A 70,446-nucleotide genomic window follows, 5' to 3' on the forward strand; every position below is an offset into this window, starting at 1 on the left:
ACATGTGCTGAGCACGGCATGTGAGGCCATTTTGCTCAGCACACTACTGCCGGCCTGGGCTCTAGGCAGCCACTGCCAGCCATGAAGCCTGGGCTGCTCCCAGCAGGTGGCTGGAAGGCTGCAAGCCCTGCTGTGCTTGGCAGCAGCTACCCAGAGCCTGGGCTGGCTGCAGCTGGGAGGCTGCAAACATCTGCTCCGGCATTAGCTCTATACCAGTGGGTGCATGAGTGCCTTGGAGCGGACTTTGTCCAGTGGCCCAAGAGCCCAGCTCCGTGTGCTCGCACATCTGCTTCTGTGTGTTTGTCTGCCTCTGTGCACACACATGTGTCTGGTTCTAGATGTGTGTGTGTGCATGTGTCTGTTATGGGTGTGTTCTGGTTCTCTGTGTTTGTGCACATGGTTCTCTGTGTGCATATGCGTGTGTCTGGTTCTCCCTCTGCTCGCCTTTCTCTCTCTCTCTCCTCTTTCTCTTGTTTCTTTTTTCTCTCTCATTGCAGCATGTTCAACAAAAAAGGAATACACAACAACAAAGGCAACATTTATGCTTATTAAATATACTAATATGCAGTACGTCCTGCCATGTACACCCCCTGCCCTTTTGTTTTTCTGGCATGCCGGCACTCTGGCACCTTCTAAGGTAGACATTGTGGGTTTTTTGACACTCCGGCCAAAAAACGTTGCATACCCCTGCTCTAGGGAATAGGCACTCTGTGACAGGCTGACAGGCCATCTTGCCTGTCAGCTTCAGAGTGATCTTGCCTGCCACCTCTGGTGACAGGCCTGCATTGATTCTTTCTTGTATTCATTATTGTATATAATGTTATCTTAACTCTCTGTTGACTGGTTCATTGTTGTATTCTGGGTTTATTATTGTTGTATTTTTTATGATTACCTTGATAATATATTCTTGTTAACCTTTGCCTTAGAGTTAAGTTTTCATTGATAGTGGTATGCCTCTGGATGGGGTCAAGCTGTAGGCCAGTGTCCAGGGAAATTAACCTTTTGTTGTCCTGAATCATATAGACGCCTGGTGAGGTTGAAGGACTAACAAACCTTTGTGCATGTAATAGGTGTCCTTATCAGGAGCTTTGTCTTCACCCCTATTTTTATGAAGGCTCAGAATGTACCTTTTGCACTGTGGCTGAAAACTGATGCAGAATTAGATCGGCTTATTGCACAAGGGGTCATTAAGCCAATCGTACATACAAGCTGGGCCATAACAATTGTTCCTGTTTTAAAACCTAATAGCAATGTTCACATCTGTGGGGATTACAAGCGCACTGTTAATAAAGCACTTAAGCAGGACTGTCGCAGAGCACGGAGGTGCTCTGCTCCTAAAGAGGGGAGACTGCTGGGGAAAGAGCCCTAGCAGTGAGTAAGGAGTCCAGCTGTGGGTTGCCAGGGCAACTGGAGCCAGCAAGAGATCGCACCTGCTGGTGGTCAGCTGATTGAAAGGGGTAGCGCCTGACTCCCTTATAAACCTTGGGGGCTGAGGCCAGGAGGAGATTACTGCCAGCAGCCCAGGAGGAAGGAGATCTCTATTGTGGAAGCCAAGCAAAGCCAAGCCAAGCAAAGCAAAGCAAAGCCTGATGAGGGAGCAACGTCTGGCACTGCTGCGGGATGAAGAATCTCTGGTAGGCTTGTGCATGATTATAGCCGGGCAGCTTCTGTTTATGTTATAGCCTATGGGCTTGTGTTTGTGTTACTGTTTGTTACTGATGGTTTGGGTGAGGCTATTAGTGGTTGGAGGAGGCCTCATAGGGGACTTGCACTAATGTGGGGACCTGAGTGCCAGTGAGGGTGCAGCATTCGGGGTACATAGACCCCAGCCCCAAGGAGGGGCAGTTGAGAAGGCCCCTGAGAGAGGGTGGCTTTACTGAGAAGGCCCCTGTGTGGTGGGAGAAACCTCCCTAAGGTCCGTTGTCTAGCTGTAATTTGATTGACAGACAACGCGGGTAAAGAAAGACAGCTGTTTATTTGCTCGAGCAAAGACCATAAAGCCAGCAAAAGGCAAAATGGCCCCCCCTCAAGGGTGAGGCGATCTTTTATACGTCTTACAACAAAGCAAGACTATATGGTTAACAAAAAGCAATACTTGGGGCGGTGCTCTACAAATCTTTGTAACAGCATATTTCTATTAAGCTGAACTAGCACTTTTAAAAGCTAAAAGTTAAGTAACAGTAACATTATAATATGTTAGCAAAACCTTACACAGTAGAAGATACTTCTCAAGGACGCAACCAGTAAGCTTAAAACAATGGTTTCTCTGTCTTCTTGCTGTAGCTGATTTTTTTTAGCACACAGATTCACTTTTTAACTCAGAAAATGCTTGGTGCAGTTAAAATGATTACTTGACACAAGCAAAGGCCTAGCTATCATTCTGCCTTGTGGTCAGCTGCATTGCTAGGCCACAGGTCATGCCTTGTATTCATCTGTAAAGCTAATACTTCTTAATAATCCAAATTATTGTAAACCTAACAGTATGCTTTCAGAAAACTATTCTATTTCAGGGTAATAACAAACCTGCGCACTATACCTGAGAGGGCACGGAGAGAGACAGGGACGCGGAGAGCCCAAGCGCCAGAGAGGGTGTAGACCCAGACCGGACAATATCTATTCCATCGGTGAGGTGTGGACTGCCGTGTAGGGGAGGAAGCGGAGCCACAGAGAGCACCCCCTGGCACCAGGGCAGTACAAGAGGCAGCCTCTCGCTCGCAAGAACATCATCATAATTTCCATCAAGACATGACGGGATGGTACAGGGCGGGACACAAGAACCCTAAAGCAGGACCTGAAGGGTACCCCATGCAAGGCACGGAGTACTAGGAAGATGGCGCTGGGAAGGGCGACCTGTTACAAGGACCCACGCCTGCCAGTAACCTGTTACTGTCTGTTCTTGCAGGAGGGAAGGCTTTGCCAAACTTGACCTCCATTTAAGCCTATCAGCAATTGATAGTGGATGACAAAGCTGCTGAGGCCGAAACAACAGTAATTGCACACTGGGGAGCATACTGTGTCAAGCACCTCCAGTTTGGGATTTGTGTGGCACCAGGAATGTTTCCAGTGGTTAATAGAGAAAATGCTGGCAGGAATTCCTGGGGTGGTTCTATACTTTGATGACATGTTGATTATGGAGCTGTCTAGAGAGAAACTCACTGAGAAACTCAGAAGTTTTACAGAGATTCGATATAGCAGGTACGAGAGTAAAAAGAGAGAAATGTCAACTGGGAGTTTCCAGTATATCAAATTGACAAGGTAAAAGCAATACATGATGCCCCTATACCAAAATGCAGACTGGATCTTCAAGCATTTTTAGGACTTCTCAATTTTTATCACATCATCTTGAAATATAAAGTCACCATAGCAGAGCCCCTTCATAGCTTATTAGATAAAGAAGCTCAGTGGAAGTGGACTTGGCAGCACAACAAAGCCTTCCAGGGCATCAAGAAATTGCTGGCTTCAGACTTCTGTCTTTGTTCACTATGATGAGCAGAAGCTACAATCTACTACTTGTGATGCCTCGCCACTTGGTGTTGGCACTGTCCTCAGTCACGCACACTGCCTGATGGCACGGATGCACCTGTTGCTTTTTACTTAAGAACAATGACTTCAACCGGGAGAAACTATGCACAGATTGATAAAGAAGCATTGGCAACCATTGCAGGAGTTTGTGATTTTAAAAAAAAAAAAAAAAAAAAAAAAAAAAAAAAAAGTGTTGTGTTGTTTTTTTTTTATGGCTGCAGATCTGAAATCCAAACAGACCACAAACTCCTCTGTAGAATTTTTACTATGGACAAACCAACTCCTCCTATTGACCGTGTTTAACCCAGACCTTGTGAGACATGCAGTTTAGGAAAGAAAAGGAGTTGGACTCCTCATTAGCATCTGATACCTTACATTTTTTTTTGTTCCACAAGAGACTGTTTGCTCGGAACTATAGGACAGGCCCATAGGGGGTTCAATCTAAAATTGTAAGCACCATAGGACCCATATCATATACAGACCAGACTGATGATGGACAAGTTTGGAGGCATCATGTGGACCAGCTGTGTGGGCGTTCTCCTGCTGATAACCTTACACCTGAGCAATTGCCAAGCACCGATCCACCACCGACAGACATGGATTTATTGGGAAAGTGACTACCTGTTTCCACCAATGCAAACCCTTTTCCATCACTGTCAGAAGGAAGTGTCGCTGTTGGGTTTCCAGATAGCAGATGATGGCCCTATCAGTCTGAACCCCTCACTGAGTCAGGTTCTATGGGAAGACAACAGCGGAAGTGAAGTCCTTCCAAATGGTTGGCTGACTATTCTGTCTAGGGGGAAGGGATATTGTGTTTTCCTTGTACTGTTCCTTTAAAGCCAAAACCTCATGTTTAGCACTGCAGGGTTCAGTTTGCTTTGAGGCAGTTTTGCAGCACTGGGGACTCCATTTTCTCTGCAGGAGGAGCCAGAGGCATTCTTAGTTTCTCTCATTCCACAGGACTGGACTGGGTCAAGTCGGAGACAGAGCAAGTATAAGTTCTGCATACATATACTGAGGGCAATTGTTAAGATCCACCCTGGATATGATTCCAGAGAATTATAATAATAAATAACTGTAGTTCAACACAGGAGTGTCCAGAGTGTTGTTGCTGAACTTGCATCTTATCAGATGGAGCACTGCCATGATGTCGGGGATGTAGGGGACAGAGCGGGAAGGGGAGGGGTGCCAGCACTGCTGGCCTCACCGTGGCCCTGCTCCTTGGAGGCGGCAACAGCACAGGGTGGTTGTGGAGAGGGATGGCAGGGATGGAGTGGGACAGTGGAGCGCTGCCATGACCAGGGACGGAGCAGTGGGGCGAAGCTAGGAACCAATTAGGGAGCAGTCTCTGGGTCTTGCTGCCAGGCTCAGACTGTCCTCTTTCCCTGGGGAGGGAAAAGCATCCAGATGTCCTATTTATGAAACTATTTGCAGCAACTGTTTCCAGGAAACCATGTTCCCACAGACCCCACCAAAGTATTTCATGCCAGAACTCCAAACTCAGCCCATTTTAGCCTTTTCAGGTCACATCTATCTTTCCTTTAAAATGAACTGAGCTGGATCACTACAACCAGTGATTCAAGAAAGTTCACCCCCCCCCCCCCCCCCCCAGTTTTTCATGACAAAGCATTGGCAATCACATTTTCGTTGCTGCTTGGGGCTGCTGGGAGCAGGGGTGTCATGCATGTGCACGCCCACACACATGAATGTGGCCAGTAATATAGCCAGGCAGCACAGACAGCAGCTCCCTACAGGTAAGTCTGTGGGGGGGAAGGGGCATAAGGGGGCAGATCAAGGCTCCCACAGTGAGGGAGTGGGGTAGGGGCTGAGGCTGAGGGCGGTACCCAGCTAGAGTAGTGTATGGGGTCTGGGGCCAGGGTGGGGTGCAGGAGGGAGCAATGAGTGGCTTGTCTAGAGAGTGCAGGGAGGGAGTAGCTCCCTGCTGCTGCATGTACCCCCCCAGGGTAGACATGAGGGGGGCATGTGCCCCTCAAATTTGTGTGTGGGATAGTGGTGGATGTGGGCTGCCTGCTGCAGGCTCAGAGCTCCCCACCCTGCTGCCTTTCCCTCAGGAGCCCCAAGCCAGCCACAAGCCCCCTGCCTGCCTGGTGGCGGCAGTGTGGAGTTGTGCCCCAAGGAAAGGCAGCAGGGTGGGGAGCCTCGAGCCTGCAGCAGGCAGCCCACATCCACCCTCACTCCACTCCAGCAATACCACTAGTGGGTGACGGGTAGGAAGGTTGGCATGTGTCCCATCTTTCCATTTTGAAAAAGTGGTCACCCTAAATATAGGCCTGGCAGCAGGCCGCAAAGACTGCTCCCTGATTGGTTCCCCATAACAATGTTTCATTTGATTGGGTAAGTGTTGGTCCCTAAGTTAATACTATAGTTTAATAACAGTTTTGTTGCAGGGGTAGCTGACTATGCCTGAGAAGGAGAGAGGCTCAGAAAAAGCTCAGTGGAGAAAGGAATAATCTCAGGGAGGGTGGAGGAAATTGCAGTGGTACATGAGAGGCTGGTTTTTGGAGCTGAGCAGTCTTATTATAGTGTTTGGCATTTTGGCACTCTGACCTTTCTCCCCCCCCCCCCTTAGAAACTTCCCAGGAGCTTAGCAAGAAAGAGCTCCCTGAAGTGAGGGGTGAGGATCCTCCCTGAGGATCCCTATGGAAGCCAGGGACAAAGAGCCAAGGTCTTGAACCCAGAGGCTAACCCCTTGACTGGACCCCATCAAGGGGTCCTTCAGGAGAGGGAGAGCAGACCAGGGTTTTTTTTTTTTTTTTGGAGTCCCAAGGCAGTACTTCCTTGAAAATGATGTGCCCAAGCAGGTCCTTCCAGGCTGGAACTCTGCCAGCTTGCAATAGAAAATTAATGGTTTCCCATGGTTTTTCTCCTTTAAAGGAGAGTCCATGTTTAAGATTTGTTGATCCATTTTTAAAGCTTGTTTGCGACCCTTTCATATATTCTTGTGACCCACTTTTGGGAAGCGACTCGGGTTGAGAAACACTGCTCTGGCAGTGATATTGTAATGTAGTGATGCAGTGGATTGCTGGGAGTACTTGTAGTGTCCCCAAGAGACTTGGCTAGAGTTTGGCTGCTGGATTGCTAGGCCCTTAACTGGAGATTACTTTCTTGATACTTGAAAACATGATCATACAACCGCCGACAGATGTATCAGGAACTTCAGGACTTTGTAAACATGGAAATACAGTCTTAGGACTTTAAGACTGTGCTTAAAGTTAAGGACGCAGTATTTTATTTTTATTTATTTATTTATTTATTTATTTATTTTATGGAAGTACTTTGGGAGCCCTCTGCTAAGAACTCTTTGTGATAAGAGCGTACAAAACTCACATATTTAAGTGATTTACTGGATCAGAGCTGCATTAAGGTGCCATAATTAGGTCCTCCATAAACTTGTTTAAAAACACTAATAGTAGGCTTACATGTAACATATGTTTAAAAAACAAAAAAAAACCACCCAAAAATCTGCCAACTATAATTTTTGCTAAATATTTTTCACTTACATTACAGATTTCCTTTTCCCCTGCCTTTCCATACTATCCCCAAATTCTTTTAATATACATGTTGCAATGTCACGTAGAGTTTAACAGGAATCTTGTCTTGCCAAATTACTGAGTATGCTTATGATGTTGCAAAAACAGAAGAACAAATGTATTTAAATCAGTTGATATAGGAAGCATGATGCTAGGGAAGCAGAACGAGTGTCTTAGACCACTTCAACAAACTGTGTACATTTCAGCTCTGAGCTAAATGCTCCATGGTTTACAAAGAGAAATTGAGTTTTGGAGGGAGGAAAAGAGGAAAATAACTGAGGCAGTAATTTTTGCTATACTGTGCACAGAGCAAAAATGGAGCCACATCCTGTTTGCTTCATTGTTGCAAGTAGCTGTGTTTATCATTTTACATGAGAGAGAGAATGATGGATTTTTTTTTTTTTTTAATTTCAATTATTCCTGCCAAAACTGCTCACAGATTAAGGCTTTTGACTTCGACAAGCATTTATATTCGTCCTACAAAATAACATGTTTCTACCAGATGGTCTTCTAAAGTATTACTTAGGAAGGTCTAGTTTATATTTTATATACACAGCCCAAGAAGGTTCTGGTTTGGAGTTGAGGCCTCCAAATACTACTTTTCTGCAAAATAATAATTCTAAAAAATCCTTAGCATGTAAGATTGTTAAAACATAAGGCTGGGAGGAACCTCACAAGGCAGAATAAACACAACCAAACCATCCAAGTCTGTCTAACCAGCTCTTTTAATATTTCTAAGGAAGGAGATGCAACAACATTTCTAGGTAGCCTGCTCCAATGCTTGACAACCTGCATAACCAAAAAGTTCCTTCTAGGACAAAACCTGAAAAAACACTGTAATTAACTTGGACAGTTTCTGGAGAAAAGGATGGGGAACAAACGCAGCCCCTGTGCTTAGCTGCTATGTCCAGAAAACATTTTTTTTTTTTTTCTTCCTTTCCTTTTTAAAAAGGAAGGGCTGTTGAAATGTATATAACATTGGATTAGCACAGGCACGAGTACCAAGAAACAAGTGAGGATGTGTAGTTCAGTGACAATACTTCCAGTCAGCTTCTGGAAATGGATCACTGCAGCAAAAAAAAAAAAAAAAAATACCCGCTTTTCTGGACAACAGCGACTAACTTACAAAGCAAATAATGGCAGGGCTGTTTCTCAAACTCTCTCTGTTCCTGATTAATCCCTGAAGTAGTGAAATTCAGCATGATGCCACTCCACAGCGGGCCTCGCCCTTTGGACTTGTCCTCTCCAGGGGAGCGGGTGAGAGGACTCTGTGCCAGCATTGCTAGGTTTTAAATGTGAATTTATTGTATTGGAAGTTCAAAATTATCATATCTGCTGAAAAAACATCGTACACTAGAAAAAAAATGCAAGCAAACATGCAAATGAGTCTTTTTATTTACTTTATATTGCTCACTACAACACACCAGTGAGTGAGAACTGGGTCATCAAAGTTGAAGCATTACTTCTTTTATTTTGAGGTAAGCAGTCATAAGAAAGTGCTGATAGCAAACCCCAAATCAGTTAAGCTTCCCTCAGAGTGACTTGCATCAATCATATGCTGCATCAATTAGATGCCTCAAAAGTTATCATACATTTTGAAAGGGTACAGTCAGAAACCCTGGTAGAGGTGATATCTTTTATTAGACCCAGGGTTTGAATTATGGGGGAGCTTGGGAGCTCTGAGCCTCCCCATAAGAGATGAGAGCCCCTCTGTAAGACTTGAAAATCATAACCTGGGGGGGGTCTCCAATTTTATTAGTGCATTGTGATGGGTGCTCCTTTTTTTTTTTTTGCAGACCCCCACCAAGATTTCAAGTGTAGTTCAAACCCTGATTAGACCAACTAGATATTTGCCAAAAAAAAAAAAAAAAAAAATCTATATGCAAGCTTTCCAGCTCTTGCACCCTTCCTCAGGCGAAGGAGAATGCAAAGACTGTAAAAGTTCTCCCAGGTAGAAATGAAACTTCATATTGCACAGGAGAATTAAAGCATGTTATACATTCCCCAGGGTAGAAAAGTTCATTTTCTGTAAATTAGAGTAAAATAAAAGTAGGAGCTTTCCCTATGATGGTGCACTGTGCAGGGGTTGAAATGATTCAGGGATCTATTTTGTAGCTGTGTTGGTGAGAGTTCAGTATTACTCTTTGTCTCACAAACTCTTAGTTCAGAGGTGATGCCTTTTGTTACACCAACTAGAAAACAGTAAAAAAAAATAAAAAAAATAAAATTCTTTCTTTGCAAGCTTTTAGGCACTTGTCTTTCTTCAGGCTGAGGAGAACTGAAAGATGGTAAAAGGCCCCTTAGCCTTTCTGCCACCTGACCCTACCAGGGAAGAGAAACTGCCTTATTTGCATATCAAAGAGCAACTCACACAAAGGGACTCTCATGGATCCAGAGGAACAGACATCCACCTTCAATTTACTCTGTGCAAACTGAAATTTATTTGCTACCTAAGGGGACTTCTACCATCTTTTATTTCCCCCTCAGCCTGAAGAAGAGCTCACTGACATCCTGTCACACTTTCAGCTTCTCTCATTCCTTGGAGTCTCAGAACAGCAGAAACTCCCTATACCTGAAGAAGGGTGACTGTGCCCAAAACCTTGCCTAAAACTTTTTCTAACTACTCGGTCTAATAAAAGATACCACATCTACTCAAACCTGCAAAGAAAGATATATATAGGTGGAACCTTTTTTTAGGCCAACTAGAAAATAGCAATAGTTCACCCCTTGCTCTCTCTCTCTCAGTCTTGCTATTTTCTAGTTGGTCTAACAAAAGGTAGCATCTCTCCACCAAGAATTTTAGAGGTCTGTATGGAGATGATGACATGAATAGAAATGCACCTGCCAGCTCTCGGCTCCAGCCCAGCTGCTGGAAGCCTCGTAAGGCTGCTGGAGCGACTGGGAGGAGGGGAGGCAGAGCGGAGCGGCAGGACTCTCGCGAGAGGAGGCAGGCTGGGAGCCTGCTGTGCATAAAGGGCCGGGCCGAGCGGGACGACAGTGGCCGGGCGCAGCAGTGTAGAGTGGGACCGTAGCGGGCTTCTCTGGGTGAGTGCGGCCGGGGGCGGTGCTCTGCCCCGTGCCCTTTTCGGGACAGCGGCTGCCTTTCTTGGCAGGGGAAGCTCCTTTTTCTCCGTCCCTAGTGTCTGTGTCCCTCAGGCCCTCGGATCCTCTTCCCTGCCCTGCCCTTCGTGTCCTCCGGAGCTCCCTCTGTCCGGGCAGGGAGCAATCGGGTGTCCCTGCCGCCCTTGATAAGTGTCCTCTGTCAGCCCTAAGGGCCTGCGATAGCTTCTGGCAAGGTGTGACCTCTTTCCAGTTCGCTGGGGATCACTGGGGGAGTGAGGGGATGACCCACTAAGGGTATGTGCTAGGGACAGCTAGAAACAAGGGATGAAATCCACAAACTGGAAAACCCCTGGGGCTGGCAAGGGGGCTTTGGCCCTCCTGCTTGTAGGAGGAAAGGCGCTGGCTTGTGTTCCTTTTGGAGGAACCTGCAAAACAAACTTTGCTTACTCACTTCCCTGTTTGGGGGCTGTTGCTTTCCCCACACCTGTAGGCCAGACTCCAGCACATCTTAAATCGTGCTTCCTTTGCACAGCCTTGCCATCCAAGTGTTTCAGTTGTGTTCTAGGCAGATGATTTGGAAAGGAGTCTGGGATAAAATTGCTGTGTAAAATCAACTGGTGCTTTGGCCTTACCTGTTGTGAAATCTTATTTTAAACTCTTGTTTTAAACATGCCTTTGTTTAAACTCTGCAGCTGGGGAAAAATAGGTGAATTTCTTCCAGTTTCTTTGTGTAACTGGCTTATATAATAAAAATCAGCGTAGAGGCTTGAAGCAGCAATAGAGCAAACAATGCCATAGAAAAACTAAGTTCTCTAAATGATGTTGAATGTCTCAGTCCCCATGTTCAGCTTCCAACACTCCACAGGTAAACTTGTGCCTGAACCCATAAACAGAAGAGATACCCAAAAGGAGAAGTTTGCCTGTGGTCTATACTACTATTATTGTAGTGCATAGTATATAGAAAATTGCCTGTCAGACACTGTCAAAGCAGCAATAACAAACTGCTTCAGAGTCTTCTCCCTACCCTGACCCTGCAGAGTCCCTCTGTAGAAGAGATGGGTGGGTCCCAGGGTGTTGAGCACTGGGAGGAAATGGCACTTGTCTTCACGACAGATATCTGTCTCTCTTCAAACTTGTTTAAGCCTTTACATCTTAATGATTGGGGGAGTGGCAGGCAGGAATACTTCATACTACTGTATAGTTGATATACTTATCCTACTGAAACATGTCTAGGAAGTCACTTCTGCAAGCTAAGTGTACTTGCATGTACCTCACTTCAAACTCTCACAAATATACAGGATTGGGCCCATAATGTATGGACTCGTAACTGTGTTAAGACCATCTTCAGTTGCATTAATCAGCTGAAAAACCTTGTCCATTTCAAAATGTTGGTCAAAAGTGGTTGTAGGTACTACATTTACCTTTGTTTCCCTATTGTTGGCTGGCTTGGCAGAGATAACTATTTAGCCAGTCTATGGAAGACTGTCCCATACAGTGAAATGGACAACACAAAATAACTGATTGTCAGATGCCTCTTGCTGAGCTTGTAGGGTAAATAAAGATTACTATTCTTGAAGATTAACTGTTTCTCTGATTTTTGCTTTTTAGTGCCTGCATTATTGTTCCCTGAATGGGTAATTGCTGAGTACTGTAGGAAAAACTAGACTGCAGGTATATAAATTGTTACAGTATAACCCATTTCATAAACAGAATGCAGATGTCAATCCTGCTTGTGAAGAATGAAAGCTTTTTAAGGTGGCTTGCTTAACAGCTCTCCAGAAGGGAGATCCTTGGCTTAAAACATTAGTATCTGTGTATAGATTAAGTTGAAGGACAGTGTGGCTAGTGAGGACCTATTACATTTTTTTTTTCTTTTGACTTTTTTTTTTTTAATCTTGTAGGCTGTGCAAGACTCGGGACCAAAAATGGTATTGGTTGCAAGTGATCCACAACAGGTATGCAAGAATGAACAGTCTAGTCTTTCATGTATAACCAAGAAGGCTGTTAATTAACTGAGAAAGCTGTAAACTGTGTCCCTCTTTTTATGCAGAATGTTGTATCTAGGGTTGTTAGCCTTCCCTTGGTGAGTACCACCTATGATATGGTATCTTCTGCCTATGCCAACACAAAAGATAAGCACCCCTACCTGAAGACTGTATGCGAGATGGCAGAGAAAGGAGTAAAAACAATAACTGCAGTGGCCCTGACAAGTGCTATGCCAATCATCCAGAAACTGGAGCCACAAAGTAAGGCATGGCTGTGCGTGTCAGTGGGGGGTGGTTTTGTTAAAGCTGATAAATTAGGTGTGTGTTCAGGAGGGCGTGGGGATGAAGGGGTAATGTTAGAATCTGGGGGCAATGTGAAAGGGATGTTTGTTACTGTAATGTGTGTCAGCTCTAGCTGTAACAATTGAGCAATTGTCTTTGCTTGGTGCTGTAACACTTCTCAAGTTGTGATCAGGTGTGTGTATGTGCATGTGTTGTTTTTTGGGGGGAGGGGGTTGGGGTTTTTTTTTTAATGGGCTCTTGATAAATAAAGGCTGAAGTTGAGTCTTAATCTTTAAGATTAAACTTGTTCTTAAGAATCTATGAGTAAGTAGCCTTTTGTTCAGCTCCATTTCCTAGCCTTTCACCCACTTCTCAGCTCTGTGTCATACTTGCCTTTTAACCTACTTTGGAGTACAGCCTGGAACTTCAGATTAACCAATCATGTTTCATGGCTGCTTATACTGGTTCTAGCTAGGATGCGATGTCACATGAACTGGCAAATGGCCAGGAGGCATTTGGCCTGTTCTGAAGGTCACTTGATTATTCATAAATAGTTCTTCACTTGCAAAATCCTTAAATACTGCTCTTAGAGCTTGGGCTGTTCATTATAGGGCTTCCTAAAGATTGCTTAAAAAGGGAGAAACTTAAAAGTTGCTCCCTATGATAACAGAAGTTATTAACTTCTATCCTTTTTTTATTTTATTTTTTTTTAAATTGCCCTTGTAATGTTCATCATTCTTGACTTTTTTTAGTTATGGTTGCCAACAACTATGCATGCCTGGGACTGGACAGAATTGAGGAGAGGCTGCCAATGCTCTATGAGCCAACTGTCAAAGTAGGTTTAACTGCTACATTTTAAATTTCAAGGGGAACAAATCCCAAGGATCCAATTGTTCTCAGAGCAGCATGGCCTACAAAAAAACCCAGCAAGTGTAGGAAGCTTGGAACAGTGGCTGTGTGCTGGTTTTTTCTACCTTTCAGAAATCACTTCAATGCCTGACCCCCACCACCCATCCCCCCCATGTGTTGAGTAGCCCTGGCTTAAAATAGAGTTAGTGGCTGTTCTTGGCACCTTGTTTTAAAACAAGAGAATTTTAAGCTTGTGTCCCTCCTCACTTATATTGATGGCTTTTACTAGGCCCTGAAAATTTAAGCACTTTTAAACAACTGCATCTGAAACATGAAAATGAATTGCATTCACCTTTCGGTCGCTTGTTGGACCATGAAATGAAAACTGACTAGAGCAAACTACTATAGAGAGAGCTGTGCAAAAAATTTTTTATTTCTGCCCACCAAACTGGAAGGTGTTGAATTGCCTTTCTCTATTTATGTAGTAGTTTGAACAGCAGAACTCCAGCTCCAACTTGTAAGACATGCTCTAGTGAGGTTAGATTTAATCTTCTAGCAGCTTGGCAAAGTGGGAAGGCTGGTTTTCATACGCTTACTACCATGTTATCAGCATAAAATTGCTGGTGCATCAACTTCCTGCTTGAACAAATGCACTGTAATTTCTCTGAGAGCCTTTTACATAAGAAGGCTCTAATGTCCCCTTGACTTTTTGGCAAGGTGGACAAAGACTCCAAGTTCTTCCTTCAAACCAGTGAAGCCAATCTCCTCTCATGAGTAGGAGTGAAGTGGAAAAGCAGTGAAGGTGTCTTGTTACAGCTCCAAAGACTAGAGTTCATGCTTCTCTTGGGATTTGTGCCAAAGGCTACCTACCCACTGTTAACCCAGCTGTAAATGGTATTTGATTTATTTTTATTTATTTATTTATTTATTTATTTCATGCTGGGTGGTTTAAAGGTAGAGCCTTTGGCAACAGACATATCTTAAGTGTACCACCCCAGTGGGGCATTGGCTTGGGTAGACTTCCAAGTTGACCAAGTTTTTTGAGAAATTAATTGCTTCTGAAAGAATTAGGGAGCTGCTCGGTGGCCTGCTTTGCTTTAGTTTCAGACGCTACTTACTGCTCCAGTCATTGTGGAATTGATGTAGAAAAAACTCTAGCAGCATCCTGCATGGAGCTGTCAATGAGCCACTTAACTAGACTTCTTTGTAAGCACTTGTCCTAAGATGATTCACATTCCCTCTACCTAATCAGCCTTCCAAACAGTAACAGTGTCCTAATTCTAAAAAAAACAAAACCACAACAAAAAATCTGCTTAATTGACCTAGGGTTAAAGAACTTGACCTTGATGATCCCTAAAGCGTTGATCAGAATAGGGCCATAGTACCTGGCCTTCTGAAATTAGGGCTTCTGTAAAGTATCGTGGGCTGTGTACGTAGAATGTAGTCTGAAATTTTAAGTCTTGACTTTGTAATTTAGTAATTAGGGATTCTGTTGTTCTCCAGCAAGTACAGTCTATCAAATTTAATTCTTCTTTGCAGGTGGTTGCCAATGCTAAGGGTGTAGTTGTTGGAGCAAAAGATGCTGTAACGACTACTGTGACTGGTGCCAAGGATACTGTTGCTCACACTGTTACTGGAGTTGTGGACAAGACAAAAGGAGCTGTGCATGACAGTGTGGAAATGACCAAGTCTGTTGTCAATGGGAGCATTAATACCGTCCTGGGAAGCCGTGTGGTGCAAATAATGAGCAGCGGGGTGGATAGTGCACTGAGCAGGTCAGAGACTCTTGTAGACCAGTATCTTCCACTTACTGAAGAAGAGCTAGGTAAGACAAGTTCAATGCTTGATAAAGCAACCAGAGGGAGGATTGGGGTGGACAGGCAAGCAGAGTCACTATTATCTCTGCTTTACCAAGAGGGTGTCTTTCATGTCTAAGCTTAAGGATGTAGCTTGAAATTCATGGAAGAAAGTGGCTGGTGCAGGATGAAGAGGTGGGCTTTGATTCTCTACAGATCCATGCTAGGTCTGCCTTCTGGTCTTTTTTTTTTTTTTAGTAATTGGACAGCTAAGCAACTCTTCTTAAGTTTGGGTTAAACTCTGCGCTCTCTCTCTAGCAAAAGAAGTGACAAAGGTTGAAGGATTTGAAGCTGGAGTTCAAAAGCCAAGCTACTACGTTAGACTAGGTTCCCTGTCTTCTAAGGTCCGTGCACGTGCCTACCAACAGGCCTTAAGCAAAGTTAAAGATGTTAAACACAGGAGCCAAGAGACCATTTCACAGCTTAATAACATGGTTGGTCTGGTAAGTTTTTAAATCTTATTTGGTGTTTAAATTTTTATGTTGCTGCTGGAAGAGTGGTTTTTAATATAGTCCCTACTTAAGACAACTTGCCAAAGATGGGTGGAAAAACAAATTTTTTTACAGTTATCTCCTACTGCCCCCCAGCCCCACCACCTTAAGCATATAAGAGGTCTTATGCCTTTAAGAGGGGAGCTTGTCTTAATACCTAAAAAAGTTGGGTATCTTTTTAAGTGAGATTTTTGGTTTGCCTGACCAGCTAGAAAACTACTGCTGTGGGTGATATGGCCTTGTTTAACATCTTCCCCAACTTTTTAAAGGGCTAGCTTACCCAGAACTTCAAGACCATTTATTCACTTAAGGAATGCATTGCAATTCTATTGGCAAAGGAGGTCAAGAATCCTCCTTTACTAATAGAATTGAGTAGGGTTCTTTTTATATAATCTTGCTGGGATTAACTGTGGTTGGCTTTAAATACTTTGAGTGCTCTTGTATTTGGTAACATTACTATTGTTACTGAATAAGTTCTATGCCTCCCTAAGAAGAAAAAGACTTATTCCTAGACTTTTATCCCTATGTGCTATTTCTAATTGTCGTGGTAAACACATGCAGCAAACTTTAGGTCAGGTCAACAGAAGCTTGGTTTATTAGAGAATGCATTCTTGACAGACTCGTACACAACTGGAGAATTGTGAAGAGACCTGACCCCGTACAACAGGTGAGGCGAGTTCATATAGAAAATATGACATCATAAGCATAGCAATGACATATACCAATCAGCATTTGCCATGACTTTGTTAGTAATGCTCATGTCTTCAATTTATTTTTGTTAGCATCAATTTATCTTTGTTAGCAGATTTTAAGGGTCTTCTGACTTGTAACCTCAGGGGTTACTTCCCTTTTTGGGCTGACTCAGCAGGCTGGTTTGTGGTTACTTTTGTGCTAAGTTTTTGTTTTTTACTAGACGTGGACAGGATGGTTCCAGTCTGTTAGTCTGGCAGTTTTGGGTCATGTCCTCTTGACTTTTCCATAGCCGAAGCTGAATATATGTTTTGCACCTTTTACACATAATGGAGATTCAATTCCATTTTTCCCTTCTTCCACATAATACTTCTTGGTGGCAAGCTAGAAAGGAAGATAAAGACATCTCTTGTAGACCTAACCAAAACAAAACAAAAAAAAAACCAACAACCCTTCTCCTTCAAGTTAATTACCAAGGAGAACCAAAAATTAGTGGAAGTACTAGACAGTACTTGTATGCAACTGAAACCTGCTTCAAAACTTTGTTTCATTGGTTGTGTTCTAGGTGGAGTATGCCAGAAAGAACATGAATAGCGCCAATCAGAAACTTCATGTTGCCCAGAAAATGCTATATCAGTCCTGGCTAGAATGGAAGAGAAACACAGGCCAAAATGATGGTGATGAATCGCATAGTGTTGAGGTAAATACAAATGTACAGAATAGCTGTTTTAGCCTGTATGAAGGGAAAAACAGACTAAGCAACCTCTGGGACCAAAAGTATGATAGAGCATCTTCTAAAGCAACCTGTGCTTCTTGGAGTCCATGCATGCAGGGCATCTTAATGCATCCTGCCTATGGATGGGTATGCCATAAGCCATAATGTTCACTGAAGTGAAGGATGGCTATAGGCACCATGTAAGTCAATTGGCTAAAGACCGTTTTCAAAGCCCAAACAACTAGCTAAACTAGATTCAAATTGTTTAGAACAAGTACCCAGGTAACAATGCTGGGAGGACATGTCCTACCAGAGTGCCATCTTTTAGCTTCCACATCCAGTAGAGGCTGCCATAACTCCTGCAGTCGGTCACCAGCATAATGCCTCTTACAACAGTAAAGTATATTGGTCCCTTGACCTAATAAGTGCTCCAGGACTGACCTGTAGGCTGTAGATCTTTGGGAGAAGTGAGACTGCTATCTCATGCTAGGTTAAGTGCTGGACTGCCTGCCATGAAGCATTCCAAGCCCTGTTCTCAATGCTAACTGTCTTGGCTTTGCCAAGCAAGTTGCCATACCTTTCTTGAATATGGCAACTCCTCTTTTTCTTCCTCCCCCCCCCCCCCCCAAAAAAAAAAAAAATTACTGCTAGAAATTGCAGTGCACATTATATGTAAAAACCCAAAAACCACTGCTACCTGTGGGAGTGGAGAGGGGAGTGAAAGTAATTTCTGTGCCTCACAATAAGCAGGCTGCTGCTGCTGCTACTCAGCAACTTATTACAAGGAAAGATTTTTGCTGTTTTGGGGGGTTTATTTTTATTCTGCCTTTCAAAAACGCAATATGTGCATTTATTGCAAAGATGCATGCATCTTTGTATGCGAGAAAACATGATAATTTAAGGAGGACTAAAGAACTCTTTCCAATCCTCTGCTGTCTTCTGTTCCATCCCACCACTTTAACTAGCTGGGGCTGAAATGCTGTCGTATTGGGAGTTTGACTTTTCTTAAACTGGAAGCTTCAAATGCATTTCACACTTGAGTAGAAAGTGAATTTTGTGCTTGTACAACATCTTGGTTAAATCAGATCTAGAACAGAGCTAGACCTAGCATATGCATAAAGTAGACCTTGGAAAACTAGGTGAGTTCTTGAAAATAAGGCCCTTTAAACTCCTCTCCTCCCCCCCCGGCCAAAATCTGAAGTCGTCTGTCTCTGAAACTAAAGCCCTAATTCAGATTTTTTAATCCCTTGATTTCATTCTGGTGATGGATTTTTATCATGGTAATTCTGCTCTCTGGCTAAATTCAAGACGATGGATTGCTATTATGCACTTTTTTTTTTTTTTTTCCCCCCCCCAGCACATTGAGTCACGCACACTAGCTATTGCACAGAGCCTGACTCAGCGGCTCCAGACCACCTGCCTCACGCTCATGTCAAGCATACAGGGGTTGCCACAGAACATCCAGGATCAGGCCCACCATATTGGGGTGATGGCAAATGACATCTACAGAAGCTTCCATTCTACTTCCTCTTTCCATGAAATCTCTGATAACATCCTTGCCACAAGCAAAGAACAACTGAAGAAAATGAAGGAGTCTCTGGATGGTGTGATGGATTATCTAGTTAACAACACACCACTCAACTGGCTGGTAGGTCCCTTTTACCCACAACTGGCTGGGTCTCAGCATGCTGAGCACAAGGGTGAGGGGGAGAAAAATGCCAGCCAGGAAGACAAACAGCCTGAAACCAGCACAGATTAAATTTGTAGTAAGTGTACTCTGCAGTCTGACCAAACAAGGTGACTTGACAACTGTAGCAGTCGGGTCATTGGTTGGAGCAAAACCAACAAGGTAGATTAGACTAAAGCACTGAACTCTCTCTTGCTAACCCCAGGAAAGGATCTTTGCTTGGAGAAGGACTTTGCTGTCCTGGGATAACAGTGCCTCATGCAAACAGTACAAGCCTTGAAGCTTGTAAGCTTCTGCTCTTTACGGTAGACAAGATGCCTTGTTTAGCTATTTGGTTAAGAAGCCTTATACTGACTGATGGTGAAAGTACAAAGTTAACCTAAATATAACTTGTGAAATAGTCTATGATCTGTGCAGGAGAAAAGCCAAATAAACTATTTTTAATAGAGTCCCAGCTACTATCCATACATGGGAGTTTTGTCAGACTTGTTAGAACAAGTACAGATTGAGCACTGATCTTTTATGGTTTTTGATTTGGACACTTGTCTTTAAAGAACTAGGTAGCTGTGTAGGTCACAAGATATTAATGTCTTATTGAGGATTTACTACTTGTTCAGGTCTGAGGGGCTTCTAATTTGGTCAGCCAGAGTTACTTCAATGCTGTGACAGTTTTCATTCTTTGTGCCATGCTACCTTGATGGAGAAGTAAATATCCATTACAAAATGGTAGAAATCAGATTCATGCTGTTTTGTACCATGGTGCCTAGTCCCTATGTGTCTTGAAGTGCCTCCTTGACCTTGTTTGTAACACTAATTTTTTGTATGTTAGTAATAAATGCTTCAGCAGCCAAAGTCTGTCTCATTTTGAATGGTGTAAAAAGGCAACTCGGGCATTTTTAGCACTCTAAACCATATGACTCCCTGCCTTGCTTGAACTAGGTCTAGCAGGAGGCAGGCCTGAAATGCAAATCAAGTAGATACAAACTGCTGGTCTACCAATTTGTGCCACAAGTGCAATCTCTCTATAGATGGGTCAGATGTTGCTGCTGCATTTGTTTCCTCTCCTAGAGTTCTCATTCTCCCTTCACACTTGTACTGTCTTAGTTTTTACTGTGTTTTGTCCATGCTTATTTGCCTTGGTGAAATGCCAGACTATGGGGAATAACTATTCTGCGGTGTTTGAGATTAGTGGGAACAAGAGGATCTAGACACTAGTATGTCCTGCCTGCACTGTAGGCAGGACATGCATTAGAAGCTGTATGCATAAAATACATCATGCCTTGGCTGACCTCTCCTGTTGATCTGTACTTGGCTTTACTAGTGTCAAATACATTCAGAAATCAAAATATTTTGCTGTCTGGGTGGGGAGGCCCCTCTGAACTTGGCCTCATGCATTCTATCTGCTCACTTTCCACTAAGGTAAGTAATGAGCAGCATGTTAGTTTCCTTTTACAATGGATTGCAGGCTCCAGTATTGCAGCATCACTAGTCTGTTTCCAAACAGGCCACCAGATAGTCAAAATCAAATATGTGCATTTTCAGCATTGTACGTGCATTCCAACTCATTGTTACTACCTGGCCAGCAGAGCCTGTCTAAGTTTAGTTTTAAACTAGTCAGGTTGTGGAAAATTATCCAGTCTTAGGTAAACCATTTCTGAAGGATTATAAATAATGGCTTTGGGGCCATGCTTCAGAATACTTTCAAGCTGGAAACCAAAAGGCTATTAATCTTGCACTGAACATAGGGGTACAGGTGTTGGAAGACGCCTGCACACTCTAAGACTCTTGGGACTTTCAGGGGGATTCTTGCAACCCCATTCTGGAGTACCTGCTACTTGAAATGTGGCAGATTGTCCCTGAATCTATGATGTCCCAGAGCTTGAATGCCTTATTTGACCTGATACTAAAAACAGCTTGGAGAGTTCTGTCCTGGAGTGCTTACAAAAATGTAAGCACGTCAATGGAGTGCTAGTTGACTGCCTCCTTTTGAGCTGCCAATATGAGTCTAGTATGCTTGCCTTCTGGCGTTTTGGTGCACCTTCTATTCAGCATCACCAAGTAGGAGCTGTTTTCTGAGCCCAAGCAGCTGTGTGACCAGCTGAGTTGAACTGACATTCAAGGAAGATAAGACTCTGCTCTAGGGTCTCCTCATAAGGTCTCCTTTCCTGAGTGAGGAAAAGAGAAGTCCAATTCTCCTATGCCTGGGAAACTGTCCATAGCTCAGAAACAGATAAGTGTATGGAGTATGGATTTTTTACCCTGCCTTCTCTCCCTGCACATGTTAAACTTAATGCACAGAATATAACGCACAAGCTCAGAACTTGAAGTACAAGGCTAAAGGATAGCAGTTCAGTCAACCACAGTTCACTTGGTCAGATTTTTTTTTTTTTGACTCTTCCATGACTACTTTTATAAGGCCCTTCCCCAAGCAGGCCTACTTGTGCTGTATCTTGTGACACTTAAGACTAGTGCTCCCACATCTGCTTTCCTTTGGCTTTCACTCCTTTTGACTACGGAGAAATAACAGAGCAGTTTCCCAGGCTGTTCGCAATAGGAGAAATAAGAACTGATCAGAATGTTTTTTTGACAATATTGCTTTCTACTTGAAACCTTTGAGTTTATATTGTGAATCATGTTCTAGGTGTCTTTACATTAAAGTGTTAATATTGAACATCCCAGGATGTCCTAGGATTCTTGTTGACAATCGCTGGTCTGAGCAAAAGGATCTTAACTTCTAAGTATTATCTACATGGGACAACTAATGCACCACAGATTTCACTCAGTCGGTGTATCTTGTTTTGTCTTTTTTTTTTTTTCTTTTTTTAAAAGTTGCTCCAACACTCTACAATAACTATTTATCTCTTTCTTAGCATACTTGCATAATTAAAACAAGCAACTTTTTTGTAGCAGCAAGAAACTCTTCAATTTTATCTTTGGCTTGAAATGAAAATATGAGACTCTTCAAAAATCACTTTAAACATAGTGGCAGAAGGTGGTTAATTGCTGTCTCTTTGACAGGACTATGCTGGTACATTTTAAGATTGTAGAAATGCAAGGGTAGGCAACGTTTTTTTGCTGGAGTGCTGAAAAAACCACAATGTCTACCTTGAAAGGTGCCAGAGTGCCAGCATGCCAGAAAAACAAAAGGGGGAGGGGAGGTGTACATGGCAGGATGCACTGCATCTTAGTATATTTCATAAGCATAAATGTTGCCTTCGTTGTGTATTCCTTTTTTGTTGAGCATGTTGCAATGGGGGGGTGGGGGAGACAAATAAGAGAGAGAGAAAGGAAAGCAGAGGGAGAACCAGATACACGCACATGCAGACAGAGAACCATGTGCACGAACACAGAGAACCAGAACATACCCATAACAGACGCATGTGCGCACACGCATCCAGAACCAGACACTTGTGTGCACAGAGGTAGACAAACTCACAGAAGCAGATGTGTGGGCACATGGAGCAGACTGTCTAGTGGCTCAGCTCCAAGGCACGTGTGCACCCTCCGGTGTGGAGCTAATGCTGGAGCCTGGAGCAGATGTTTGCAGCCTCCCAGCTGCAGCCAGCCCAGGCTCTGGGTGGCTGCTGCCAAGCACGGCAGGACTTGCAGCCTCCCAGCCTGCTGCTGGGAGCAGCCCAGGTTCCATGGCTGGCGGCAGCAGCTGCCTAGAACCCAGCTCGGTGGTGGCGTGCTGAGCAAAATGGCCTTGCGTGCTGTGCTCAGCACATGTGTCGGGAGTTGCTGACCCCTGTAGTAATGCAAGGACATTTCACTTGGCTCAGATTAGACTAGACTTCATGTATGTGTGGTCTCATGACTTCTATTAGAAGAAAGGCAAGGCATGTTGATTGTTGCTATTTAAATCTGCTTTGTGTTTTCAAACTTTGTGTTTTGGGGTTTTTTTTACATAGCATCTTTTCAATAGAAAATTAACTGGCAATCCTTCAAGGTAAAGCAATCTCTTAATACATATATCCTAGTAACAATTTATGAAATTTTAGCTAGACCTACATTTTAATCCAAAGACTGAATTGATATAGGGTCCAATAAGCTACACGTTAAGTTTTAAGCACTGGCAACCTCTTGCTATTCCAGTCTTTTTGTCTTTGAGGCAAATTTCTTAAGGTTAACAAAGATGTGATGAATGACCTTCTGGATCACAGCAAAAAAAATAGACACCTAGCTTTCATTCATAGACATTAGGGCTGGAAGGGTCCTCGGAAGATCCATCAAGTCCAGCCCCCTCCCTTGGGGGCAGGAAGTCGGCTAGGGTCAATGGATCCCAGCAAGATAGGCGTCCAAATGTTTCTTAAAAGAGTCCTGAGTAGGTGTTTGCACCACCTCTGGAGGCAGCCTATTCCAGGCCTTGGGGGCTTGGACAGTAAAGAAGTTTATTCTTATATCCAGCCTAAAATAGTCTCGGAGGACTTTGTGACCATTTGAACTTGTCATCCCTTGGGGCACTCTAGTGAACAAGCGTTCCTGCAGATCCTGTTGTATACCCCTTATATACTTATAGGCAGCCACTAAGTCATCCCTAAGTCTGTGCTTTCCTAGGCTGAAGAGTCCCATGGCCTTTCATCATAAGGCCTCTGATCATGCATATGGCTCTCCTCTGGACTCTCTCAAGCTTTTCCACATCCTTTTTAAACTATGGAGCCGAGAATTGGATGTAGTACTCCAGCTGCAGCCTCACCAAGGCTGTGTACAGCGGGAGGATGATGTTCTGAGATTTGCTCAAGAAGCATCTATGGATGCAAGCCAGAGTTTTGTTTGGTCTACCAGCTGTGACATAGCATTGGTGGCTTATGTTCATTTTGGGGGTCATGATTGAACACAAGTCCCTTTCAGCTGTGGTGCTAGTGAGTTTAGCACTGCCGAGCCTATAAGCATGATACGGGTACTTTTCCCTGAGGTGGAGTACCTTGCATTTTTCTTTATTGGGTTCCGTATCAGGTTTTTAGCCACCCATTCTCTCAAGCTCAGCCTGGATCACCAGTCTATCTTCAGGTGTGGATAGGATAGGTTGGTAATCCAGGCCGACCTTGACAGGCTTAGAAAATGGGCAGATAAAAGCCTGATGACATTCAATACGGAAAAGTGCAAGGTACTCCACCTCGGGGTGGGGGGGAACCTGCATCATGCTTATAGGCTTGGCAGTGCTCTGCTTGACAGCACCACAGCTGAAAGGGACTTGGGTCCCAAAAGGGACCTTCCTTAATTTCACATACTTGAATAGTACAAAATGTGCAAATGTCTGGTGTAAAGAAACTTCTGGAATTGAACTGGGACATACTTTTCTGGACAGCAAACTTCCAATCTTCATAAATCATGTTGCATACTTCCTGTTGCATAGGAATATAACTAATGGCACACCGTAGTGCAAGCATGTTGACATCTTCATTACAAAAAACCTGGGTCTAACCCGTGACTGCTGTAATGCAAAAGTATTGAGGAAACCATGTGGTGTCTTTTCCAGATTTTGTTGGTTTACTTCCTACTGTAGTAGGGGGCAGGTGAGAGTACCTACCCCTGCTTCAGCTGCTTTTGTAGTTGCTGCTTTCTCCAATGCCAGTGTATGTAATTGGTAGCAAGGGGAATTGCTGCTAATGCCATGCAGTAATTGAAATGGCAGGAGGCACTGAGCAGGATCAACAGCTGTTATTTGCAGGTGCCTTATACCTGGGAACACACTGTATTAGAGTATTAAAATAGCTCAAATTACACTGGAACTGAAGCTCCTAGGTGACTTGTGCACTTCTGGACAGTCGCCAACCATTCCAGGTATGCTGAGTGGTCTGCTAACCAATCTGCATATGGAAATAGCTTTGACCTAGCAACTATTTAACATTCACACCAATAATGTATATTAATTATACAAGCTGAAGAATGATGTGCATGAGGTATTCCTAAGTGATTCAGTCAGTATTCTCCACCTGGAGTAGAGAAGTGTTCATTCTACTATGAGGGTAATTTTGAATCCCAACCCCCACCTTAACCTCTTGATAAATAGATATGTATAGATTCTCTCTTCTCCTTCCATACTATTTGGAAGTGTTAATACCACACCATTGCAACCAGCTCCTTTCTCACCCAATCTCTTCAGAGCAAGGTTCAGAAAGCAAGGTTCTGTATTGGTACAATACAGAGCATTTTTGTACCAATACCACCTGTGCCAAACCTGTTGTGTAGCTAAATAGGCTCTCAGTCTGCCATCTTGCATCATTCTCATTCCTCCAACTTTATTAGAAGCAACTGCTTTATGCCTTGCTTAAGATGCTTGTCTGTCTCTTCTATTTGTCCAAGTCTAACTCAGCTGTATGATTGGACAGCATATTTTGTTCCTGTGTTAATGCTCTGAGCACTTGGAACTCCCATTGCCTTCTGCTGAAGTATACATTGTGTTGTTTGTGTTGAAAACAGGCTGTTCAACCTTGTACTTTCAAATTTATGTTGAGTTTCTTCCTCTGCAGGTGCTAGATTTCTCTATTACAGACTTGTCTTCAGAATCTGATGGGATTCCAGATATTTTGGATTTGGATGAGGAAGACCAGCCAGATTTTTCACATGCAAATGGCCCTTTCATCATGGGACAAAGAGCTGAATAAAGATTGGGCACAACACTGTTATTTTAATTCAGAATAACTTTTATTGCCATGTTAAGTTCTGTTTTGGCTTTTTAAAAAGAAAACCTCTATACCCCAAAAGCTGGATAGTTATTTTGGATCAATATGGCTTAACTTAACTATATCAAACTTCTGATTAGCGTCTTTTTTTCCTAAGGAATGCATGTTAGCTTACCTAAGTAGCATCTGCATCAAACTTCCTCATGAGGTCCAAATGTGGCCTGATCAATGTTCTCACCTGATGTGCACATTAATTTATGACCAGGTGCCTGTTTGGCTGTTAGTGGCAGCCAAGACAGCAATTTTAGTACTTTGACCAAAGGGGTATCTACAAACAGAATTGACTAGGTCTTTCCTTTTCAGGATCTGTGTAAAAGCACTTCTGCATCTACCTCTTCCTTGCTAGAAATGGCAGCAGACTTGGATTTGATCATCAGAGCCTCATCAAGTTTTATTTCAGTTTGGCCCTTTTTCTTACATGCCTGAAGCAGGATTCCTTTGTGTAAAATGCTTCATGTATGAAAAAAATCTCTGTTTTCTTCTACGTGCTTTCTATGGCTGGGAACCTGGTGAGATCAAGAGTAGGGGCTGTGGTTAGAGAAGGGCAAATGAGATACAAATGATGTTGAGAGCTAAAAAAAGCAAGTAAGAAGGCAGAAAGAGAAAACAAAGATAAATAGGAAAAAGAAGAGTGATCTCAAAGAAGTGAGAGAAATGGCAAAAACAGAAGGATAGAAGAGAGACATGGGTAAGAGACAGATAGTAGAAGTTGGAGAAAGTGATCTGAACGGCATAAATCCTGGATTTAAAAACAGCCTATCACTTTCAGTGATAACCGACTAGAGCAATCAACTGTATGCTGAAGGTTTGATTCTGTATTTCTCACACGCATGTCCTGCTAATCTCAGAGGGAGCTTTGGGGTACAAAAGTGCAGCAGGATCAGGTCTATTGAGTGCTAATGACTATATTCCGTGTTCTTTGTGCACAAATCCTGCTGACATCACAGGGAAGGCCCTTGTGAGTTCAGAAGTATTATATGGTGCTAATTTTGTAGAGTAGGCCCAGAACTTCTGCTTAAAAATATAATTCTGCTCTTACTATAGGATGAGGCTGGCAAGCCTACTCTATAGTAATATAAAAGCTGATTGTTGTGAAAGTTTTAAGGTCTAGACACTGCAATGCCTTGAAATAAAGTTTGAGTTGTATATAATCTTAGGTTTGCTGCAGTTTTATTTCCTTTCTGTGTTTCCTGTAACTAATTCCTATGGAAAAAAGCTCTCATTGTGATTATTCATTGCTGGGGAGATAATGAATTTAAAAAGGACCAGAATGTAGCTCTGATTTAGAAATGGTAATTTGTAATTGGTAATAATGCTCTATGGTCCATAAGTGAAATGCTTATTAAAATATGATAAATGAAGCAGAGAAAGGAGCTTGAAGGTCAGTGAGGGGGATTCATTTAATTCTGGGCTGTCCAACTGGCAGCCCACAGGCTACGTGCAGCCCACAACTGCTTAACTTGCAGCCAGTGGGCTTCTGCTGCCCTTATTCTTGGCTTCTGAGTTCCTTCTACCCCAGGGTCAGCCAGAGATAGTTAGCATCAGGAGGGGGAAATAAAGGTGAGGGTGTGTGCTGAGGAGGAATGAGAGGGGAGGGGATGTGTGGTCAAGCATGGGAAGGAAGGAGGTGCCAAAGCAGGGGGTTCTTACCTCATTCAGGGACTTAAACTTCCCAGCTGCTGCTTCTGAAGCATGGTCCGAAAGAGGGGTATGACCATGCCTCTGGATCTGTCATTGCCACCTCCTGATCTGAGCTGCCAAGGTCTCCCAAGTTCCCCTCCCTCCTCCAGCTTCTGTTTCCTTTTGACAGTGAGGCAAATGGTGATGGGGCAGTGTAGCCCATGTCAGAGGCAACATAGACCATGGCTGCTCCACAGTTGGACAGCTATGATTTAGTGCCTTTAGTTATGATACCAAAAGAACCTCCGGGTGTGATGCAGGAACAAGGGACCACTGAGAAGGAGATGGTTTTGCCCAGCCAGAGCCGGATGTGGCCTGAACCTGAACAAAGCCTCAAAGTGGCTGTTCTCAGGCAGCAAGACTTCAGAAACCAATTTAAACAGGAATTTGACGAATAAGAAATAGGTCACAGACTGCCCCTCTGCTCAGGGCAGACTGATCGTTGAATTTGGGGTCAGGAAGTAATTTTACCCCATGGTCAGATTGGTTCAGAACAGGGGGGTTTGCCTCCTGGGTGGTGGGGGCATGGCCCTCTACCTGGGATCTCTTGAACATTTATCGGCAGCATTTCATAGAAGCTAGACATTGGCTGCCATTGTTCCCCTGCTTTACCTGTGGCAGGTTAGGGTCTTAGGTCTTTTTTGTATCAGGGTTGATTATGGGTTGTATGGGGTGGTTTGGATAGGATGGTCCTGCCTCATGCAGGGGGGTGGTCTAGGTGACCTTTGGAGGTAGGTCCCTTCCAGTCTGACTTCTCTAGGGTCCTGTGGTTTTATGACTGGCTGGATTGTCATGTATGGTTCAGACGGGGACCATAGTTCTTAGCCTGCTACCTGGACTCACTTTTGTGACCCCTTTGGGCTCTTTTCATAGAATCAAGGGAAATTAGGGTTGGAAGGTAGCAGTAGCGATGCATAGGGGGTGCAGGGGGGTGCACATACACCCCCTGAGAATGCTGGTGCACCCCCTGACTGGCCATGCTTCCTGCTTAGGTGGCAGGCAGGGGGGCAGGTGGGAATACCAGTGCCTCTCCTGCAAGTGCTGGCTGGGGAGTGGGAATGCCAGACGTAGCAGTGCGGCCGCTTTTGGTAGTGCCGTGGCCAATTCCAGGAGCAACGTGGCTGCTTCCCAGTTGGTGAGTTTTTCTGCAGCTGCCGCCTGCCTTCCCCCCCCCCCCCCCCGGTTGATGAGATTGGCCTTGGGAGACCCCCCTTCCATTGCTGACTGGTCGCTGGGGGGGCACGTGCCCCCCTGACTAAGGTGGCACCAGTCGCCCATGGAAGGTAGGACCATCAAAGTAGGACCATCCCCAAGTACATTATTCCAGCTTGTTTGGTTCTACAATCTCTACCCTCCTTCTCCCTTTCTATTTAAATCTCTCTCTCCTTATATGCTGCTCCCTGGTCCTCCCTTCACAGCCCCCCACCAAGCGAGCTCTAGCCCACTAGTGCTTTTGCTGCATCTAATATGTACTTGTTATAGTCAGCGTGTCTATGAGACACTGTGCGTTAGGCTAAATAACACTGTGCAGTAAGTGGTGTTGTGGTTAAAAACCATGCTAATAGCCTACTACACAGTGTTATTAGGCTAATGTGCAGTAAGCATCACAAAATAACCGTGTGCCAGCGCTGCTGTGCAGGAACTCTAGTTATGGTGCATTTAGTTAGTACTTCATTAAACAAATCCTAAACTAAATGCACAGTAATTAAAGGGTATAGGTGTTGGCCTAAGGACATAGGCAGACAAGGTTCTTTGGACAAATCTGGTATTTTTTTTATTAGACCAACTCAAATAGTTGGAAAAATTCTTTGTAAGCTTTCGGGTACAAACAGTCTTTGGCAGGCTGAGGAAGCATCTGCAGTTGGTCTGTGCTCTTCCTGAATGAAATATAAAAGATTTTATATGAGGCAATTTTATAGTAAAAGATGTTTTATGTCCCTGAATGGAATATAATCTTTTATAGTATAAAATCTTCTATGTTATTGTGATGGGCTAGCTGATGGTGATTTGGCCCAGGGGTTTTGAAAGGGTAAAAGATGATTGGAGGGCTTGGGATTCCCTTTCCTCACCAATTAGGCCCCAGAGACTCACCCTCCATGTCCCCTAATTGGACCCTTGAGTCACCTGGAGGGGGATAAAAGGGGCAGCGCAGCAGCTGACTCAGGGAGGACCAGTGAGGGACCATGAGGAAGGAGTCTCAAAGAGCTGGGCCAGCAGATGAGGAAGGCATCTCAGAGCTGGCAAGAGCTGGGCCAGCGGACAAGGAAGGAGTCTCAAAGAGTTGGCAAGAGCAGGGCCAGCAGGGTGGGGGTAGTTGCCCCAGAAGAGCCTGAAGGAGTGGGATCTGCAGGTGGCAGTTGAATCCTCAGCAGCATGGTGTGCAGCCAGCAGGAGAGGCTCCCTGCTGGGATCCAGGATCCCCTACGAGAGGCTGCAGCCAGCTGGAGAGGCTCTCCAGTTCCAGCAAGATGAGCAGTGACCTGAGAGGTTCCCAACTCTATTTCCAGCTCTTCCAGCAAGAGGTAGGGCAGCTTGATGTGAAGCAGGGGCTCCTGAAAGGTCAAAACCCCTAGCAGCTTGGCATAGTACCAGCACTAGTGGCTGTGTGGTAGAGTTTCTGCCTACCATGCAGCAGATATGAGTTCATGTCCCAGTTGGGTAAAGTAGAGGTGAGTGAAGCAACAGGGAGGATTTCTTGTCCCAGTAGAAGGTGGTCATTGTATTTTTTCCCTTTCCACCCCCTCCAGGTACCTATACCCTACATCTCTTGTTATTTGATGTTTTCTATTTTGTGCATTTTATATTTTGCCAACCAGTATTGTTTGTTGTACTGTGTTTTATACTTTGTTAAACTGGTCTTTTGTCAACTGGATGAATATATCTACAAATGTAAATGCCTAACCTTTATTGAATCCCACCCCCTCAAGGCATTGTAGTGTTCCCTCTACCCCCTGGTTTATACATGTTACATTCCCGTTACTGTTAACCATATACCTTGTAATAAGGAAAAGTCCCCATTGGTGGTCTGGCTCTGCTCCATAGGGAAAGGAGGGTCTCTATACCTCCCACAGTGCTAGTGCAACTGCTCTGATCCCTTCAACTGGAGTGGGGGTATGTCTTGGAGTACCATCCTGGTTACATTATAAAAGATTATATTCCATGCAGGAAGAGCACAAACCACCTGCAGACACTTCCTTAGCCTGACAAAGGGTGTTTGCACCTGAAAGCTTGCAAAGAATTTTTCCAACAATAATTAAGGCACATTAATGAATGTGTAGAAGTACCCAGTGATTCTCAACTGAAGTGTTGCTGCTGCACCCCAGGGTGCCTGGCAATGTGACCCCTGCTTGGGCCTGCAAAGGTGGCAGGAGATGTGCCCAGGGGTTTCCCACGGGAAACCCAGGGTGTCTAGGACAATTCTTGACCAATTCCTGGTCTGACCTCTTTGCAGCGTAAGGGCCCTGGCGTGTTTGTGGAAAGACAAATAAAAGGTTGGCACCATCTGCAAGCAACTAACAGGGACCCCTGCACATCTCGCGGGCTGGGAGCCGCTTACTCGGGCCTCGCTGAGCGGTAGCAGGCACCAACCGCCTTCCCCAGGGAGACTACGTTTCCCAGCAGGCGATGCGGGAGGCCCGGAACGCGGGGCCAGAGCTCGCGGGCACGGAAGACTGGGGAGGAGCTGCGTTGCATGCCGGGAACAGCCTTATTCCCAGCTTGTTCCTTCCCGGTACAGGAAGAAGTTGTGTAGCCGGCGTGGTGGCGTTACGTTGCGCTACCTGGGCCATTGGCGGGACGCGCAAAATGGCGCGTGGGCCGCGAGCAGGCGGGGGGGCTCGCAGGGAGGGGCCCTCGCCGTAGAGACTCCCGGGCTTCCCCCCCCCCCCCGCCATGAGCGGCTCGGCCGCGCCGTGCGGCCTCCCGGCGGCCTGGCAAGGGGAGCACCTCTGGTTCTGCCTGCAGGCGCTGGGCTTCGAGGTGGCCGCCGGCCCCGGCAAGCTGAGCCCCCACCTCAGCCTGGGCGCGTGAGTGCAGGGGGGAGGGGGCCTCGAGTCGGGATCGCGGGGGGTACTTTTCTCCCGCCCCCTCCTCCCATCCTTATCCTGTCAGGCAGAGACCCCTGCCCCCCCCCCCCCCCACCAACGCTGGGATCCCATCTGGATTGGGAGGAGAGTAAACTCAAACTGCGCGGGGGGAGGGGGGGTGCAGGAGACGGAAAAGCGTTAAGCAATGACCAGGGATCCTGGTTTTCTTTGTTAAAAAGAAATCCCAAATTCTCTGATTTAAAAAACAAGCCCCCAAATCCACATTTTTCCATTTGCAGTGATACAGTGTTTTGTTTTCATCATGGAAAAATGGGTTTAAATCAGAGAATTTTGGGGTCTTTTTTTTTTTTTTTAGTTAGAGAAAACCAGGTGACGTGTTACAAGCCTTTACGTTGTGTTTTGTTTTTCCCAGCTGCGGTGTAGTGTTGTCTGTAATTATTTAAGTTGGGTTGTTTTATGCCTACAATTCCCTGCAATTATTTTGCCATATGGGAAGTTTGTATCCTAACCCTGAGGTGCAGCCCTGTGCCATCCTACCTTCCCTATCTAGGATGATGGCACCAGGGCCTGAGCTCCTCTAGTTTATACTAGGGGTGCATTGATAGAGATTTTTTTTTTTGTGCCGATACTGATGGCTGACTTTTAACCAGCCATATCAGCTGATACTGATCTGATTGCCATTATGCAGCTTGGCAAGCAGCATCTGGACAGTAAGTTGGGGTGGAGGGTGTGCAGATCAAGGCCTCTACGGAGCAGGACAGTGTGGGGCAGAGCCAGGCGCTGCCCAGCCAGGGCAGGGGGGCGGGGTGTGGGACGGAGCTGTGGGCAGCGTGTGCGGGGGATGGGGAGGGGGGGGTGACTCCCGCAGCTGTGCACACCCCTGGGGGAGGCATAGGGGGCTTGTGCACCCTGGATCTGTGTGCGGGGCAAGGGTGGGCTGAGGCCTGGGGGCTGTACCTGCCTCTTCCTGACAGGGGGGCTGGGCTGGGGCTGTGCTTGGGGTAGGCAAGGGTGGGTGGTGGAGGTGCTGGGAGGGGGCTACAGGGTGGGCTACAGCTACCCCAAAATTTGCTTTAGCTCCCCACTGCCATTGCTATTTGCCCTACCTTGTCCGCTCTGAGCGCAGCTCTGGCCCCCCCCCCCGGGGAAGAGCCAGTGCAGCCCTCACCCCACACACAAATCCGGGGGGCATATCTTCCCCCCCCCCATGGAAGCATGGGGGTATGCACAGTGGCCGGGAGCTGTCCCCGCCAAGCCCCTCATGTCCTCTGGACGACCCACCCACAGGTCCATCCCATGCCCTGCCCTGCCCCAGCTGGGCAGCCCCTGCCCCAGCCCCACTCCCTCCCTCACTGTGGGGGCCTTAGTCTCTGACCCTTTGTGCCCCTCCCCCCACAGACTTACTGGCTGGATGCTGCACTCCTGGACGCGTGCATGCTGCAGCTTTGCTCATGCATATGTAATTTATTTGTGACATTATTAGCCACATTGGCCAAAAAAAGCCAATTGCCAGGAAGGTCAATTTTCCTTTCATTGGTGCTGATATGATATGGACCAATATACACTAGTTTATACAGTATAGACTGGAAGGTTGTGAACTTGATCAGTGGGTTAAAAGGGTTGATATGCAGATTTTGCACAAGATGTTGATCCATTCTCTGTTAGGTGCTGCTGTGTCTGCTTCTCTCCCGGAGACCTAAGGGAGGGGACTGATGCCCAAAAGTTTGTCTAAGTCTATCTCAACCATGCAGTTGGTCCAATGACATTTACAAGCCACAAGAATTCTTGCCTCTCGTATTTCCTGGACCGTCATGGCAACAATATCACTCCAACACTGATATTTAAAGTGTTGATGTTTATGGATATACCATGCAAAATTCTTAAGAAAAAGCCCCCTCATACCCCTTTTTTAATCTTCATTTTGAAGTTGACAGTACAAATATCATGTGAATTTGAATGGGTGCTTCTGACTGTACCTGTTCTTTTCCAGGAACATGTTTGACAAACCAAACAAAGATGCATTTCATTTGGTTGCACACTTCTTGTTTAGTAAACTGGATCATTCACGCGCAGCAGAGGCTTTCAGGTATGCAGGATCAAGGACAATGCTGAATATATTTCCAATAATTGCTTATTTAGTGACCGTGGGAGTGGTAGTCTTATGTAGTTGTCATACGTGACAGTTTTTTTCCTTCTGAGCTCTATTTTTTGCAGTTTTGTGATGTATAGTTTACCTGCCTCCTAAAATGTTCTGATGGTGGTAATTTTTGGCTAATTTGGGGAAAAGTTTCATAGAAGATCAGCAGCAACGCTTTTTATACGTGTGATATACATTGCTTTCCCTCATGAATTTTCAAGCTTGGGAATTTTCATAGATGGGAATAGGCTAGAGCGTCATAGTGAAAATGCTTGTAAGACTCTTTTAACATTGGCCAAAGATATATTCTTTAATTTTATTCTACAATAGCTGAATTCTTCTAACTGAAGCCTTCCAACAAATTTAGTCTGGGACAAACACCTCACATGGAGAAATTCAGTCCAAATGGTTTTGTAAGCAAATAGAAACTGGATCTTTTAGAAGGAGGTGTCAACCTAATGTGTAAGTGGCACTACTCTCTCCCTCTAAAAAGAGTTAACTCTGAATCTTTATAGCAAGCAAAAAAAAAAAAAAAAAAATTCCCAAACCACACAGTGTGAGTGACTTAACGTGCTTTTAGCTGGCATCATATGTAGAGTTTGAATGCTATTACTGTTCTCCTCCCTTATCAGACTTCGTTGAAGCAGCTCTACAAACCTTCTTATTGCTCGGTTACATAACAACATAATATGTATCAGCATGGTGTGAAAATATACTAGAATGGATTCTCTTTGCTTGCTTTTGGAATGTAAAGGTTTTGTTGCCCTCCAGCAGACAAAAAGGGAGATGCTGAATTCAGGAAGAAATGCTGTGAATGGCTAAAAGAAATTTCAGTAAGTATTGGAAAGGATAAATTGGATTGTTGTAATAGGTTCTTGTCTTTAGAATCAACAAGATGCATTCTTTGACAGCAGATAACTTTCCCAAGTACTTTTACATGGTGAAAAAACCATAAGTTGAAGTAGTTTGAAGTAAAATACACAATCTGGTATGGCTTACAAAAATCTGTTTGCTTAGAATTCATGCATGGAAAAGGTATGGGTGTACAGTTTTCTGTGTACTATGCAGTGCAAACCTGTGCATGAGCCTACAGTTCAAACTTAAAAGAGGGAACAATAAAGTTTGACTTAGGTACAGTCTATTCTGATTAAATGGAGCCATCATACAAGGTGTTTTCATGGAAAATGGACTTGGAAAACCTCAGCATGTTCTGAAAGATTAGTCTATTCATATATAAGAATAAACCTGCCACAAGTTAGCAGAGTTACTTGAACAAAAGGATAGGTACAAAGCAAAATTTCCTTCTGAACTTGTTATCTTAAGCTCTTCCCAGTCCATCTTCCATCAAGCTGAGCTTCTGTTAAGCATGGTCTGTGGAAATTCATAGTATGTCTTGGAATTCTAAACCCTTTTCCTAATGGCTAACTGGATAAAAGACCAGAAAACAGTGAAACAGAAGTATGCTGACTAAAGCTTATAACACACACAAATGGATAAAACAGTGGCCAAAGCATTCTTCTAGGATAGTGATTGTGAAGCTACTTATTAGAGTTTAGGGAAGACAGAGGTGATCTAACAGACATCTGAAAATGTTTTTCCATAAAAGGGAACAGTTCCAGACCAAGGCTGGGAACAAAGTGAAAGTTTTGACTCCCTTTTTCCAACATGCAGCTTTTGACAACATAGTCTAGGTTTACCTTTGGCTTGTTTAGCAACCACACCATCTATATCAGACTACTGGGATATTGAGTTAAACCTATAGTTGTTACTAAAGCACTGTTTTTTACGAGGATTTCTTAATCATCTATTTAATTTCCTTAGGTAGAATGTGGAAACATCTTTCCAGCTGTTGTAGCTTCATTGTTTCTTTCTCCTGGTGGTCCTAAATTTATTCATTTGATGTATCACTTTGCAAGATATGTAATTATACAAGCAATGAGAAAAGACTGCAAAGGTAAGTTATAACTAGCTGTGGGAATACATTGTTTTATGATGTGAGATGGTGAAAGTACTTATGGCTTTTAATCTGTTATAAAAGGTTTAAATGGGCTTTAGTTAACCTAGTTAAAGCTCTTCATCACAGGTTGGGAAGAACTAGGTTTAGATGTGGTCTTTTTTTTTAAGTCACTTTGGATTCGGGGAGCAGGGCAAGGGAAATTGACTCTTAAGGGAGCCAACCCTTGCATGTATGTGATATGTTCTTGATCTCTAATGTCCTGCAGTGATACCTGGTTTGAGCTTGTAGTTCTCTTGAATGGAAAAGTGGTGACCTGACAGTACACATTTTTAGACCCTTTCTTACTTCTGAAATGGTGAGGTGGCAGGCAGTAATTCCAAAATCTCTCAAGTTATTCTCTGAAATAAGTAGTGTTGATGTGTGTGTCTATATAGTAGAAGATATAAGAGTTGGGATGTGGTATAGGTTGAGCCATCCCAGTTCCCAAGATCAGAACATCTGTATCTCTTGTACGTAAATTAAAGTAACTTTCCAGTCTAGGCTTTTTTTGCGGGAGGTGGAAGGGGAAGGTTGCTAAAATTTGCATTGTATAAATACAGTTGTCTATTTTATTATTTACAGATGCTGGCATGTATTTCCCAGAAGCTGTAATCTTGAGGCCTGATGAGTTGTACAAGGCAGCTGCAAGGTGCAAAGTGGCATCTAATAAGTTTTTGCAGATTGTGCAAAAAGAAGATTTTGTCATTCAAGAGTATCAGAAAAAGGCACAGTAAGTGACACTTGGCAATAGGTTTTGTCTAACTGAACGTCTTGATAAAACTATCCTATGCATGGCATACCTCAGCTGCTTCCTGCTTTGGAAAGATTCCTGATTTTGCTTCTACCATGAATGGCATTTTTCAGAAACTTTCACTACTGTATCTTCTCCATTTTTCAGCAGAATGCTAGAAAATCCTGGTGAGGTGTGAGGGTTTTATGGATTTCTTTCGGTACTTCTCAGTGCTTCTCAATAGGGCTGTGCAAAACTTCGGTCCCTGATTTCAATCTGGCGGAGATTCGGCCCGATTCGGTGGCTGAATCTCTGAATCCAAATTGAATTGGAGGACCCGTTAATCTCTCCAAACCAAACTGGAACCCTCCAAATCGATTCGGCCATAGACGGCTTTAAATGTTTTTTCTACGTACCTCTAGGTAGCAGGTGGCTTGTGAATGTTGTGATGCTCCCACAGAAGCACGAGGGGCTCCCCAGTGCGCTCGGCTGCAGACCCAGAAGTAGACCAGAAGCGCTTCCAGTCCACTTCTGGGTCTGCTGGGGAGTGCGCTGGGGGGCCCCTTCGCACCCCTTCCGGCTCAGTAACTGGTGCCTCCTGGGTCTGGGGGGGGGGGCACCCAGGGTCCTCCTGTGGCCGACTGCTGAGCCAGTCCATCCAGGTTCGCTGCTGAACGCATGGAGGGCCCCCCTGCACTCCTGTGGGGACTCTTCATGTGCCTTAGCATCACAGTGATCACAGGCCGCGCCTGCTACCTCAAGGTATGTAGAAAAAACTTTCAAAGCTGTGTCTGTTCGAACCACTGATTCTTCGAATCAGCATCGAATCTTTAGATTTGAATTCGGCCGAATCAAATCGGGGACAACGATCCAAATCAATGAATCGAATCCCTGTCCCTGATTCAGGCTGAATCGGAATCGAATAGGGCCCGCTTCGCACACCCTGGCTTGTCAATCTTTTTAGACCTCAGGCAGCCCTTGGAAAATGCCAATTCATGGTTTTTAGTCATTTTTGGCTATGGAAAAATAAGAGTAATTAGGTCAGAATGTGTTTGACACTATGGATTCCTATGTGAAAACCCTGGATTTATGTCATGAATCATGTTTTCAGCCTGTGGCACTCTTGAAAGGATATAGAGGCACCCCAATCTAGGGTGGGTTTTTTTCCCTTGCTAAAAATTGTATAAATTGAACTGACTATTTTATTATTTGCACCTTGGTTGGGAATCACTAATCTAAATACAAAAGCTCTGACTCAGTGGCTGTTACTAAAGATTAGTACATCTTATAGTTGAGGTAACTATGTATTTAAATAAAAATGGAACCCTTTCCAAGATTTAGACAATTGCTGAGAAATAACACATCTAGTAATTGCAATAGAATTTCTGTGGCCGCTAAAAACTTTCAGTTCAGTGTAACGAATGACCATTTCTTTCAGGTCTTTCATATTACTTGTCCTTCAAAAAGTCACTGCACAGGACAGCAGCAGATTGTATGTGTGTTTGTGTGTTCGCGTTTTTTTTTAATGTTGTCATCATTATAAGCTGGTGATACATGATGAGAACGATGGATCTTAAATTTCCTATAGTAATTTTTTGCATGTTCGCTTTTTACAGATTATTAACTAAACAGATAAAAGATCTAAGATCTGAATGTGCTGACCTGCACAAGCAGCTTCAAAAGTAAGTGTTCTTTTCTAGCTGTAAATTGATATATCATTACTAAAACAACTTTTGTTCCATTTTAAAGGCTTAAAGCCAGACATTTTGTATACCCTAAGTGTATTTTTGTCACGGCTAACTTGATATTTGTTTTAAATAGAATAGAGAAAAATGACCAAAACCAAAGTAACAGAGCAGAGAAAGTTCAAAAGGTGAGTATTTTCTTTTTGATGGCAGTGCCTGAATTTCTTAATACTCTCCACTGTATCTCATACTAGTTTCTGGTACTATACTCTCCTTTTAAACATGCTAACATTTCTGTCACAACCCTATAGGCTTTTGACACACTCAGCAAGATTTGATGCACAGTATATTTCTTCTATTAAGGTTCGTTCCATGTGGACAACTGTAACAGAAACCTTTGCTGGCTTGGAAAAGGAGAGAGAAGTTGTAGATTCTGTTGTTAAAGGTCATGTTGACCAGTATACTTTAGATGGAACAGACATCACTATCAATATTCCAAGGTTGCTGCTTGACAAAATTGAAAATGAAATGTACAGAGTAAGTGGTAGTTTGAATAGCAAGTGCTTGTTCTTTTTGTCTTGTATTTATAGAACATGGACTATTATACAAAAGAGTGTGGTTGGCCCTGCAATAAATGCAATAGAAATAGAGAATAGTGGGTTACTTGCTCAAACTAACATAGTACACTGATCATGCCTCTGAGGAAATGCCTTTATATAGGGCCACGTTGTACAACAAATACAGTAAGCAGTATAAGGGAGCTGAATGCAATATTTCTGCATCTGTTACGGTGATAAGCAACATCTTGCTCACGTTCCCTGCATGGATACAACACTTAAATTTTCCACTTATTGCTGTTCAGAGTCTTACTTTTTGGGGGATGAAAGGGTGGCTTGACAGAAAGCATGAGAAGAATTTTTGAGAGAGAGAGACCAGACTAGATAATTTTTGCATTTTTTCCAACCCAGCCTTACAAAAAGTATAAACCAAAACGTGGGGGTGCAACTTCTAACACTACAGTGATGCCCCTTTCTAGAATTTGGTGTAGAGTTAACTGGGGAAAAACTAGAGATAAAATTACACTGGTATTAATTATACCAGCAGAGGGGTCATATATCTGCTTCCAGCATAACTGTTAAAACAAGCAGGCTATTGTTTGCTTCCTGTTGTACTAGTGTCAACTTTACCAGTAATCCTGGGACAGCTGGTCCTCTGACTTTGGACCCTATGTAAGTTTACACTGCACAGAAATGATGCGACATTGGTGTTAACATGTCATATATCTTGCCCTTGTGTAGGAAATGATATGATCCTAAATAAAAGGAATTTTAGGAGTATTACAGTGTGCATATGTTATAGTATAGTATTTTTAGGGGGAAGTAAGGCATAACAACGGGGGGGGGCGGCAGCTTATCTTTAATCAAGTGTTTTGTACATATATTAAAGGGGGTAAAAACCTGGCAGTAACAAATATAGGAAGCCCCATTATTATAAAACCAGTAAGTATACTTTCAGTCCTTTAGTTAAGTTCACTTTTAATGACACCAAGGTTTCAGCAGCTCTAAATTTCAAAGCCAAAATGAGTTTTTTGTCTGTGGTGCTTTTTGTAATGTTTTGTTTTTTAAAGCCTATTTCTAATAAACACAAAGATCAATAAGGCTTGTACTTCTCTGCTATACTTAACATAGAAAAGCCAGCTGTCTAATAATTGAAGCATCATTGTTTACTTATTGTTGCTAATCATTTTTCTCATTGTTTGCTACATCTGAAGTTGCATATAGGAAATGTATATGAAGCTGGAAAATTAAACTTCTTGACAGTCGTTCAGTTATTAAATGAAGCCTTGAAGATTTTAAGAAGTGAACGTCAGCAAGTTGACCAAAAGGCACTAAAACTAGATGTTCAGTACATTGAAGAGAAGACCAAATTCCAAAGTAAAACTTTATTGGGTCTGAAGTCAATGAGGTAAGCTTTTGAGACTTTTCCTGGGGCTCTTCACACTTTAGGGAAGGAAGATAATGAGCTCCAGAATTTTCTTTCCAGAAAAGAAAGTAGCATTTTATAGTTTGTACCTCTGTTTGCCAGTTGTTTTATGTTGCCCTCAATATCTGTTTGGCTTGACTAATCCCTAGGTATTCAGATTTTCCATGTAAAATTGTTTGCAAACTTCAATATTTTCTCTTGGCTCTCTTTAGATTTTGCTGTTGGCAACATAAAAACTGACACTGGCTATTTGAGTAATTGGACAGTAGTGGGATTTGTGCCTCTGATTATTATTATTATTTTTTAAAACTTTTTTACTTGCTAATTTTTAGCATAGTAAGTTCAACTTAAAATTTTAGAAGTTTTGTATTTTTTTTAAACAGATTTTAAAATAGTTCAAGAGAATGGCAACTCTTTCACAGCTTGAAGATTTTATCAGCTGTATCCCTTGTGAAGCTTGTATTTAGGCACTCAGTGCTTTGCGGGAATTAACAAAATACATGAATGGGTGACCTTCATTTTAAATTTGCTCTTTCAATTTTTATACTACTACAGATATGAATTGGAATATCTCACTGTCCCAAGCTGTGGCTGGATACTGAGAGAGGAAAAAAGATTTGATCTCAGACAAAAGAAAGAAATAGATGTTGATAGTTTCTTGCCTTCCCGTGTTGTCTACCAGCCCCTACCCCAACCTTATGATGTTTGTTTTAAAATGTTGCAGGCACAAGCTAAAGCGAGAGGATCATGTGTCCATAAGGAAATCAGTTGTTGAAAAGCAAAAAGAATGGGATATGAAGTGGGAAAGCGTTCTTGGGCAGTCTCCTTTTGATTTAATTAAAGTTCAGAATCCAGTAAGTGTCCATTAGAGGTGTGAGATTTTGGTGGAAGAGGGAAGGGAAGGGCAGTATGCGTGGGTGGGGGAACGTATATGCTTTTACTGGAGTTGGGAGAGATGAAACAATCTAATTACACAAAATTATTTGTTATCTGTATTTGAAATAAGATGGTGTAGCACAATGTAGGCATGTGTCATTTACAGTAATCAGTTATAGCTACTGCTCCCCATCCCCTTTTGGGAATTCAGAGGTGGCTACTTCAGGTCATGATTGAGCCATGGTGACCAAAGCCCTGGCAAACATGTCTAGGAATTGTCCTTATAACTCTTCTGTCTGCATGGCATAAAGTTGCACTGTGCCAACAGATCCAAACAGGTCTAGTTGTGAGCGTAACATTTTAAATTAATGTTAAAATAAATATGACTTGCTCATTGAATGAGGGATAGCTGCTAACTCCCTAGTATCTGCTAAGCCAGTTGTTCTGAACTTTTTGAGACTTGAGGCAGCCCTTGGAAAATGCCAGCTCAGATCACAATGTGTCAGAATGTTTTTGACACTAAAAATTCCTATTTAAAATGGCTGGGTTTATCTTGTGAATCATGTTTGGACACCTAAACAGTGCTAACATTGTGTGGTACCTGTGGTTCCCCTGAGAAGAATCTAAAGGCACCCCAGGGTGCAGCAGCAACCTGCTTTAGAATCTCTGTGCTAAACGCATCATTTTGCATGGTTTAACAAATAATTCTCTTTAGTAGTGTCATGCTAATTATATAGAGTTTTTTTACAAAAGTGACTGCAAGCATCACTTGTATTTTCAAAGGCACTAGATTTGTTACCAGCTATGTCTGCCCTCTCTTTTGATCCTGCAACTGAAGAGGCTTATAAGAGCAGTGTCTTCTGTCAATATCCAGCATCAATTCCAGGTGGGTAACTTGATAATTTTTTTGGTCACTGCTACAAAGTTCCTTGAAATTAGGAATTCCTTTCCCATTACTCTGCTCCTTTTCTGAATGGCACTTTGCAACAGAAGAGGGCTGAGCAAAATTTTTCTCTGAAGCATTTCTGTACTCCTTGGGTTTGTTAGAGACCAGTCAGAAAAAATCTGTATTGGGTCTCTTTCTTCTTCCACAAACTGGAAACCTGGGCTGAAAAATCAGCCATTGGCCTAAGAGCTGCCAACTTGTCAATGCCACTTTCATCCTGCTGGTAGGGTCAGCTGCTTCAGTATGGCTGACCCCACCAGCAGACTGAAAGGGTAGGGTCCTGCAGCTGGAGTGGATTTTGTTCTTCCCCACTTAGCAAACATGCTTAAAATAAAACTTTAATGAAATAACAAGAACCAAGAAAGTCCTGGAATTCTGATTATACTTCAAACTATAGCATGTGAGGTTTGACTTAGCTTTTTTTTTTGCACATAGACTTCAGACAAGATGCTTTTAACTTGCAATATATACTGTTCTAGCAAAGAACTGTCCTGCATATGATTGACTCTCTTCTATTTCATTTTAGATGATACTTTCTTTTTTCTATGGACTTTCATCTGCACAATAACCACAGTTTACTCCTTGAACTTAATTTAGAATTTACTTATATTATACTGCCACAGCTGCAATAGAATGTACTAGATAAACCATCCCATTTAGGCTCTTGGTTGAAGTGGGGGAGGAGGGTGGAAGTAATTGTGTTGAATTTTACCCATTAATACTGAAAGATTTTTTTTTTTCTCCTTGTCAACAGAAAAACACCTATTTGTGCAGTTTTTGCACTTTCTGATAGATCAGCTCTTTTGTGCTGAACACTTTTCAGTGCTGGTTAAATGGTTTCAATACTCTGATTTAATTGGCACTACAGCCTTTGAACAAGTCTGCACAGAGCCCTGTGGGGTCTAGAACTTACATTGTCATGCAAAAATACTAAAAAAGCAGATGAAATAAACCTTCTCCTACATTCCCTCTTTTAGATGCACCAAAAAAGGGTTATCATAAGAGAGTTGATGGAGCACTGGGCAGCACAATGAGTACAGCAGAACTTACATCCTCAGGGAGGTATGATTTACATTTAGGAACTCATTTTTTTTTGTTACTACTGAAAGTAATTTAACTATGGAAGAAATAACTTTCAGTAATTGCTCTTAAACTGTTTTACAGAAAACATTGATTGTAAAGTGTGGATGTTAGGGGAGGTGGGAAGTTCATAGTTGTTGTAGCTGGGAGGCTGGTACACAAATAGAGCTAAAAGCTTGCTCTGGTTGTCACAAGCTCTCCCTATAGTAAAACTGCCTTCTGATGACTGGGACGAATTAAGGAAAATTGTAACAGACAGGTACGGGGCAGACAACATATGTTAATCTTTAGTAAAAGTTGCTTAAATTTAAAAACTGAGCAAATGTTAAATATAACTGGCATCTTGTCTCTTTCTAGGATCTTCTCACTCTCATCAAAGTTGGCTACATCTGAAAACAACTGTCCAGTTCTTGAAAAGGTTCTTTAATTTCCTTACCTCCAAGAGAAGTTTAAATGCTAGCAGTCTCTTGGCATTAAAAATGCTGGCTAAACTTTTTGCATTCTCTCTAGCCTGCAACACATCTTCTTTTTTTGTGTTAGTCTTTCAGTGCAGCCACCTGCCAAGGGAATTTGTTAGCTGGCAATGCAGCTGTTGTAATATCTCCTGACTCTCAGCATAGGAAATATTGCTGTGCTGCTCTACGGGATGTGGATGCAGTCTTTGAAGGGTCAGTGGAGTAGCCATGAGGCTGTTCTGAATTATGCCTTGGGATTAGTAAGGTGGTGGTCCCAAGGTGAGGAATGCAAATATGGCCCAATGGCATTGTTACTGCCTTTGCTGCTCTGTGGCCCAAAAGTGTAGGAACAAAGGGCTGTCTCTTACCTACATACACTTCACCTGTTTAGGCATGTTTCATGCTTCAAAATGTGATTGGAATATCTCATTCCGCTCTCTTAGTGGAAACTTGCGGCTTTAAATTGAGTATGTGAGTAAACACTGACTGTCTTTGTTGCACAACTTAAGCTTGGCAGTTCCTTCAAATTAGTTTTACAATATCTGGGTACAACTTTAAATAACTCTTGTGTATTCCTTCAGAAAGTACATACTGAAATTCCCAAAAGGAAAGAACATTCTGTTTCTCAAAAAATCTTAAAATGTGGAGTAGACAAAGCCAGACCATTAGAAGCTTGGAATAATAGAGACTCTCCAGTACTCCAAACACCAACTCCAGTCAAAAGAGTAGATCCTTCTAGGCAAGCACAAGAACAGCTGGCAGAAGAGGTTAGAAAAATCTGCTTTTAAACTATTAATTCATATGTTAATCCTCACTGCTTAAGGGAATCCACCTGAGTACCCAGATCAAGTTATAACTTCTGATTTCCTTGCCATCATTGAGGCTTAGATGGGTAAAAGTGAAGGCTCTGTGAATTAAATCTGCACATTGCTCAATTTTGGAGGGATACCGTACTGCTCTGAACTGAAATATACTGGGGGATATTCCATTCTGGCTAGCAGCTAAAAAAGTAACAGACATTTGCACAACTGTTTATTGGACAATAAATTTAAGACACCCTGGGATGCTTAAGACACCTATCAGTGTCTAAGGTGCATCTAAATAGTTAGGCCCATATATGTTGGAGTGTCCCAAGCTCTTCACTCTGTTACTTGGCAATAAGCAGTCTGATTATCAGTACATGTACCTAGCAGTCCCGGAGTAGGATTTGTTGATTGTGTGTAGGTATTCATAATGGATACTTATCCTAGAGACTCACTGAATTTGCACTCTGAAGAATTCTTTTACAAGGATTTCGTAAAGTTATGCCTTATTTTGAAGTGGAATGTTAAATATCTTCCTCTCTGATACAAGGCAGTTAATTCTCAACTGCACACTCTAAACTTGCCATTTTAGACCATCAATGCTCCACCTTGTAAGCTTAATACTTCTCCCAAACGTCTTTTTCCAAAATCTTAAAGTACTTGGTTAATTAAATTTATTTGTCCCTTGGGTCTTTATCAGTGTTGTAAAGCTGGTATATTGAGATGCAAACTGAAGCAACTTGCCAAAGATGAAAACAGAATTCAGATTTTCTTCTTGTACTCCAGTCCCAAACTATTCAGGAGGCTATAGTCCATTCCTTTCCACATGGACTTATTGTACACTTAGGAGTGAAAAGTAGTTTTCCACACAAATTAAGCAGTGATTGTTTAACTCTTGTAGGATTAGGGTGATTGGAGAATAGGATTCATTTTTTGCCGTTATTGATAAATCTATGTATATTTTATATGCTTTCTCAAGATCTGTTCTTTAATCCTCTCCAGGTTGCAAACGTGGTAGTATCAGAGTCACCCTCAAGTAGTGATGGAAAAGGGATGGAGTTGGAAGATCTAATTGAGTCATTGGCTTCCAACCCTTTCTTAGCAAGGAAACAAATCCCTCGAACTCCAGAAAATCTGAGTGAGTTCAAAGTTGGAGTTTGTAACTGTGAAGTAGTTGAATGTAAGGGAACTGATAATATTGGAACCTGACTGGGGAGGAAATGTGGCTTAAGCTAAAAGTGCTAAGTCATTCTGATGACTGTCTTTTTCTTTAATAAAACATTCCTGTATAATAAAGTGTCTGAGGTGGCATGGAGCTCTCCTATGTTGATGCTATCTTGCTGTTGACATTGGGAGCATGACTGGTGCTAAATAGCTAACTTCAGTAGTTCTGAAGGTGGTGTTTTGCTGTTTTCAGAGCAGTTGAAAAATGGGTGAAATATGGACTTGAACTGAGCTCTGTCCTTGACTGACTTGTTTCATGTAGTTACAGAAATCAGAAGCTCATGGCGAAAAGCAGTACAGGATGGCTACCCTTCTGATACAGAGTTGGCTCAAACTGAAATGGTAACAGAAGGTGTTCTATTGGATATAAAGCCTGTACCTCAAAACAGAATAGACTCTAGTATGGCCTGCTTTATGTCTTCATCTCGCATATCAGACCTCTCTACTTCTAATCTTAATGTAGTAGAAGGGAAGTCATTATTAAGTTGGATGACACCTGAACCTCTAAAGCAGGTGATATTTAGTCACATCAGTGACTTGCCAATCCAGAAGCCAGCTTCCGGAGCGCTAGCTAACGAAAGAACTTTGCAGAAGGAATTGAAGGGTACTGTTTTAAATGAAAGTCTTAAAGAAAATGTACAAGAACTTATGCCAGCTGTGGATAAAAACATAAATGTTCTCAATAGTCAGGAAGACTGTAGTAAGATAACAAATACTCTGTCACCTTATTGTCAAAATTCCTCAATGCATTCAACCTCGTCCTGGGATGCTTCTCAGATGGTAAGTGGTATTAGTTCTGATAGCCAAGACATTATCCAGTTTGGAATACTACATGAGACTTTCCCAGAAGAACTTGGCAACCTAAGCCTTATTAGCCGTCAAAGTTCAGAGACTGATGATATATTGGGGAGTAACTCGAGGGACATCAGGTCCTTAACAGAAAGTACAAAAAATGAATGGACTACTCAAGAGTGCAAATTAGATTTAGAGTCTATTCGCAAGCGATACGAAGCACTGAAAAAGACTCTTTTTGGAAATGACTCAGCTCTGGCCTGTAAAAAACAATTTGCAAGGAATAATTCACAGCTAAGCTTTACTCCAAGCAGCACAGAAACACATGATGTCTTTAGTCCTTCAGAAAAATTCTTTGCGCTAGATCCAGAATATATTGGGACGCCATCACACATGTCTCTTCCTCATAGAAAGCACTGTCTCTCACCTTTGGTTTCATTTACTCCAGTTCAAGAGAGACTGAGATTAGTAGCACAAAAGAAACCTGGAGAATTCCTGCATAACTCGAAAGGTAGGCTTTGCTGTGTGCTTTTCAGGAAGGACTGTGCCACCTAGTATATGTGTAAGAAAGTTCTTCACTTCAGGGTTCCTTTCTAGTTTGAGTAGCACCTGGGACTCCACTCTGGGGACAAGATGGTGGTTTGTCACAACTGTTATGCTTGGTCTCCTTTGGGTTTTGGTGGTGTGGAAGAACACTTCTATCAAAAATTTACAAATAGGGAACTATAGATGCCTTTGTTTAGACTCCCCCCTAAAAGAGGTAGAAGCTGAGGTAATATCTTAATGTACATACCAGGCTACTTATCCTGATGAAATGCAGTACAGCTTCCTGACCTTTAGTAGACTTCTTGGAGGACATGCAGACATTGGGCAATATATGTGGGTAATTGGTATACCAACTCTTAGCCTGACATTTAGTGTGAACCCTGATGGATTGTCAACTAGCAGTAAGCATTCAGGAATCTTGCACTATAAAACAGAAAACTGTTGAGTGGAAGGGTTAGAAGTAAAACTCAACAGGCAAGTCTCAAAGGGCCAATAAAACTTGATTTCTGTGGTGCGTTCTATGTTTGCTACATCTTGAAATTATACTGAGAGTAAGCAAATGTATTCGTGATTTCTTAAGTGGTCCTCCATGAGTTCCACTTGCTGCCTGCCAGGTGGTCTCCAAATTCAAGTCAAAGTCCTAAATGAGTTGGGACTATACTGATTGAGTCCTAAATTTAGTGGGAACTGACTTTTTTCCATAGTGGGCACTCCACTGCTTCTCCTTTGGGACTACTAGCTGAGAGCTTAATGTTCACTCAAGTATTATTTATTGGCTGTAATTTAAAAGCTACCGCTCTTGTAGGTCGCATTTTAGGTTAGCCTTTGTGCTCTCTGCAACAGTAGTTTGCTAACACATTCCTGGTGCTTTGCTGATGTATACAAAATAGAAATTGGTGATTTGCTTGGAGTATTAAGGGTTCAATAGATATTGAATTTTTCCTTTCACTTTTGGAACAAATGTAAATTTACGAAATGTCTCACTACTGTATCTAATGAACTTCTTTAGATTTAGCATCTGGAATTTTTTTTTTTTTTAATGGTAATATAATATAACTATCACATTCTCTTTCCAGAAGAAGAGACCTTGACTGAGAAGCTGAATGCAAAGGAGTCCTCATCTGCTAGAAAGCTTTGTAAAGATACAGTTTCACAATTAGAATTTTGATGCATTTGCACATGTAACACGCTTTTACATTAAACAAATAGCCATGCAATTAAAGTTCATTTTGTAATGTATTCAAGCCCCTCATTCTTAACATATTAGACTCTAATTTGTAGTAATAAACATGGCAGTGCTAATCCCAACCACCATAGAAAGAGTTAGTGTGCATTGCTGACTTAGACTGAATCTTTCGGTTATTCTTCAGAGGGACTTGAAGATTTTTTGATCATTTGACGTTGGAGGAGTAGCAGTGGAGTAATATGGAGTCGAAACATTCTGTTAGGTTGCATGGTTGTCATGGGCAAATAAACTGAGGCTGAAATGACTTGCTACTATACATGATTAACTTCAGAACAAATTTGGGTCCATTATCCACGTGTTTTTTAAGAGTCCTTAAACTATTATTGTTAAACCATCCTTTCTATTTTTTTCAAAAAGTAAGCAATTGGTTTAAACGTCTGGTATTACACAGCTTAAACACACAAACCGAACGAAAAAAACTTGTAAATGACCGTGATTGATGGATGCCTTTTTATGTGTAATATAAAAATGTTGTATTAGGTTTTTTCAACCAAACTTGGAACTTGCATATTTTATTGCAAAATCGAAGAGGTTTCACAGGAAGGAAAAAAGAATACCCTTTAAGGTTCCTTCTCCATATATATAATGCTGTGTGTCCTGTTCTCCCCTCTTCCCCTTCCCCCAGCAACTGTGTGGGGATTACATTCAAATCATGGATTTGAGGGTGAGGGCAAATTCTACTTATGGTACATCCAACTTCAGTGCGGTGTGGCTTCATTTGTGCCATGTTAATAGGTACCCTTTGCAGGCAGAAATACAAAGATGAGGCAAAAACAGCATAGCCCTTGGCCTGAGTTAGGTTGAAAGGATCTAAAGGGGGGAAAAACTGAAGGTGGGTTGCTCTGATCTGCCTAGATAAGTGACTGAAGACAGCAACTTGTTTGAATCAAAGTGGATATGACTGGTGCAACAGCATGTTTGAGCACTGGTATGACTAACAAGTGAAGACTGGAGACTATAATTAAATATAACTGAGGACCAGTAGTTCCAAGAAGAACTAAAAAGCAAAGTGAAGGCAAGTGCACAAAAGGCAAATGAAGAGAGTAAGACAATAAGTACTGACTAACTTGTAGCTAAATTCACTAACAAATCAATTACCAATTTACTTGGGGTTCAGGTAATTAAAGATTTGTTTCCTAACTTAAACTTCCATGATTGACTTTTATTTTGTATGTATTTAAACTTTTTTAGTATTAATAAATCTTGTTTTTTGGACAGAATAATTTTGTAAGCTTAATTTTATACTTAGCTGTACAATTTTCCTTTGCTTGAGTTCTAGATGGGGGGAGAGGGGAGGAGATGGGGATGTCAAACTTGAGGGCTGGATCAACCCTTTGGGACTTAAACTAGATGCTTATCCAGCTGTTGAATTACATCCCTAACAGGGACTGCAACCTGGAAATTCAGCAGCATTGTGAGTTGTGACAGTATTAACCTCTGCAGCTGCCAGCCATTTCTGGCAGGGCCAGCCTCTAGAGAAAATGCTGCTGCCAGAAAATTGTTCCCAGTGGAGGTCATGACTAAATATTGGTTGCAGCATTAACACCTTGGTGCTGGCCCTGCTGACACGGTGGCTTTGGCAGCCACAGGGATTAACACCACTGCCAAATTTCTGGCCTCGCGTGTTGGATGGCCTGTCCCTGCAGCTGCATCCAGCCTGTAGTTGGCTGCATACTTTAAGGTGTTCATGCATTAAGGCGCATATATATATATATATATCAACATTCTTAACCTGAGCATCTGCATTATTTAGCAAATGCTCAAGAGACCAGCTGTAGTATGTTCCCTGGCACTGCATGGTATTAGAAGCTCTGTAATGTTACCTTCTGATTCTAGTCAATAGGTTCTGTTTATGGACAAAGTAATGTAGATTTCCATGAGGTTAAAGTTTTAAAATGATCAAAAGTTATATAAAATTATAAAAATTAGCTAGCTATGGTGCTTTTTCCAATGATGAAAAAGAGAGAAATCAGCTGTGAGCACTGAAGCATGGCCACTGAGAATTAGGCAATGAATTATGGGAGGGAAGGTTTAGTTACTAACCACGCTTAAATTTTAAAAGGATTAGATTTTCTCACTGAAGTCTGGTGGTTGTTTTTGTAGCAGTTTGGTAAGTAAGCAGTATAGCGGTCTCTTACTGTTATAAATATATCTGAACTTACAAATGTTTCTTTAGATTTGCTTAAATACATGCTGTAGGGACTAGGAAAGATACTAATATTTGTATTTGGTTTAATTAATTTAGGAATTTAAAAATTAAGGGTTTTTTTTTCTTCTCCTTTTACAATAGCTGGATGGAGAACTGTGGAACTCACAAAGTCTTAAATCAGCTGTGTGTGGTGGAAAGCAAGTCAGCAGTGGTTTGTTTTGTTTTGTTTTGTTTTTTGGTTTTTTTGTTTGTTTGTTTTTGTTTTTGGAGAAAAGTCTCTGCCTTACCTACCCACTTTCTCCTATAGGTTAATGCACTAAGACAGGGCTGACCAAGATGCAGCTTCTGACCTGGATCCTGCCGCAGGGGCAGCTCAACATGGCTGAGGAAGCCTGTGGCTGGGGAATTTGGGGAGGACCTGGCACATGGAAAAGGTGATTAGGAACAGTTACCATAGGTAAATCATGTCTGATCAACCTGACTGCCTTCTGTGATGAAATGATTGCCTCTGTGGCTGCAGGGCGAACAGTGGATGTGATGTACCTTGACTTTAGCAAGTCAGTCTCTCTCAACATTCCTTAGCAAGCTAAGGAAGGAAGTATGGGTTGCATGAATGAACTGTAAGGTGGATAGAAAACTGACTGGATCTTTGGGCCCAAAGGATAGTAATCAATGGCTTGATGCCCACTTAGCAGCCAGTACCAAGTGGAGTGACCCACGGGTAGATCCTGGGACTAGTTTAGTTCAGTATCTTCAACAGTCTGGAAGATGGGATGGATTGCACCCTCAACAAGTTTGCAGATGACACCTAACTTGGTGGAATAGTAGATAGCTAGAGGGTAGGGCTAGGATTCGGAGACATCTAGACAAAGTAGAGTATTAGACCAAAAGATATCTCATGAAGTTCAATAAGGACAAGTGTGAAGTCCTGCACTTATGATGGAACAATGCCATGCACTGGTACAGACTGAGGACTGACTGGCTAAGCAGCAGCTCTGCAGAAAAGGACCTAAGGCTAGCAGTGGACAATAAGATGAATATGAGCCAACAGTGTGCCTTGTTGCAAAGAAGATTAACAACATAGTGGGCTGCACTAGTAGGCGTGTTGCCAGCAGACCCCTGGTACAGGCAGCGGGGAGCATGTAGCATGCAGCCCTGACTCTGCTTTGCGGCAGGGAACGAGCTGGTGCTGAGCGCAGGGAAAAGCAGGCCCTCCCCTGCCCTGTGGCCGGTGCTCACTGCTGCAGCTACTTGCAGCCTGCGCTGGGCTGTCCTGAGCAGGCACAGTCAGGGTCTGGGGCGGAGAGGCGGCAGATGTTTGCAGCTGGCCCAGGTTCTGGGTAGCTGCTGACAGCTACAGAGCCTGGGCTGGGGGGCGCAGGGGCTTTGGGTGTGGGGCAAGGGGTAGCTGGGCTGGGGGGCAGGGGCTTTGGGTGGGGGGTAAGGGGCAGCAGGGCTGCGGGGCAGGGGCTTTGGGTAGGTGGCACAGGGCAGCAGGGCTATGGGGCAGTGGCAGCAGGGCTGGGGGGAAAGGGACACAAGGAGGGCATCCTCTCATGTACCCCCTGCTCTCATTTTGTTTTGAGCAGACACAAGCAGCCCCATGCAGGCTGCGAGCAGCTGCAGCGCAGGGCGCTGGCCCTGGGGCAGGTGAGGGGCCACTTTTCCCCCCTGCGCTCAGCACCAGCTTATAACCCGCCCATGCTGCCAGCCTGGGCCCTGTGCCAGCTCTGGGCTCACCTGTTGGGGCTGCGCATGGCAGCAGCAGCTGTGGCCCCCTGGGCAGTGTTTGCCACCTCTGCCTCCGGGGCTGCCCAGCGCACGAGCTCCAGGTGGGCAGCAACAGCAAACATTGCCCAGCGTGGCAAGCGGGGGCTGCAGCTGCTGCTGCCGCTGCACGCAGCCCTGACAGGCAAGCCTGGAGCCGGTGTGGGTCCCAGACTGGCAGCGGGGCTGGGTTACAAGCTGGTTCTGGGCATGGAGGGGGAAAATCTGCCCCACACTACAACCGCTTGCAGCCCGCATGGGGCTGCCTGTCCCTGCTTGGGACAACCCCGCATGGGCTGCGAGTGGCTGCAGCAGGGAGCACCGGTCATGGGGTGGGCGAGGGGCCACTTTTCCCCGGGCTCCTTCCGTGCCCTTCCTCTCCCCCCTTACCTGAGGTTCCCGTGCCAGGGCAGCCACATGTTCCCAGGTCAGAAGCCCCTGCTAGGGCTTCCGGTGGGGCCAAGTGGGCCCTCTAGTTGCAGGAGCTCTCCAGGGCTTCCCCTGAGTCCTACTATCTCTGGTTCCTGTCATTTTTGACAGGAACCAAAGACAGAGAAATATTAATTTTCTAAATTTTTTAGGGGCCCTGCAGGCTGGATAGAATGGCCTCACAGGCCAGATGCAGCCTGCGGCCCGTATTTTGGGGTGTCAGATGACAGAACACAAGTTGCAGTAAGGTAAATTTAAGTTAGATATCAGGAAAACTTTTCACTAGGAGGGTAATAAAACACTGGGACAGAGTGGTGGAAACTCTATCCTTAGCTGTTTTTAGGACCCAGCTAGACAAAGTCTTGGCTGGGATGATCTAGTTGCGGATGGTCCTGCTTTGAGCAGGCAGTTGGACTAGATCAGGGGTGTCCAACCTTTTTTGAATGTGGGGCCGTATCATGTACTGATCTAAAGGTGCCACTTCTAGCAGGCCAGGTGTCCCTCCCTCAAAGCCATGCTCTGATTTCATTGTGGAAGGAGAAAAGCGACAGGGTCTGGATATTTTACCCGCTTATCTCAGCCTTCTGCTATAGGTTTATTTGTGTTCAGAAACATCTTTGAGGTGACTGTCTTCTCTCTCTCCCACTCCCCCCCCCCCCCCCCCCCCCCCCCCCAAACAGCCCCTATTAGGTTTTTGCCTGAGTTTAGCCTCATCTACTCCCAGCCCTTCCTGGAAGAGGAGAATGAGTGGCTGCTGCCCTGCACTTCCCCCAGCAGTAGTGGTGGGAGCTGAGCACTAGGGCTGCCTTGGTGACCTCACAAAGGCTGCCCAGGTGCCTGCCAGAGGAGGCTGATCCTGAGCCAGGGGTCAGAGCAGCCGCTCCCAGAGGGGCTGAGGTGCAGTTCTGCACCCTTGAGCCTCCAGACGGGGTTTCCCTCACCAGGATGTCTCCGCCTGTGACTCCTCCCTTGATCCTGTCTGCCAAGAAGTGCATTTGCCAGCTGTGTTCCTGCGGGTAGGGCAGGGGGGGCTGGCTTTCCCCCTCAGGAGCAGGTGGGCGTGGGGGTGCTCTGGGTGGGATTGCAGGTGCTAGCTGGGGTGGGGTTGGGGTGGTTGGAAGACTCTTCTAGGAGACTCTCCAGGTGGTCACAGCGTTTACCCTCCTCAGTCCCAATGAGGGTTCCCTGAGAGGAAGCAGATCATGTATCTGTGCTGGCAGCTTTTAAATTGCTTTGTTCCTTTGCCCATTTCAATTGCTAAAACAAACCGAACCCGCCTCTGGGGCTGCAGACAGGGCTGAATAAGAAACCAGGGGCAGCAGAATGTGCTGTGCTTTCCCTTGAGATCCCCTTAAGAGAAATGTGCCCTCACTTTTTTTTTTTTTTAATGTTTCAATTAGATGATGCATTTGCATGGGATAGTTTGGATTGGGATGATGCCACCTCAGGGAGGGGACTGGACTAGCTGACCTCTGGAGGTCCCTTCCAGCCCCACTTCTCTAGGATTTCAGTGAACTGGGACAGAAAATATGCGGCAAGAATTTCTTCTTCAGCTTTCTGCTGCTTGATCCTGGGATACACTGCACTCTTTCCTTACTGTTGTACTTTACATTGACATTGCTCAACTTCACAACCACATTAGGCTGCTTTTTGTGTCAGGTGATTCAGGTAAATTACAGTGCTCCCAAGATTAGATTCAAATTTACTGCTGCATCAATCTCCCCACCTAGATGTTTTAATCCAATTCCTTACCTTGGCATCCGAATACCTCTTGTGTTTTCTGTTTGGTTACCTTCATGCTCCTGTCTCTATAGTTTTTTCATATTTGTGTTAATAATTCTGCATTTGACTGACTAACAAACAATAGACTGTTACCTTGAGCAAGGGTGAGATTTTCAGACTGCCATTGGGCCTGGCATCTAAGCTACCAGCATTAAGGGTTGGATCCAGTGAAATGGTGAGAGCTCTGGCCCCAAGAATGCACATGTGTTCTCTACCATGGAGAACACATAACACCAGCAGACTCTCCCTATGCCTGAAGAAGGGTGTTTGTGTCCAAAGGCTTGTGAAGAACAATATTTTCCAACTATTACTTGGTCTAATAAAAGATACCACATTTACCCGAAGAACCTTGTCTGCCTATGTCTTTATACGGACATGGGTACAACCAAGAACACGTTTCTTTTTAAGCACTCGAATAATCAGTGGGCTTACTGGAAAGCTTAAAGTTAAGCAGGTAGATATGGGCTACACTTTGTTGACAAAACCTGTTCTAGGTGCTGATCACTGACACATTGATGGAACTATGCAAAGTTAAGAGTGTCCAAATACTTTCTCAACAGGGCTATGAAGAGCAGGCTTTGACTGTGGTGATCTCCTTGATTAGAGGGGTGAAAGAGCTGTGCATTTTAGGAACTTTTTGACTGCTTGCTGGCTAGCAGAGTGCTGTCTCCCCCAGTGTTAAATATAGTTTCTTGCCTGCCCATCAGTTTGCTAAGATTTACAGCAAAATGGGATAATTATGTATGTAACATGTCTAATATTTCCCATTATGAAACAGCAGCAGGATTGCAGTGAAAATTTAGAAGTTGTGACCCTGATGTATTAGTTAGAATTTAGTGGATCCTGTGGCTGCTTTCTCTGCTCCCATGGGATCACCACAAATTGCTATGACTAAAGTTAAAGAGAGGACTTGTGGGGTGGGGTCCCAGGATGCTGTCTGGTGATTTATTAATATAATTTCATACACATTTCTGTGCATCTTATGTCTTGAAAATTGGGCATACATCAGTGCTCAAAGCTATAGCCATATGCAGCACTGCATAGTTGTAATTAATATTTCAGAAGCTGCATTTGCTTATCCTTCCCATAATGATACAAAAAGAATAGGTTTATTCACCTCTTAGTTTCCTTCTTGGCACAAAGCACTAGTATCATCACAAAAATGTTTACTAAAGTGCTGCATATATGCTTATGGGGAAGTGCAATATCAAGAGGTAATTTTCTATGACAGTATAAGGTATGTGTACACCACAAATGATACCTGTCCCAACTGCCTCTAATTTTAAACAGGAGTGCCAAGATGTCCTGTAAAGTGTTCTATAGGATCCTTGCAGCGCGTCCTGTAAAATGTGCTATAGAAATGTTGCATTTCCAATACCAGTGAATTTGTCAGTGTTTTATTTTGTGTTTAGAACTAGTTAAAGCTAAAAAGAGGATCTAACTCTCATAATTTTACTGAGCAGTAAAAGCCAATAAAGTTCTCACAGAGTCCGAAATATAGCACGTGAGAAGGGTACTTCTAAATCGAGAGTGTGAAGCTTGAGTCTAAATTGTGGGATTGGACAACAGCAAATCCTCATTGGAAATCGTGGAAATGTAGAGTCTTTCAAGAATTATTGACTGCCAGTGATGTTAATTAACCCTGGTTTAGAAAAAGAAAAGATGGCTGCTGTGTATTAGGAATGATCACAAGGACAATGCTAACATGGGGTCTTATTCTGTCTTTCAGAACTTCTAATAATGCCAGTGAGAGCTGGGCATACAGTGTGACTATTGCATGCAACTTTCTGAAAGCCTGTATATTCTTGTGTTGCCTTGTGTTAATCTGGACATGAGAGCTATTTTTCTTCTGACCAGCAGAGGGAGCTAGCAAATATTCTTGATGCTAAGAACTTGTAAAACAGTCAAGTCCGTTGTAGCTTTCAGAGCCCAGAGAAAGGAATCTCTGGGTTTAACTGACCTAGTGGATATAGCACACACTAGAGTAAATTTGCTAGTGGAATGCAATGCTCTTGTGTTAGCTAACAATTCTCATAATGCTCAGGACACTCCATATCTGTGCTTCCTGCCTGAGCATCTGCTGGTTAATTATGACACAGGTATTTATGAATTGTTATGAATTATAATGAATCTGCTGGTATTTATGAGTTGTGGCTGTGGTGTTCATCTCTTGCCCTTCAGGGGAAATCCAGACTCGCCGAATGAGGGCTAATAAAGAGTAGCATTTCATTAGTTCTACTGCATTCACCATGGGGAGGAAGGTTGGGACTGGGTTGTTCTTAAGGGGTTGTGCAGCATGGAACCAGGATTCAAGTTGGCTCATTTCCCAGTAGCACAGGGAATAGGGGATTAAGATGGACTAAGGGATAGGCTGGAGACCAGCCACTCAGTTCATAACTCTTGATCCATTGCCAACTATATAAGGAGAGCAAGAGCAGCCACCTTCATACTTTGTGACTAGATGAAGAGTTCTGGAGTTCTTCTTTCCTTTGCTTGTCCAGCACCTATTGATGTATGCAGGAACAGCATTTGTTGCCTAGGCTACACTGTATGGCAGTAGAATCGCTAGCTTCATCGATGACACAAAGGATGATCTAAACTTTCTTGCTTAAGAAGTCTTCTATTGGAGTGGTCTTCTGATGGGTGTACTCTAACTCCAACTGCCATGTTTATACCTCTAATAACAATCGGCAAATCCTTATGCCTTGATTTCAGACATACCTGGTCAGTGGGTTCCCCCTTTGACATCCAGACCGCCTTATTTAAAAAATATTGAAGCTTCTGTGGGTCAGACTTTTCATTTTAGTTATGGAAGGAAGACTTGCCCTCGCTGGGATCTTCCTAGATTACTTTTCACTGCATGAGTCTGAAATTGCATTAATTCCCCTTCAAACAAGTAAGGCTGGATGTGAATTTTTTTTCGCAGGTGACTAACTTGACCCTTTTTACCACTTGAGAATGAATTGAGATGTTACTTTTGTATCTCCGTCCCACACTCCCTCACCACATCCTTCAGTAACTGAAATATGCTGGCCAATCAGTGTTACTGGTTCAGTAAATTAGTGATTGAGCAAAGAACCAGAGCTAAAGCCATTTGCATGGCTGCCTTTCCCCTGGCAACTAAACCACCAGTCCAAATGTTAACGTTCTTCGGATTTTCAAGCTGGGTAGAATCGGAAGCAGCTGGTTGGCTGTGTCACTGCATTATGTCTTTACCCCTTTCCTTAATACTTCAAGTATTTGCTCTCAGCTGTATGTTTCCACTATAGGAATTCTTACTTTTTATTTATTTTAAAAATCCTTTTTGTTTAGGAAAAGTGAGGAGCTGGGGAGAGAGGTGTGAACCCAAGAGCTACCTCCTGCCAGTAGCATCAGTGTGCCAAGTTTGCCTGGTGGAAACATGGGAGATCATTCTTGATAATCACCCCTCAGCTCTGAAACTCCCTTCCCCTTGAGGCCTTCCAGAACCAAGCCTGGACACCTACCAGAAACGGTTTAAGGCCTGTTTGGGTAGGCATTTAGCAGGCAAGGCTAAGCTGAGCTATTGTTTTGGAGGAGATATTGCTCTACAGTTTATTCCAATATTTAATTGGCTTTTATAAGTTATTTTGTTTCTCCTGTTTTGTTTTCTTGTTCTATAATTTTTTTCTCTCTTCTGAGAGCTACACTGAGCCTTTGTCAGGAAAGGCAGCGTGTAAAACTAATAAATAAACCTGTAAGGGGTCTAGCCTAGGCACCTAGCTGTTGGCCAGAGTAAGTTTGCGACTTGAGGTTTGGGTCTCGTTTTGGTTGCCTTTAGCTGCATGTAGTAAACCACTTGAATGGTATGGGCACATGTTATCAGGTGGGCTAGAGGAGGCTAACCATGGTGAGTTTGCTTGTCCTGTTGCAGAGTTTGTTTAACTTTAGCTAGATTAACTGTGTGCACATGTTACTGGCTGTCACCCTGTCTTGTGAGGATTGCTGCTTACCCTGCTTCCATATAATTTTAGAGCCAGTTATGTAATGCAGCTATTCCAGCCCCCATGTGCCTCTTTGCTTACCCCAAAACTGTCCTCCTCACTCTGCCCTCTCTTCATGTATGTACTACTCAGGGTCCAAATACCCTCCATGTCAATGGGTAACAGCAACTGGTTGCTCCATTGTAGGGTTCATAACCTTGATGTCCTGGGCTATGTAAGGCTGTTTAGCTGTTTATGTCTAGAGCAGAGTGTGTGGGCTCACAGCTGAGGAACCCAATGTGTTTTGTGTAATTGGCACAGAGCAGAAACGCACACGTTCTCTATGGCTTGCACATTTGTCTTTTTATTTTGGTGTATTAACATTTCTGCATAGCAGTTCACATCTGGTGGTGCTTTTCCATAGCACTGGTTTCTGATACATTCACTCCTGGTATGCCTCTGCCTGTGTGTAAATGTTGTCCTTGATTACTTTAATCATTGATTTACATGCACCTTGGCTGTTCATCCTTCTCTTCTAACTGGAATTATATGTACTGCATTGCACAGTAACATCTTTCTACAAATGAATTGCATTCAGAGCAAGACACTTGACTTGCTTCTTATCTGCAACACAAGACTTTATATCCAGTTTACAATATCTTGTTGTTTATCGTTAAGCACCAATTAAATGCTTGATCGTATAGAGAGACAGAGAAATCCCTCTCCCAAGCAGACTAAAAGGCAAAGATCTAGTGAAAGGAAAGAGAAGAGACATTCAGTGGAAGACCCAGGGAATGGAGATAAACTTAAAACCTATTGTTTCTGTATCCAAATAAGGATGGTATAGTGCATACATTTGTGGGTCTTATGGAGGGAACTGAGGCAGGTGTTACAGGAAAAAGAATGATAGGCAGATGAGGGTGGGAGAAAATGATGAAGTGAAGTAGGATGTACCAGTAGTAAACTACAAGTGTGTGTGTGTGTGTGTGTGTGTGTATGTATGTATGTATGCAAGAGGAAATCTGTGCAGAGCACAAAAGGGCATATGACAAAGAGCAATAATAAAGCACCATAGAAATACCTTGTCTCAGTATACATTAGAACAGGGCTATACTATAGGCTTCACAACTCTGAGGATGCCGTTTCCTTGTTTCACATTGTGCTCAGACTTATCTACATGTCACTTTACATGAGGTGCAAACATGTTCTGAGTCTAGGCCTATTTGTGGCAATGGAAGAGATTGTAAAAGCTTTTGACAATAACTTGTCAGAGAACCCTGGTCTGGTTTGCATTTTTGGGTGATGTAGATTTCAAGTTAAGGCACACTCAGTTTGCAGAACATCAGGACAGTTTGTCCTCCTAATAAAGGAAAATGATTTGCCTGATGCCAATATTCAGTGTGTGATACTGAAGTCATGTGGCTGCCCATTCAAATATAGAATTTGTTATTTTCAGAGATGATAATACAAAAAAAAGCTGATGGTAAGCTTCTCCCACAAGAGTAAGCACTATGAGATGCTGGGAGTTCTTCTGGTTGTGCCTCAGATTGAGTTCCCAGGACTCCTTCACTTAGGATCCCCCTTGTTGGAACCTGCATATGCCTGTGGGAGCTCTCATATACCTAGAGCTTGGCTCATTTATCACCAGCAAGGAAAAAAATGTATGATAGATTGCTTCTTCACAATGCCACCCACCTAGGTCACCAAAATTAGATATCACTCTCAGTAAATTGTGCAGCTCTCCCATCTCTTTTTGGATATGAGGACATTTAAATTAACATCACTGGCAACTGAGCTGAAAGGAACAAGGCAGTACACACTTCAGAGGGTTACAGTCTGAAGTGTCACAGCTCTGCATCTGTTTTAGTTGGTTCACATTTCCAAGGTTTTATTTGGAAACAGATATTTTTTGTTGGTGGTTGTGCTTTTTTTTTATAGTGGAAGTTGAAAACTGATTCTTAAGAACAAGATATTGGCTTCTGAAAGGTGTTAACATGCCATATTGGCGTATACCAGTTGTTTCAGAGCCCTTGCTAGCTTTCTTTAAAGAAATCTTGGCCAAGATTTTTGTCAGCGGCTGCTTATAACTCTTAGAGACCAAGCAACTTCTTAACATGACAACTCATCTAGTAAGGTGACTACAGTTAGGCCCCATTTAAAAAAAAATGCCCATACTGTTGTGAAGGCAAATGACTAGCACGCATAATGTAATGAAGGAGTTTGGGTATTTTTTTCTGTTGTTCTGTCAGGTGTTATAAAACCAAACCCACTCAGACAGAGCTGATTATCTTGATGGCCCCAGCCCTGCATATTGAGACATCAATAATTAAAATACATGTTTTTTACAAGCTGTGTGTCATCACTCAGTCATTTGCAATAGAATTCTACTTCCAATGCTAAACACCAAATCCAAAAATACTGCTAATAATTCTTCTCTGGACATTCTTTTATACCAACTCCAGACATTTGGGCGCAGTTATACTCTGCCAGAAAACGGAGACAATAATGCTAGGACTCTGAGTAATTTAATTCTCCCGTGAAAGGGGAGCTTTCCAGATCCCTCTTGCCAAGTTATTTGTTCTTTCCAAACAGACCTTTGCCAGCTGGAGTGTACAGTTGTAATGTTTGTTTTTAGATATCCAAGTTGAACTCTATTGGATTGTACTGAATTTGCTCTTTTGCAGTGAGGTCTGAGGTTGGTATGGGACCCATAAGAAGGGACAATTCTTTAAAGCATCCATTGTTCAGGTATTTAATCAAACCTTTTCAACCTACCTTTGCTATCTGCAAACTTCCAGAAGGCCTTCCTTGTGTTCTAGAACTTGCCCTGAAATTCCAAGAGACTTGCTTCTCAAAATAGTCTCGTTGGTCTTCATCATTGCTCCTGTAAAAGTCTGTCTGAGGATATTATCTAGGATTTTGTGTTTGGGCTGTAATGAAATAAAAAAACTATTTTAAGTGGTACAGAGCATCTGCAACTCCAGTTAACCTCAGACAGCTGCCTGTGCTTGGTAGATGTTTACCAGCACAGCCTACTTTGACTAGGGGAACAGCTACAGAAGCTTATGTCAGTACTTTGGTACTGCAGGGATGGGCATTTTGTAACTGCCAGAGAGTGACTGGATGAATTTGATACACTCATTAGGAGTGATCCACTTAAGCCTCTTGAAAGTTAGGAGCAGTGGCTTCAGGTCATTTTCAAAGTTCAAATGGCTCATAAGGTGTTTTTTATTTTTTTTGTTTTTAGTTCAGATTGTTACTGGTAATATTCCTCTATTCAGGTAGCCACAGCAGACTAAGAATTGCCAAATCTAGAGAGGATCAATCAGAACTGAGCCAAATTCTTTCTGTGGAGCACTGTGCTTTTCACTAGTTTACTGATGTGCAGTTCAAATAAGGTCTTCGGCCTTTGGTTTAAACCAGCAAAAATGTGAGGAAAGGATTTAATCCAATATGTACTTAAGAAAGTCAAGGTTTTATTACTTTGGCTTCACTGGGAATTGTTTGTAGGTGGAAGCAAGGTGGGAACAGCTCCCTGGAAAGGTTGGGGTTCAGTGAAGGCCAAGGTTTGATTTCATTAAAATAAGTGTCTTTAAATCCTGATATTGAAAGTGGTATTTTTTCTTTTAAAAGTGGATTTAAAAATAAATGGATATATTCAGAAAAATAGACCTGATATCAACCAATCCTACATGTTCAGTTCAATTCTGCCTCTGCTGTTCCCACTGAGCAGTGCTTTCCTACTCAAGTAGCCCTATTCAGCAAGGTCCTCCTTAGCATGGGTAAGCGCAGCAGTCAGGGCTGTGTTATGGATGCTGCAGTACATTGGCTTTGCAAAAGGCAGGACTCTTGAGTTAATCCAAGACAGCTTTGAAAACCTGTCTCCGTTTCTTTCCCCCTCTCTTTTATGCAATCTTCTGAGGAACTGCAGAAAAGAATTATGATCAACAACTCTTATACCCCCTGTGTAAGGTGACTCCTTTCAACTTGCAAAGAAAAAGGGTTTGGCAATGGACCAGGAACGCAGGCTCTGATCTTAGCTCCCAACCACAGGAAAAGAATATGGTTTAATTTTATAAAGCTTTATTGTGCCAGATTCTTAGTTAGTGAGTTCGTTGACTCTAGTCCTCTGGATCCCATGATTACTCTGGCCATGATGGCAAATAACAATAGAATGAAGGACTCTGTGATTCCCTCCCCCCCCCCCAACAGAATTATTTTCCAGATTCTCTCTGTTTCCATGATGGTCACAAAATCAGAGAAGGTTCTAGGTCCCGACCTCTCTTTCCTACAGGTTTTTTAAAGGCAAAAAGGACAATTTAAATACTCAGCTCGTGCTGGACAGTGATGGAAGATGGGTGTCTAATTCCCATTTTCTCCAACCCCTCAAAGAACAGAAAAAAAGTATATTTATTCTTTGTGGTCTGTGAGGAAAGTGGAGTTCATGTTCAGGCTTAGACCTGAAGAATGTATTTCCTTCAGGTTGTCCTATTTATGCCAAGTTAGTGCCCTAGGCAATAAATCCAGGATTTTTTTGTGCTCACTCGACCAAACATTCCTGATCTCGTCCTTCACTTTAGTATCATAGTACTTAGGGTCGCAAGGGACCTAAACAGATCATCAGGTTTGACCCCGTGCCCCAGGCAGGAACGGGTGCTGGAATCCTATCAACACAGCTAAATATCTCTCCAGCCTCTTCTTGAAGACCCCCAAGGTGTATATGACATCAGAATCTGTTACTAAGCATCACTTCCAACATGATTGTTAAGTTAGTCATAGCTCAATAAAATTCTTCTCCAGATATTAGGCCTGTGCGAAGCAGCAAGTATTCAATTTGGATTCGGCCAAGTGGAGGGACAGTGATTTGATTTGGTGATTTGAGGCACTGTCCCAATTCGATTCGGCTGATTCGGATTTGGAGATTTGGTACCGATTCAGCAATTCGGCCATAGACCATAATGGGGAATTGCTAAAATGCCTATAACGCCATTTTTTTGCAGATTTGGATGAAAATAGCAGGGATGGTAGCCCCTTCTGAGGGCATGAAGCCTACAAAGTTTTAAGGAGATAGGTGTAGTGGTTCTGTGAAAGCAAAACTTGTATCACTTGTGTGTGTTAAGGGATGTAGGTTGTAGCTGTGTTGATCTAAGGACATAGGCAGACAAGGTTCTTTGGGTCAATCTGATATCTTTTATTAGGCAAACTGAACAGTTGGAAAAATATATCTTAGCAAGCTTTCAGGTTTAAAAACCCTTCATCAGGCCCAGGAGGCATTTGCAGTTGGTGTGTGCGCTCTTCCTAGATGGAAGGAATAGTAAGGAAGCCAGAGGCTTGTATTCGTGCAAGAAAGCCAGTCAGTGAAAATGTAAATTGAGGTGTCAGGGGGTAAGAGACAGGCTGGGGTGAGGTGGGGGAGCATAGAAGGAGGATGTAGCAGATAAAAGTAGAGAGGTACCTGGGGAGTCAGATGTCAGGCAGGTTATAGTGTGTCAAGCCCCTGGCTTGTTTACTTTTCATTCCATCCAGGAAGAGCACACACCAACTGCTGAAACTTCCTTAGCCTGACGAAGGGTTATTGAACCCGAAAGCTTGCTTAATAACTATTCTCCGACCATTTGGGTTGGTCTAATAAAAGATATCAAATTCACCCAAGGAGCCTTGTCTGCCTATGTCCTTAGACCAACATGGCTATAACCCAAACCTCTGGCTTTACTATTCATTCCATCCAGGAAGAGCGCGCACACACCGACTGCAGGTGCTTCCTCAGCCTGATGAAGGGCTTTTAAACCCAAAAGCTTGCTAATATATATTTCTTCAACTATTTAGTTGGTCTAATAAAAGATATCAGATTGACCCAAAGAACCTTGTCTACCTTGTGTGTGTTAAGGCAGAGCAGGATGAATGCAGCAGGGATGGTAGCCTGTAACGGGGGGCCCTTCCTGGTGCTGGTTAGATTTTGGCCCACCCCCTATTTCTGGGCCAACCTCCTGCCCCTCTTTTGCCTGCCACTCTTCAATGGAAAACTGATTCAGATGTTACCCAGGTGGCAGGCTGACCATTTAGGCCCCAGATGACTAAACACCTATGACTTAGTGGGGCTAACAGAGACCTGGTGGGATTCATCCCATGACTGGGCGGTACATATTGAGGGCTATAGATTGTACAGAAAGGACAGGTCGGGGAAGAAGGGGGGGGGGGTTGCACTTTATGTCAGTGAGCAATATACATCAACCCTCATCAAGACAGAATCCGAGGCTGAGGAAGTAGAAGGATTGTGGGTTAGGCTACATGGGGGGCAAGGAGAAAGGGATTTGGTGGTAGGGGTCTGTTACAGACCCCCACACCAAGGGGAAGAAATAGATGCGGGGCTCCTGAGGCTACTCTCGGAGACCATAAAAGCTAAAGAGGCGGTAGTCGTGGGGGACCTAAACTACCCGGACATCTGCTGGGAGACGCAGACAGCAAGGTCCCATTGCTCACGCAGGTTTCTAACCTGTGTACAGGACCTCCACCTGACACAGGAGGTGTATGGTCCCACTAGGGGGAATGCCATACTGGATCTGGTATTGGCAACGGGAGATGACATGATAGGGGACCTCCAGATCGGTAGCTATCTGGGAGACAGTGATCACCTTATGATAGAATTCAACATAAGACGGCGAGTGGGTAAGGTAACTAGTCGGGTGAAAGTGCTAGACTTTAGGAAAGCTGATCTCATTGCACTCAGGCGATTAGTCAAGGAAGCACTGCAGAGTAGGAGTTTTGATGGGATGGGTGCCCAAGAAGGGTGGCTGTGCCTAAAGGAAACGATCCTTTGGGCACAAAGCAAGACGATCCCCGAGCGAGGCAAAAGAGGGAAAGGGGCCAGGAGGCTTCCATGGCTGACCAGAGAAATCCAGGGCAGCCTAAGGGCCAAAAGGGGAGCACATAAAAAGTGGAAACAGGGTGAGATCACTAAAGATGAATATACCTCCTCTGCTCGTGCTTGTAGGGAGGCAGTTAGGCGGGCCAAAGCTACCATGGAGCTGAGGATGGCAACCCAAGTAAAGGACAACAAGAAATTGTTTTTTAGATACATAGGGAGTAAAAGGAAGGCCCAGGGAGGAATAGGACCCCTGCTAAATGGGCAGAAGCAATTGGTGACAGATAGGGGGGACAAGGCTGAACTCAACGAGTTCTTTGCCTCAGTGTTCCTAAGCGAGGGGCACGACAAGTCTCTCACTAGGGTTGTAGAGAGGCAGCAGCAAAGCGCCAGACTTCCATGCGTAGATCCTGAGGTGGTGCAGAGTCACTTGGAAGAACTGGATGCCTTTAAGTCGGCAGGCCCGGATGGGCTCCATCCGAGGGTGCTGAAGGCACTGGCCGACGTCATTGCAGAGCCACTAGCGGGAATATTCGAATGCTCGTGGCGCACAGGCCAAGTCCCGGAGGACTGGAAAAGGGCTAACGTGGTCCCCATTTTCAAAAAGGGGAGGAAGGAGGATCCGGGCAACTATAGGCCGGTCAGTCTCATCTCCATCCTTGGTAAAGTATTTGAAAAAATTATCAAGGCTCACATTTGTGAGAGCCCAGCAGGACAAATTATGCTGAGGGGAAACCAGCATGGGTTTGTGGCGGGCAGATCGTGCCTGACCAACCTAGTCTCTTTCTATGACCAGGTTACGAAACGCCTGGACACAGGAGGAGGGGTGGATGTCGTATACCTGGACTTCAGGAAGGCCTTCAATACGGTATCCCACCCCTTACTGGTGAACAAATTAAGAGGCTGTGATGTGGATGACTGCACAGTCCGGTGGGTGGCAAATTGGCTAGAGGGTCGCACCCAAAGAGTCGTGGTAGATGGGTCGGTCTCGACCTGGAAGGGTGTGGGCAGTGAGGTCCCGCAGGGTTCGGTCCTTGGACCGATACTCTTTAATGTCTTCATCAGCGACTTGGACGTGGGAGTGAAATGTACTCTGTCCAAGTTTGCAGATGACACAAAGCTATGGGGAGAAGTGGACACGCTGGAGGGCAGGGAACAGCTGCAGGTAGACCTGGATAGGCTGGACAAGTGGGCAGAAAACAACAGGATGCAGTTCAACAAGGAGAAATGAAAAGTGCTGCACCTAGGGAGGAAAAATGTCCAGCACACCTACAGCCTAGGGAATGACCTGCTGGGTGGCACAGAGGTGGAAAGGGATCTTGGAGTCCTAGTGGACTCCAAGTTGAACATGAGCCGGCAGTGTGATGAAGCCATCAGAAAAGCCAATGGCACTTTATCGTGCATCAGCAGATGCATGACAAATAGGTCCAGGGAGGTGATACTTCCCCTCTATAGGGCGTTGGTCAGACCGCAGTTGGAGTACTGCGTGCAATTCTGGGCGCCACACTTCAAGAAGGATGCGGATAACCTGGAGAGGGTACAGCGAAGGGCAACTCGTATGGTCAAGGGCCTGCAGACCAAGCCCTACGAGGAGAGACTAGTGAAACTGGACCTTTTCAGCCTCCGCAAGAGAAGGTTGAGAGGCGACCTTGTGGCTGCCTATAAGTTCATCACGGGGGCACAGAAGGGAATTGGTGAGGATTTATTGACCAAGGCGCCCCCGGGGGTTACAAGAAACAATGGCCACAAGCTAGCAGAGAGCAGATTTAGACTGGACATTAGGAAGAACTTCTTCACAGTTCGAGTGGCCAAGGTCTGGAACGGGCTCCCAAGGGAGGTGGTGCTCTCCCCTACCCTGGGGGTCTTCAAGAGGAGGTTAGACGAGTATCTAGCTGGGGTCATTTAGACCCAGCACTCTTTCCTGCTTATGCAGGGGGTCGGACTTGATGATCTATTGAGGTCCCTTCCGACCCTAACATCTAACATCTATGAATCTGTCTAAGGGTGACATCCATTCGGCAGCTCCGTACCTTCCCTACACTGCGGCCCGTGCCTCTCAGATTGCATCCATCACCTCCTCCAGGTGTGGTTCCCTCTCTGGGACCTTTGGCTCCCCCTTAGGCCATGGCCTTGCCTTCAGGCCAGTCAGAATCTCAAGCCTCTTGCTCTGGGCATTCCTCGCGTTGGGCCCTTTTGGGTCCTGGACCCAGCACAGACCAGTTGAGGGTACCTCAGGTCAGATCTAATCCACCTGCCTGCTTTCACCCTTACAACTCCACTGTAACCAGTAAGCCTCAGGCCTCTCAAAGATCTTACAGGTCTAGGCTTTCCCCAGCCAGGACTGTGCGGGTGTGTGGTGGCTAGAGGTTATCAGGTGACCCCTAATCGCCTTTCACCGGCGAGGTTTGTGGTCCTGGCATTTCCTGGGGCTGCCGCACCACTGGCCGTCCCACCAGCCCTCCCTACCCTGGCAGGGTGCAGTTTTAGGTCATGCCCAGGACCTGGGGCCGCCTCCTTCCCCATATCCCCTGTCCGTACCTCCAAGGTCTTCCTGGCATGGGAGCTCAACAGGGAGATGTTCTCCTGGTGGCTGGTGATTGAAATAAAGTGCTGCCACCAGTTCTGAGAGCAGGGCATTAAATGGTTCTGAAAGCAGATAAAAAAAGGAAATGGGTGTGGAGTGAGGAGGGTGGCACTCCAGCTGCAGGTGGAGCTTGGGAAACTCCAGCAGCAGGAAGTTCACCTTCAGGAACACCAGCTGCTCCACCAAACCAGGATCCAAGGAGGTGCGTTGGGGTGTCACAACATCACCAGCAATGCTGAACACCCTCTGACTTGGAACACTGGTTGATGGACAGGACAGGTGTTCCTGGGCAACCATGGCCAGATCCTGCCACACCTGGCTGTGGTTTGCCCAGTAGGCCAAGGGGTCACAGTGCAGTGGCTCTATGTCCTTGGCAAGATAGGTAGCCACTGAGGCCTCCATGCTACCTGCCACATGGTGGGGTCTGGTGCCTCTGGGTCCCAACATTGAAGCCATGCCCTTGGCGCCCACTGGCAGCAGCTGTGATGGAGGAGATTGGTTGATGCTTGGAGTGCTGGCACAGGACAGTAGATCCTCCTCTTCCATGTCCCCCTGCCTCTGCCCTTCTGCCTCCTTGACTCTGTTCACCAGCACCTCCATCCAGTGATTGAAGGTTTTGCTGCTGCAGACACTCCCCGTCACCCTTGGGTTGCATATGCCCACCAGCACATCAACCGTACTGAACTGCAACAGATCCAGCTGTTTTTTGATCCCCTCCTTCAGCCGCTTCACCAGTGCCTGCACCTCTGGTGAAAGCAGCTTGCCCCAGCTAGGAACATTGATCCCATGGCACTTCTCCATTTGATTCTCAAGCTCCTTCACTATGGAGATCAACTGGCTAAGGAGGGCATTGCCAGCACTGAGGTTCTCGGTGGCCTTGAGGAACAGCTTGAGGACCACCAAGATCTGGGAGATGGTATCCCACTCCGTTTTGTTAAGGCGGCCACTGATCCTAATCTCCCTGAGCAAGGCCATCTCATCGATGGTCTTCTGTTGCTTGACCAGGCTTTTAAGCATCAGGTTTGTGGAGTTCTACTGAGTCTCCAAATACTGCATGATTTTGTGCTGCAGGAAGCTCAGCTCTGCCTGTTTGTCCCACAGCATCTTGCCCCCCTTAATGCTGCGGTGGAAGTAGCCTGCCACCTTCCTGCATTTTGAAATGAGCTGGCTGGTAGTGGCAGTGATGGAACCATCACTGGGAGCCCTGTCCCCCTCCAAGGCGTCCCTGACTCTGAGGTGGAATTTGTGTACCACACGGTGGGTGCCAACAAGGTTCGCATCACACACTGCCTTCACCATATTGACCAAATTGTCGGTGACCATGAACCTGCAGGTGAGCTCACCCTGCCCAACGAGCCATCCCTGCACCATGCCAGTTCATGGCCACCATCATCTCCCTTGCTGTGTGGGACTCATCCATCACCTCCGCTTGAAGGAGAGCCCACTGATACCCTGACTGATCACACCAGTGCCCTGTGAAGGAGAGGTAGGCATGATCTCCATTCGGGCTGCTCCATATGTCCAAGGTGAAGTGCAAAGTTGCCTGCGGCCCTGCCTTCCACAGCTCCTCCCTCAAGTACTCCCTGCATGCCTCATACAGGGAGGGCACCACTGTCCTGCTAAAGGTGGGGTGTGTGAGCACTTGAGAGGATGGAGCCATGAGTGCCAAGAGCTGCCTGACCCCTGGACGCTCAAGAAAGGAGAAGGGCTGGCCATCCAAAGCAAGCATCTCCCCAGTGCTCTGGGTGACCCCTCTCGCCTTAGAAACATGCCCCCCGCTTTGTCTCTTCCTTTCCCCCACTGGTCCAGAGTGGCCTGCCTCTTCTTGGGGACAGGGGCTTTGGAGTGAGAGGGGGACTTATTTTTGTCCATGCTCCCACTGGTGCCAGGCTGAGGAGGAACAAGGGCAGAGGCACAACAACAGGAGTTGCTGAGCCACCTGCCTCCACTACCTCCTCCTAAGTGCCTTCCAGAAGAGACCTGCCTCTAGGGGAACTTTGAGTGGTCTGGAGCACAAACTCGGACTCCCCCTCCTTCCCTGGAATTTCCTTAGCTATGGCACTCAGATCCTCTGCTTCCAGGTCCAGCTCCTCCTCTGGCACTGGAAGGCTCACTCTGGGATCTGAAATTGGAGTGGAGACTGTCATGCTTGTGCTGGTGGTTATTACTGGTGTTAGTTGAGGTGGTGCAGGTGTAGATACTGCTCCCACCTCCTTGCTCCCACTAGCAGCAGAAGACTCATTGCTGCCAGGAAAGAGGGTGCATCTGTGTTTGGGGTGGGGGAACTTGCAGCTCTCCCTCTGCCCCCTCTCTTCTCCTGCCAGAGGATATGGTGGATTTTCAGCTCTCTTCATAATGTTTGGCGTGCTGCAACATGTGTGTGTGTAATATATGCTGTGCTTTCCTGCACAACGATGACACACTGTCAGGGAAAACACAGAAGAGAGACTACCTACCAAGAGACTAGATAGCAAGCCAGAGTCTTTCAGATGCTGCTGGTCCAAGAGAGAGACAGCTCACAAAAGGTACAGATCACTTCACACACAGCCTTATATGTTGTTTCTACATCCCTCCCCCAAAGCACTGTGATTGGAAGGGAACTCAGGGAAAGATCACAGTCACGGGCCAGCTACAGATGTCAATATTAGAGCAGTCTTTTCCCCACACTTCCCCTCCTCTTCTCAGTTTCTGTTTCCTGTAAGCCTGACTTCTGAATCTCCAAATCTTTCCAAATTGATTTGGATGCTTCCAATTTGGTTTGGATCTTTTAATGGGTCTCCCAATTTGATTTGAATTCAGAGATTCAGCTGCCGCATCGGGATGAATCTTCTTCAAATCGGCTACTGAAGCTTTGCACAGCCCTACCAGATATCATGATGATTTCCATGATGGATGCTGTAACATGTTATAGCATGTAATTGTACTCATTTGTACTTGCAGCTTTCTAGGTTCTGTTTCTTCTCACCTTCAACTTAACTGAGAGGCACAAGAGAGTTCTTTGTTTAATATGCTAGTTTCTGATTTCTCAGAAATTCTGAGTATAGTGTTAAAAGTTATACTTCCAAGGCACTCCTTAATTTAGAGGAAGTTGGTAATTGAGAGGTGTTCTCTCAGATAAGTAGTTGTTAGTCAGTTAGAGCCAGACAGAGTCTGCAGAAGTTGCACACTGCTCCACAATTAAAGTTTGTTATTCTTCACATATGCCTTTATTTATTGAACCCTGTGATCACTAGAGTATGTACAAATCCTACTGAAATCAATGGAAACCCAGTCATGTTTGCTTTTTGAGTCTATGTCAACAGCTCAACATGCATAAAATATTTTGATTTT

The 70,446-nt window shown here is 44.1% G+C and overlaps 2 protein-coding genes and 1 non-coding gene across 19 annotated transcripts; all 3 read left to right on the forward strand.

The window, feature by feature from the left end:
* Positions 1–1,499: 1,499 nt before the first annotated feature.
* On the forward strand, positions 1,500–26,528 carry PLIN2 (perilipin 2). 6 transcript variants are annotated; one of them, XM_059724686.1, is made up of 10 exons: positions 10,043–10,118; positions 11,745–11,807; positions 12,038–12,091; positions 12,187–12,382; positions 13,156–13,238; positions 14,792–15,077; positions 15,367–15,551; positions 16,855–16,989; positions 18,362–18,652; positions 25,165–25,497. In XM_059724686.1, exons 3-10 carry the CDS (start codon positions 12,062–12,064, stop codon positions 25,297–25,299), a joined length of 1,341 nt encoding a protein of 446 aa, XP_059580669.1. In that variant the 5' UTR covers positions 10,043–10,118; positions 11,745–11,807; positions 12,038–12,061; the 3' UTR covers positions 25,300–25,497. The 6 variants fall into 6 exon arrangements, with proteins under 6 accessions (XP_059580667.1, XP_059580666.1, XP_019339255.1 ...); XM_059724684.1 differs by lacking the exons at positions 10,043–10,118; positions 11,745–11,807; positions 25,165–25,497 and adding exons at positions 1,500–1,634; positions 25,681–26,528; XM_059724683.1 differs by lacking the exons at positions 10,043–10,118; positions 11,745–11,807 and adding an exon at positions 1,500–1,634.
* Positions 26,529–30,666: 4,138 nt separating this feature from the next.
* Positions 30,667–48,825, forward strand: HAUS6 (HAUS augmin like complex subunit 6). Of its 12 annotated transcripts, none has more exons than XM_019483697.2 (17): positions 30,667–30,787; positions 33,094–33,189; positions 34,012–34,073; positions 35,062–35,194; positions 35,819–35,966; positions 37,583–37,648; positions 37,788–37,839; positions 38,015–38,188; positions 39,423–39,616; positions 40,359–40,488; positions 41,294–41,396; positions 42,434–42,518; positions 42,894–42,954; positions 43,573–43,758; positions 44,797–44,932; positions 45,281–46,321; positions 47,433–48,825. In XM_019483697.2, exons 1-17 carry the CDS (start codon positions 30,682–30,684, stop codon positions 47,522–47,524), a joined length of 2,865 nt encoding a protein of 954 aa, XP_019339242.2. In that variant the 5' UTR covers positions 30,667–30,681; the 3' UTR covers positions 47,525–48,825. The 12 variants fall into 12 exon arrangements, with proteins under 12 accessions (XP_019339242.2, XP_019339243.2, XP_019339248.2 ...); XM_019483698.2 differs by having other exon boundaries at positions 34,015–34,073; XM_019483703.2 differs by having other exon boundaries at positions 30,729–30,787; positions 33,995–34,073.
* Positions 42,681–42,812, forward strand: LOC132249698 (small Cajal body-specific RNA 8). Its single transcript, XR_009461264.1, has one exon. It is a non-coding gene; the product is annotated as a small Cajal body-specific RNA 8 (non-coding RNA).
* Positions 48,826–70,446: the final 21,621 nt, after the last annotated feature.

Source organism: Alligator mississippiensis, chromosome 3 (assembly GCF_030867095.1).
Source record: "Alligator mississippiensis isolate rAllMis1 chromosome 3, rAllMis1, whole genome shotgun sequence".
Classification (NCBI taxonomy): domain Eukaryota; kingdom Metazoa; phylum Chordata; order Crocodylia; family Alligatoridae; genus Alligator; species Alligator mississippiensis.

Coding starts and splice junctions, on each gene's coding strand:
- PLIN2 (XM_059724683.1), top strand. CDS start 1,590: ATGAGGGAGCAACGTCTGGCACTGCTGCGGGATGAAGAATCTCTG. Junction 1,635..12,037: donor TGCGGGATGAAGAATCTCTG/GTAGGCTTGTGC, acceptor TTAATCTTGTAG/GCTGTGCAAGACTCGGGACC. Junction 15,078..15,366: donor ACTTACTGAAGAAGAGCTAG/GTAAGACAAGTT, acceptor CTCTCTCTCTAG/CAAAAGAAGTGACAAAGGTT.
- HAUS6 (XM_019483701.2), top strand. CDS start 30,949: ATGAGCGGCTCGGCCGCGCCGTGCGGCCTCCCGGCGGCCTGGCAAGGG. Junction 35,967..37,582: donor GAGTATCAGAAAAAGGCACA/GTAAGTGACACT, acceptor CGCTTTTTACAG/ATTATTAACTAAACAGATAA. Junction 42,519..42,893: donor GAACTTACATCCTCAGGGAG/GTATGATTTACA, acceptor GTCTCTTTCTAG/GATCTTCTCACTCTCATCAA.